The following is a 72,089-nucleotide window of genomic DNA, read 5'->3' as shown; positions in this document are numbered from 1 at the left end:
CCTTAAAACATTTGAGTCTTTTAGCAGAACATATAGCAAGGTGCGTATCAATCATTCATTTGCATTACCAATTAATAGCACAGTACAATGGTCTGCTAACTGAAGATATTTTGTTCCTGATGAAGTCATCTGTTGGCTTAACTGAGCTGGCATAGATTTAATGTCCTACTCAGTTTGCCTTATGATTATTAGCAGGATATGCTGCCTCTAAGCTATGTTTGTTAAATATATACAGCGCCTACATTACCAGGATTTATAGCAGACATCAATAGATAAGAATTGAAGACTGTAACATATCCATTCGTATTATGGTGCTTCAACAAAATTCAGCATGATTATGAAGTTTATTAAGCAACTGGGAAAACGTAGATGCGCTGATAAAGCTTGACCTATTTCAGAATAAACCCAAGTTCTACCATTCCATTCATGTTCGTGTTAAAATATTCTTAACCCCAAATCTAAGTCTCCTCTAACAAGAGTATTTCAGGCTCCCCACACCCTCATATGCCCTGAAATGTTTTCTTTCAGTGACTAAAATCTTGTTGAGAATATGGGTAATGCCAGGAGTATGCAACCCCCCAGCCCAAAACAACATCGTGCGGTGAGCTCATGGAAAATGAAAAGTGAAACTGATTAGAAACAGGCAAAGTATAAAAGAAACCAACCAATTTAGTTTCATTACTCAAACTGAGTGAAATGCAAAACATAAACAATGTAAGGAGATGCGGTCCTTTGTATTTTAGCAATTCTTAAATTTTTAATGATTCTGGGTTTTGTGGTAGCTTGGGAGAAATGTTTTAATGTAAGATTTATCTTGACAAGAATGCCTGTAACAGTGGTACTGCTTAGAATAGTCCAATTAAAATTTTCACATTTGGTAACTTTGCATTATGTAAAAAGTATACAATGAAATATGGATCATTATCACTTTTCTTTCCTGGAATCAAAATAGTGAACATTGCATGGCACCAAAATTGCCCCTGTGACCTCTGAAAAAGCCCCAAACTTCTGAATAGCAACCAAGCTAATTAAGTCCACATGGGGAGACAGGCATCCTGGACACTTCTTCCTTCTTAAAAAGAAATAAATCAATTATAACCCAGGTATATTAGCTTCCATCGTTTTTACTCTTGCCCAACTATTTTTAATTACATAATTATTTGTTTTCATTGTCACCCCAGACAATGATTATATGCTGCATACGTTGAATAACTACATCTGTTTTTAATTTTTTTAGCTATTATATACCCAAATGCCTAGATTTCATGGTTAAAATGTGGCAGAAAACTGCATTAGTTCTTGCCCTGGTTTATCTATCTCATTGCACCAGCTCCTCACATTTGTTGGCTGATTATCAGCCACCTAATTCAACAAGGTCACCATTTGCAAAGTTCCATTTAGGCTCTAGCATCTCCTTCTCTTTTACATGTACCCCTAGTTTCCCGGATTCTAGACTGAACCAAGACTTGCCGTGTCTGAAAGGGGGACTGAGCTGGGGTAGGCCGTGTGAAAGAGTCGGCAACTTGGCATATAAGGCATGTACATGAGCCAGTTCTCAACGGTGGAGATGGCTTCTGACGCAGCTGCCCTCCAGTGCAGTTCCTGGGCATGACTTTACCACTGCCGCCCAATCTCTGCTAATAACCTCCCGTCGTCACATAGAAGGTTAGTTGGGGGTTAATCAAACCCACCATCTTGTGGCACAAATGAGTAATTTAAGTCAGGAGGAAATCTGGAGGACTTTCTGGACAACCCTAAAGATCACCTTGACATCCAAGACCCAGGCGTCTCAAGACCACTGTTCTGGACATTCCTGAAAAATCTTAGTCCTTGCTGTCACTCTTGCCTACAGTTATCCTCCAACTCAAGGAACTCGCAAAACTTCACAGAGCTGCCAAAGATCCAGCACTAATATGTGACAAAACTATTTTGATCCATTAGCAAACAAAAAGTTCCATTTAACAGGGGTTTTTAATAGTGAAGCATGTCGCACTCTAGACAGTTTTCTCCAGCACATACATTATGGGCACAAAGTTTTCAATGGTGACTTCTATTCCTTTGTCTCCCCTTGAACCAACTGCAAGTTCTGACACAACACTGTCTGGTGGAAACTACAACTGTAAGAAAGAACAAAGTTGAATGGAATCTCTTTGCAAAATGCATCTAAATCTTTTCTCCGTTTTATGACTAAATTCGTGTATGTTTGTCAGATAGATGTGAATAATACAACAAATATACCGTAATTATGGTTTAAAAAATGTCTTGCATATCATATAAAACTCACAAAGTTCAAGTCTTACCAACATAAAGATGTTGTCTGAAAAAGAAAAATTAGATGGCATAGATAAAAATCTTTTAAACTTTTATTTTGTTATGCTTTCAAACCCTCCCCTATCCTCTTAAAAAATATTTAATCATAGTTGAAGCCAGAGATTTTTGCTCCAACTGCTACTTTATAGGCTGCCTTGATGTAAAATAGCGTGCTTTAAGGATGATGTAACAATTGGATTTTGACTCCCCTTCAGGGTCAGTCTCAGATTGGAAACTGGTTTTCCTCTGGGGAGGGAGGCTCCAACATGCCTCTTTGTACAGACTTCATTGTAATCTACTTCAAGGAGCCACATCGTCTGGCAAAAGTTGAAGGAAACGTCTGTGTCTGGCTTCATTATCACCCTACCTCAGGGAGAAGTGTTAAAAGAGTAGACTCCCCAAAACTAGAGTTGTGGTTATACTTGGGTCACAGCCCACTGATAAAATGTCATCAGTATTTGCTTCCTCCTCCATTCTAACCTGAGAGGGTGTCATCTAAGAAGGTCCTGGGAGAAAAATAACATGCAAGAAGGGAAAGTTGTTGCATAAAGGAGATCCCAGTCCCTGCAGGAAAATACTGAACCGAATATCAAGTGACATGTTGTGGGGCTCTGTGGATTAGCGCTCTTTGAGGGCCCCGGATTTCAATCACTTGGGATAAAGGGTGCCAAGTTAGTACTGGTAAGACCAAAGCAGATTGTAAGATAAAGACAGAAGTTTCTCGGGGAAAAGACACAAAATGTGTAAAAATTCTTGGTTATAATTTTAAGGATAAAAGAAGGGGGGGATTACCTTGATATGAACTGGAATAGTGATTTTAAATTTGAGGGACACATATTTGCCAATTTTCCAAGACATGTGGAGAAACAGCAACATGTCTGTTAAATAAAACATTCATAATATTAAAATGTGGGTTTTCCCTGTCTTTCATTCAAAGGAATTGTGTTAGTCTGTTAGAGCTGCAAGATATTCACAAAATACCACAGACTAGGTGGCTTGAAAAACAAATTAATTTTTCTCACATTCCTGGAGTCTGAAAATCCAAGATCAAGGTATTGGCACATCTGGGTTCTCCTGAGGCCTCTCTCCTTGGTTTGTAATGAATGCCTTCTTGCTGTGACACCAGTATATTGGATTAGGGCCACACCCTTAAGGCCTCCTTTTAACTTAATTGCATTTTTAAAGACTTTATCTGCAAATAGGGTTACCTTCTGAGGTTCTGGGAGTTGGAATTTCAACATGTGAATTTTGTGGGGGACACAGTTCAGTCCATAATAGGAATATTTCGGACAGAGTTTAAATTTCAGCTTTAAACTAAGATCCTCTTCCAGGGTTACGTGCCACAGGAAGTGGATCCATTTTTAACATTCATCCAGTAGGTACTTACCAAGCACCTACTATTCAAAAGGCAGGCCGATAAGTTTCTAAGCTTGGTATAAAATGAGTAACAGGTCCTTGTCATTTAGATGTTTATAACCTACTGTAAGTAGGAGACACCTATTCCAAACAGACAGTTCTGTAATAAACCTGTGTCACATTCACCAAAGTCTTTCTCCAGGTCAGAAACACTGCTCAAATAGAAAGAAAGAAGAGCTTTTCCGATTCAGTACTTTGTCATGCAAAAAGGGAAAACACTTTTGGGAAATTTTGCCCTATTTCATCATTTTGTCTAGAGTTGGACATTCATTCATTCATCCATGCCATTTTTTCATCCAACACTTGTGTGAGTACTTTGTTCCAGACATTGGCCTTTTAACAATATCAATGCCATAAGTAACAGATCAAATTCAAATACGGAGTAATTTCACTGGCTTAAAAATCCTCTGTGCTCTGCCTTATTCATCCCTTTAGCCCCCTGACCTTTCATCCCTTCACTGTCTCCACAGTTTTGTTATTTTCCAGAATGTTATATAATTGGCACCATACAGTACGTAGCCTTTACAGATTACCCTTTCCGTTTGTTTTTCCTTTACAAGTTTTTATTTAAATTCCAGTTTGTTAACATACAGGGTAGTATTAGTTTCAGGTGTAGAATTTAGTGATTCTACACTGGCTGCCCCAGTGTGCATTCCCACCAACAGTGTAAGAGGGTTCCCCTGTCTCTGCATCCTCACCAACACCTGTTGTTTCCTGTGTTGTTAATTTTAGCCATTCTTATATGTGTGAGGTGATGTCTCATTGTAATTTTGATTTGTAATGATGAGTGATGTTGAGCATCTTTTCTTGGCCATCTGTGTGTCGTTTTTGGAAAAAAAAAAGTGTATTCATATCTTCTGCCCATTTTTAAAAAATTTCTTAATTTTTTTTTTTTGAGAGAGAGAGACAAAGTGTGAGTGGGGGAGGGGCAGAGAGACAGGGAGACACAGAATCTGAAGCAGGCTCCAGGCTCTGAGCTGTCAACACAGAGCCAACATGGGGCTCAAACCCATGGACCATGAGATCATGACCTGAGGTGAGGTCAAAAGCTTAACCAACTGAGCCACACAGGTGCCCCTCTTCTGTCCATTTTTTAACTAGATTATTTGATTTTTGGGTATTGAGTTTGGTAAATTTTTATATATTTTGGATACTAAGCCTTTATCAGATATGTCACTTGCAAATATCTTCTCCCATTCCATAGGCTGCCTTTTTGTTTCATTGATTGTTTCCTTACTGTACAGAAGCTTTTTATTTTGATCAAGTCCCAATAGTTTATTTTTGCTTTTGTTTCCCTTGCTCCCAGAGACATATCGAGTAAGAAGTTGCTAAGGGAGATGTCAAAGAGGTTCCTGTCTGTGTTCTCCTCTAGGATTTTAATGGTTTCCTGTCTCACATTTAGGTCTTTAATCTATTTCAAATGTAGTTTTGTGTATGGTGTAAGAAAGTGGTCTAATTTCATTCTTTTGCATGTTGTTGTCCAGTTTTCACAACACCATTTGTTTAAGAGACTGTCTTTTTCCCATCACATATTCTTTCTTGCTTTGTTGAAGATCAACTAACCATATAGTCGTGTGTTTACTTCTGAGTTTTCTATTCTGTTCCATTGATCTGTGTCTGTTTTTGTGCAAGTACCATACTGTCTTGATGATTACAGCTTTGTAATATAACTTAAAGTCTGGAATTGTGCTGCCTCCAGCTTTGCTTTTCTTTTTCAAGATTGCTTTGGCTATTCAGGGTCTTTCATGGTTCCATACACATTTTAGGATTGTTTGTTCTAGGTCTGTGAAAAATAATGGTGGTGTTTTGATAGGAATTGCATTAAATGCGTAGACTGCTTTGGGTAATATAGACACTTTAACAATATTTGTTCTTCCAGTCCATGAGCATGGAATGTTCTTCCATTTCTTTGTGTCATCTGCAATTTCTTTCATCAGTGTTTTATAGTTTTCAGAGCACAGATTTTTTTTTTTTTTTTTTTTTTTTTGCCTTTGGTTAGGTTTATTCCTAGATATATTATGGGCTTTGGTGCAACTAGAAATGGGATTGATTCCTTGATTTCTCTTTCTGCTCCTTCATTATTCATGTATAGAAATGCAACAGATTTCCGTACACTGGTTTTGTATCCTACAAATTTAATGATTTTGTATCCTACAAATTTACTGATTTTGTGTATCAGTTCCAGCAATATTTTGGTGGAGTCTTTTGGGTTTTCTATACAGAGCATCGTGTTATCTATAAATAGTGAAAGTTTGACTTCTTCCTTGCTGATTTGGATGCTTTTTATTTGTTGTTGTTGTTGTTGTCTGATTGCTGTGGCTGAGACTTCCAGTATTATGTTAAACAACAGTGGAGAGACTGGACATCCCTGTCTTGTTCCTGACTATAGAGGAAAAGCTCTCAGTTTTACCCCATTGAGGATGATATTAGCTGTGGGTTTTTCACATGTGGCTGTTATGATGTTGAGGTATATTCCCTCTAACCCAACTTTGTTGAGGATTTTTATCATGAATGGAGGTTGTACTTTCTCAAATGCTTTTTCTGCATCTATTGGCAGTATCATATGATTCTTATCCTTTCTTTTATTAATATGGTGTATCACACTGATTTATTTGCAAATATTGAACCACGCTTGCAGCCCAGGAATAAATCCCACTTAATTATGTTGAATGATTCTTTTAATGTCTGTTGGATTCAGTTTGCTAGTATTTTATTGAGAATTTTTGCATCCATGTTCATCAGGGATACCGGCCTGTAATTTTCTTTTTTATTGGAATCTTTGTCTGGTTTTGGTATCAAGATAATGCTGAGCTCATGGAAGTATTCCTTCCATTTCTGTTCTTTTTGTTTTTTCTTTTTTCTTTTCTTTTCTTTTTTTCTTTTTCTTTTTTTTTTTTTTTTGGAATAGTTTGGAAAGAATAGGTATTAACTCTTCTTTAAATGTTTGTTAGAATTCACCTGTGAAGCATCTGGTCCTGGACTTTGTTTGTTTGTTGGGATATTTTTGATTACTTATTCAATTTCTTTGCTAGTTATGGTCTTTTCAAGTTTTCTATCTTTTTCTGTTTCAGTTTTGGTAGTTGATATATTTCTAGAAATTTATCCATTTCTTCCAATGTCTAATCTGTTGGCATATAGTTTTTCGCAATGTTCCCTTATAATTGTTTGGTTTTTTTTTGTGGTGCTGGTTGTGATCTCTCCTCTCTCCTTCAGGATTTTCTTTATTTTGGTCCTTTCTCTTTTATTTTTGATAAGTCTGGCTAGGGGCTTATCAACTTTATTAATTTTTTTCTAAGAATCAGCTCTTGGTTTCATTGATCTGTTCTATTGGTTTTTTGTTTAGTTTTGTTTCTATATCATTTATTTCTGCTCTAATCTTTATTATTTTTATTTTTCTACTGGCTTTAGGCTTCATTTGTTGTTCTTCTCCTAGCTCCTTTAGGTGTAAGGTTAGGTTGTTTATTTGAGATTTTTCTTGCTTCTTAAAGTAGACCTGTATTGCTATAAAATTCCCTCTGATGACTGCTTTTACTGCATCCCAAAGGTTTAGGACCATCATGTTTTCATTTTCACTTGTTTCCATGTATTTTTTTCTTCTTCAGTTTCCTAGTTGACTCATTTATTTCCTTAATAGCATGTTGTTTAAGATCCATGTATTTGTGATCTTTCCAAATTTTTTCTTGTGGATGAATTCACGCTTCACAGTGCTATGATCAGAAAATATGCATGGTATGACCTCAAACTTTTTGTACTTATTGAGAACGGATTTTTTACCTTGTATGTAAACTATTCTGGAGAATATCCCATGTGCAATTGAAAAGAATGTGTATTCTTCTGCTTTAGAATGAATGTTCTGAATATATATGTTAACTCCATCTGGTCCAGTGTGTCATTTTCCTTGTTGATTTTCTGCTTTGATGATCTGTCCATTGCTGTAAATTGTGTGTTAAAGTCCCCTACTATTATTGTATTATCAGTGAGTTCCTTCATGTTTTTGATTAATTGTCTTATATATTTGGGTGCTTTCATATTAGGACATAAATATTTACAATTGTAATATCTTCTTGTTGGATAGTCCCCTTTATTATGATACAGTGCCCTCTTCAACTCTTGTTATAGCCTTTGGTTTAAAATCTATTTTGTCTGATATAAATTTTGCTATTCTGGCTTTTTATGATGTCCATTTGCATGATAGATGTTTCTCCATCCCTTTGATTTTGATCTGCAGGTGTCTTTAGGTCTAAAATGAGCCTCTTGAGGGAAGCATATAAATGGATCTTGTTTTTTTTTTATCCACTCCAACACTCTATGTCTTTTGACTGGAGTGTTTAGGCCATTTACATTTAAAGTAAGTATTGATAGATATGTTTAGTGCCATTTTAGTATTTGTTTTCTCATTGTTTCTGGAGATTTTTTGTGTTCCTTTCTTGTCTTTGTCACTTTTGATCTTTCCCACTCAAAGAATCCCCTTGAATATTTCTTGCAGGGCTGGTTTAGTGGTCACAACTCCTTTAGTTTTTGTTTGTCTGGGAAACTCTTTATCTCTCCTTCTATTCTGAATGATAGCCTTGCCAGATAGAGTATACTTGGCTGCAGATTTTTCCCATTCAGCATGTTTAATATATCATGCCACTCCCTTCTGGCCTGCCAAGTTTCTGCTGAGAAATCTCCAGCTAGCCTTATGGGCCTTCCCTTGTAAGATAGGGACTTCTTTTGTCTTGTTGCTTTTAGTATTTTTTCTTTATCACTATATTTTGCAAACTTAATTACAATGTGTCTTGGTGTTGGCCAGCCTTGTGGATTTTGATAAGAGTTCTTTGTGCCTCCTGAATTTGGATATCTGTTTCCTTCTCATAATTAGGAAAATTTTCTGCTATGATTTCCTCAAATAAATTTTCTGCCTCCTTTTCTCTCTCTTCTTCTGGTATTCCTAAGATATAAATCTCATTATATTTGATGGAGTCACTGAGTTCCCTAGGTTTATTCTTATGTTCCATGATTTTTCTTTCTCTGCTTTGTTCAGTTTACTGTTTTCCATTATTTTACCTTCTATATCACTTATTCCTTCCTCTGCTTCTTCCACCCTGGTGTTCATTACATCCAGCTTGTTTGGTACCTCAGTTAATGTGTATATCAGTCATTTCTTACTGATTATTTTTTTAACTCTTTTATCTTAGAGGTAAGGGTGCTTCCTTGAAGTCTTCCATTCTTTTCTCAAACCCAGTGAGTATCCTTATGATTGTTGCTTTAAATTTTCTATCAGGCATACGACTTATATCTGTTTCAATTAGATCTCTGGCCATGACCTTAGCTTGTTCTTTCATTTGGGATGAATTCCTCCATCTTGGCATTTTGTCTAAGTCTCTGTCTTCTGTGTGTTAGAAAAGTCTGTTATGTTTCCTGCTTCTGGGAATAATAATAATGGCTTTATGAAGAAGGGGTCATATAGTGTCCATATAGTGCCTGAAGCCTGGCACTTCAGGGAATATCTCTGGTGTGTGCTGCATGCACTCAGCTGCTGTGTTTTGGCTGTTCTATCCATAGTCCAAGTCATCTGCAGAGGCTCTCCTTGCCTGCAGTGGGAAATGTTTGGACTTTGGCCAGGGTGTGGTAAGTTTTAACTAGGTGTGTTCTAGTCTGCTTATTAAATGAGACCTGATGCTATTTTCACTAAAAGTGAAGCCTTGCAGAACTCCCTGGTCAGGAACCATAGTGTGAGTGAGGGTTTCTGCTGGTCTTCTGGAGAAGGAGCCCATTGCACTGGGACTGAGGCACACTCACCTGAGAAGGGCAGTACTGGCAGAGTGCAGCGGGGGGGTGGGACTTGGTGTATCCAGGTTAGGCAGCCAATGTTAGTGCTGTGCTGTTTACTAGAGGTGGTTCTGTGCTTATGCTGAGGGGTAGAGGAGGGAAATGGTGCCCACCAGCTCTTTTGTCCCCAGAGAGGCATCTCTGTGAACACCACCTCTCACAGATGCACTCCAAGAAGAGGGAACAGTCTCTCCCCTGTGAGCCTTAGGTGATCCTCAGATTGCATTATCTGCCCCAGAGTTGCTTGCCTGCCTTCTCTTCAGGAGTAGGGCAGAACCCTCAGGGCTCTATCCTGGCCAAGTCCATAGACATTTGAAACACCAGTTTTCAAGCCCTACTGGTTGTGAAAACTCATGAAAATCAGACCCTCTCATTTGCCCAACCAATGGCTTCAGGGAAGCATTCTCCTTGTGTGTATCCCTGTGTGCTTCTCTTTCACTTTTCTCCACAGCTAGGGCTCCCTCCCCTCCACAGCACCCACGATCCTGTTTCTTCCCAAATATCTCTGTACTTTCTACCTTCTTCTATGTGGCCTCTTCTCTCCCTGTAGTTGTGCAGTTTATTCTCTCAGTCTTCAATTCTATTTCTTGGCTATTCAGAATGATTGGATAGTTATATAGTTATGTTTGAGGGACAAGATGAGCTTAGGGTCCTCCTACTATACTGTCATCTTATTTCAGGCCAAATTACCCTTTTTCACTTAGTAACATGCATTTAAGTTTCCTCCATGTCTTTTTAGGCTTAAATGGCTCATTTCCTTTTATCCCTGAACAATATTGCACTGTCTAGATGCACCACAGTGTCTTTATCCATTCATCTACTAAAGGACCAAGTTGCTACCAAGTTTTGGCAATTATAAGTAAAGCTGCTATAAACATTTATAAGTATAAGTTTTTGTTTAATCATTAAATATTCAACTCTTTGGGGCAAATACCAAGGAGCATGATTGATAAAACATAAATGGTAAGAGTACATTTAATTTTATAAGACATTGTCAAACTGTCTTCCAAAGTGGCTTGCCTTTTTGCAGTCCCACCAGCAACGAATGCGAGTCCCTGTTATTCTACATTCTCATTAGCAATTGTGATATTGAATTTTGGCCATTTTTATAGATATATAAAGGTATCTCATTGTTGTTTTAATCTGCAATTCCCTAACAACATACAGTAGTGAACATCTTTCCATATGTTTATTTTCCATGTGCAAAAATTCTTTGTTGAGGGTATTTTGGCCATTTTTAATCAAGTTGTTCATTTTCTTATTGTTGAGCTTTAAGTGTTCTTTGTATATTTTATATTAACAGTCCTTTATCAGTTATGACTTCTGGAAATATTTCCTCCCAGTCTGTGGCTTGTTTTCTTAATCCTTCTATAGCATCTTTCATAGAGCACAAGTTTTTGATTTTAATGAAGTCCAGCTTATCAGTTATTTCTTTCATGGATTGTGCCTTCACTGTTTTATCTCAAAAGTCACACCATACCCAAGGTCATCTAGACTTTCTTCAATGTTATCTTCTAGTAGTTTTATAGTTTTGAATTTTACTTTTAGGTCTATGAACATTTTAGGTTAATTTTTCTAAAGAGTGTAAGATTTGTATTTAGATTCTTTTGTGTGTATGGATGTCCAGTTGTTCCAATACCATTTGTTGATAAGACTGTCTTTATCTCATTGTATTGCCTTTACTCTTTTGTCAAAGATTCATTGGCTCAATTTATGTGAGTCTATTTCTGAGCTTTCTATTCGTTCCATTGATCTATTTGTCTATTTTTTACCAATACCACACTGTCTTGATTACTACAGCTTTGTAGCAAGTCTTAGAGTTGAGTAGTGTCAGTTCTTTGACTTTGTTCATCTCCAAGGCTTTCTTGTCTATTCTGAGTCTTCAACTCTCTATATAAACTTTAAAATCAGTTTGTCGATATCCACAAAATAACTTGAGATTTTGATTAAGTTTTCATTGAATCTATAGATCAAATTTGGAAGAAGTGATATTTTGACACTATTGAGACTTCCTGTCCATGAACATGGAATGTCTCCCTATTTAATTAGTTCTTTGATATTTCTTTCATCAGTTTTATAGTTTTCTCTTCTCAATCTTATACATATTTTATTAGATATATTTCATATTTGGGGGTACTAGTGTAAATGTTATTGGGTTTTTAATTTCAAATTCCTCTCATTCACTTCTGGAATATAGTAACCCCAGGGATTTTCTGAAGTTTCTCTCAGCTCCCTAGCCCTGTTCACAGGCTTCATATGGCTCCACATGCCTGTGCCTTGTGGAATGGAGGAAGAAAACCTCTTTCTGCTCCAAACCTTATCAAATACATGAAACTTTATACCACACAAATGTCATAGTACAGGGTAAATACAAAGACCCTTATATGCTTCTGTCAGTTTTTGATATATGGAACTACTGTATATTAGTAGTAGTTAGAAGGACTGACACAAGTATGTTGCTGTTACTTAATCATTCATTTCCAAAATACTGTCTGCTCTCAAGAAAATTAAATCAATGCCAATGAGCTTTTGACACAAGGTTTTATTGTGTAATTTGATGTCTTAGAAAGGGATTGCATATAAAATACGGCACATCCAACTTTTTTCTGTTGCTTATAATTTAAGATTTCACTCACTATGAAAATATAAATATCTTCAGAAACATAAGGATATTAAGGCAAGGACAAGCCAGCTACAAACTGGTTACAGAATTTTTTTTTTCAAATTAAGATAGCTTTATTTTTTTATTTTTTAACTATTTATTCATTTTGATAGAGAGCATATGCAAGTGGGAGAGGGGCAGAGAGAGAGAGAGGAAAGGAGAAAGAGAGTTCCAATCAGGATCCATTCTGTCAGCACAAAGTCTGACACAGAATTTTACCCGATGAACTGTGAGATCATAACCTGAGCTGAGATCAAGAGTTGGATGTTTAACTGACTGAGCTACCAGGTGCCCCTAAGGTATCTTTAAAAGACATCAGAGAGCTTTCTGCTTCCAAGAAGATGGAATAGAGATCATTTCTCCTATTTCTTCTGTTACCAACAACTAAACATTTTAAACAACATATAGAAGAGAAACACAAGAAGATTGAAAGGGGAGAACAAAAAGACCAGCTAGGGATATACAACGAAAGGAACAATGTGTTGGTTAGTTCCCTGGGTTTTGCTTTTGCCTCATGTATCTCAGTCTAGGAGCTAAAGAAGCTGGAAAGATGCATATGCCAACTGACCCCAGAAAACAAACAAACAAAAAAATCTTCAACAAAACTTACTCTCCCCAGCAAAATGACCAGGAATGGGGAGCCTAGGCTGCCACCACCTGCTAGGATCATATCAGAGAAGGAAGTCAGACTTTTATCTCCACTGAGGAATGATGAAATCCTCCCAATGAACATCATATGGGGACCCAGAACTTACACCACCCCCTAACCAACAGTAGAGAAGTACCCATCCCCTTCCCTGCTGGAGTCAGAGGAAGCCTAGTGAAGAGTAAGTACTCTTACCCAAAAATGTTTTAACAAGTCCACTTCCCTGGAAAACTAGTAGATGGTTGAAAATCCCACTGCTACCCTGCAATAATGAGGAGCCCCTCCCCCACTTGGGTCAACAGAAGCTGAGTGAGAACACAGACTTCTACTCCTACCTGCCAGTAACAAGCCAACACCCTACACACACACACACACACACACACACACACTTCCAATGCCAAAGTGGTAATTAAAGAAGTCAGCTGAAACAGAAGGTGTAAATTAGATTCACAGTATTATAGCATATGCAAAATACCCAGGTTTGATTTTTAAAAATCAGTTACAAAGTACCAAAAAAATTCAACTTTAATAAAAACAAAAACAAAAACAAACAATGGTTGCCAATACTGAGGTGACAGGAATGTTAGGTTCATCTGACAACGATTTTTAAAGAGACATCATAAAAACATTTCCATAAGCGAGGCACCTGGGAGGCTCAGTGGGTTAAGTGTCCAACTCTTGATTTCAGCTCAGGTCATGATCTCACAGTTCATGAATTTGAGCTCTGCATTAGGCTCTGCACTGTCAGTGCAGAGCCTGCTTGGGATTCTCTCTCCCTCCCCACTCTGTTTTTGTCCCTCCCCTACTAGTATACTTTCTCTCTAAAAAATAAACTTAAAAAAATGTTTCAATAACCAGTTACAAACACATTTGAAACGAAAAAAAAGTCTCAGCAAAGATTATAAAATATAAGGAAGATCCAAATGTAAATCTTAAAACTGAAAATACAAAAATTCAAATAAAAAACTCAATGGATAGGTTCAACAGCAGAATGGAGGAGGCAGGAAAGAATCAGGGAACTTGAAAATAGAACAACATTGATATTACTCAATTTGAACAACAGAGAGAAAACAGACTGAAGAAAATGAGCTGAGCCTCAGCAACCTGTAGGAGTATCTTAAAATTTTTTTTTTCAACGTTTTTTATTTATTTTTGGGACAGAGAGAGACATAGCATGAACGGGGGAGGGGCAGAGAGAGAGGGAGACACAGAATCGGAAACAGGCTCCAGACTCTGAGCCATCAGCCCAGAGCCTGACGCGGGGCTCGAACTCACGGACCGCGAGATCGTGACCTGGCTGAAGTCGGACGCTTAACCGACTGCGCCACCCAGGCGCCCCAGGAGTATCTTAAAAGACCTAACATTCCTGTCATTGGAATACAAGAGGAATAAAGAGGGCAGGCTGAAGTAATTCTCAGGGAAGTAATAGCTGAAAACTTCCCGAATTTTGCCAAAAAACATAAACCTACACAAAGCTGAGCAAACCTCAGACAGGATATAATCAAAGAGTTACCTGCCAAGACACATCATAGTCAAACATCTGAAATGAAAGACAAAAACCAAAGTCTTGAGAGTAGCAAGAGAGAAATAGCATTTTACCTATGGGGAAAAACAATTTAAATGGCAGCAGATTCCTCATGTGAAACTATAGAAGCCCTAGGAAACAGCATAACATTTATGAAAGAAAAGTCTCAGTCTATAATTCTATATCTGAAGAATTTATCTTTCAGGAGGAAAAGAGAATAAGGGCATGCTCATAAAAAAAAAAGAAAACTAAGAGAGTTTGTTATCAGTACACTACCCTAAAAGACTGGCTAAAGAAAGTTCACTAAGCAGAAAGAAAATGATAAAAGAAGGAATCATGAAATGACAGAAGAAGAAGAAGAAGAAGCAGAAGGAGCAGCAGCAGAGGAGGAGGGGGAGAGGGAGGAGAAGAAGAAAGAATAATGAAAAAGGTAAATATATAGGTAAATACAATATATTTTCCTCCTCTTAAAGGAAATTCTTAACTATGTTTCATGGTTGAAGCAAAAAAAAAAATAACAATATCAGATATGTTTCTAAATGTATGTAGAGAAAATATTTAAGGCAATTACATTATCAACAGAAGAAGAAAATGAGACATAAAGGGAAGTAGATTTCTACGTTACTCAAACATGTAAAATGTTGACACAAGTAGACTATGCCAAGTCATGTATATAAAATACAATACCAAGAGCAGCTGCTACAAAAACTTTAAAAAAAGATATACTTACAATACCGCAGATAAATCAAAAAGAAATGCTAAAAAATGTTTATGTGACCCACAGAAAGGCAGGGAAAAGAAAGTGGAGAAACAAAGAGAAAGAACAAACCAAGAACAAAGATAAAGTGTCTGATTTAACATACTAAATATTAAATTAGTTATAAATGGTCCAAGTATGACAATTAAAAGACAGAGAATGACATAATGTATTTTAAAAATTATACAACTATATACTGTCTACAAGAGATTCACTTCAACTGTAGTGTTGTAGGCAGGATGAAAGTTAAGGGATGCAAAATGATAGGACGTATAATGTCAACTAGTCGAAAGAAACAGGAATGGCTATATCAATATCAATACCAAATAAAGTAGACTTCAGAAGAAAGAAAACTAGCACAGACATAGGATATTACATAATAAAAGAGTCAATCCATCAAGAAGGCATAGCAATCGTAAAATACGAGAACCACACATGGAGCTATAAAATATGTGAAGCAAAAACTTTTACAATTACAAAGAGAAATAGACAAATCTATAATTATCCTTAAAACTTCTCCACTCTTCTCTCAACAATGGTTAGAACAACCCACAGTAACACCCACACACACGCATACACACACAAAGCCAGGCACGTGCATGTGAGGCCTGGGAAACTGTGAGGGCAAGATAGGGGGGAATGAAAGAGATCCTCCTGGCACACTCAGTCTTACAGTAAGAGCAAACAGTGGTCTCCCATGGCTAGTAAAGACGTAAGAGAGCTCAAAAACTTTCCCCATCTGATGGATAGGTTTGTGGGACCTGCTAAAGAATAAAAAGATTATAGAAAATCTCAGGAAAATCCTCCAGACTCTCCAATCCAAAGCCCTGAAAAAGGAACTTATTGAGCCTGACTGAAAATCATTTGAAGACTGTGCTAAACTAAATCTAACTAATTGGGCGACAACAATGTCGCCCAAAACCAGTACAACTCAGAATATATTGACTCAGTGCTCATGCTAGGCACATGACAGAAAGGGCAAACCCTTCTCTAGCACAAATATTATTGGTTTCAGCCTCTACATTTATCTTACACAGCACATACAGCATTCAATCAAAAGGTGAGACATGCAAAGAAACGGGAAAATATGGCCCATTGCTATGAAAAGAAACAGTCAAAAGAACCAGATCTAGATATGGCCCAGATGTTGGAAAAATCAGAGAGAGATTTTAAAATAAACAAATATGGTAAATATGTTAAAGGATCTTTGGGTGAAAAACACAAGTAAGCAAATAGAAAATGTCATCATTGAGATGGAAACTATATAAACACTCTAAGTAAAAATTCTCGAACTAAAAAAACTGATAACAAAGCCTATTAGAATTCTTTTTATTCATTCCTACCAGTAGACTAGACACAGAGGAGGGAAAAAAGTAAGTGAATTTAAGGACATGTTCCTAGAAATTATCCAACTGCAATGCAAAGAGAAAGAAAGTGTGGGGAAAAGATACAGCATCTGAAATCTGTACCACAGTATCAAATGGTATGATACACACATACCTGGAAATCCACATAAGGAAGAGAGGGAAAATGGGGCAGAAAAAAAAAATATTTGAAGAGATACTGATAGAGAATTTTGCAAAAATGATAAGTACATTTCCCACAGTTCCAGGAAGCACAGTTCTACTATATTTACCATGAACGGGATTAAAAAAAAAAAATCATACCTATACACATCATGGTCAAAGTGCTGAAAGAAAAATATAATCTTGAAAGCAGCTTGGGGGAAAACGTCACACTTTATGCACAAGTGCACAGCAATCAGAATGAAGTATGACTATTCATGAGAAACAACAGAGGACAGAAGAAAATGTAATGACATTTTTAAGTTCTGAAAGAAAAAACTGTCAACCTAGATTCTATATCCAGTGAAAATATCCTTCATGAAGGAAGAAAAAAAATAAATGAATTCTCAAAGAGACAAAGGCTGAAAGAGTTCATCCTTAGCTGACCTGCACCACAAAAATGCTAAAGTAAATTCTTTAGTCTGAAGGACGATACTAGAGAAAAACTTGTTCTGTATGAAGGAATAAAGAACATTAAGGGAGTACATATATGAATAAACATAAAGGATTTTTTCAAATTATTCTGACATATGTATATCACATACATAGGCATACATAAAATGTAAAAATACTTTAAATCCTCAAAAATTATTCTATTATAAAATAAAAATGTACTTTTAAATTCCAGTGTATCTATATCTATGCCTTTAACAGATAGAGAGAGAGAGATGTTAAATGTTTTAAAACTATAATGACTGTTTAAAGTCAAAATTACATCAATGTAAAAAAATTGTATCAGTGTATTATGGGGTTTATAGCTTATGTCAAATAAAACCCATGACAACAAGAGTACCATGAACATACATGGCCATTAACTGGAAGTATGTAGGTTTATGGTTCTTGCACTGATTACAAAGCAGTACAATATTGGGGTGCCTGCATGGCTCAGTCAGTTAAGCGACCAACTCTTGGTTTCGGCTCAGGTCATGATCTCATGGTTTGTGAGTCTGAGCCCCACATCGGCTCCTCGATGACAGTGCTGAGCCTGATTGGGATTCTCTCTCTCTCTCTCTCTCTCTCTCTCTCTCTCTCTCTCTCTTTCGCTCTCGCTCTCGCTCTCTGCTCCTCCCCTGCTCTCTCTCTCTGTCTCACAATAACGTTAAAAAAAAATGTAGTAGAATATTTGTTGACTATATGCTATTTAAAGTGAAAAAAAAGAATATTTTAATATCTAGAGCAACCACTGGAAAAAAACAGCAAGAGGTGTAACCTATAAAACAGAGAATCTAATAGAATATGCAAATATACTCATTTCACTCAAAAGCAGGCAGGAAAGGAAACAAAAACCCAAAGTAGATGGAACAAAAGGAGACACACTTCAAAATAGCAAACCTAAAATACAAACATATCACTAATTAAATTGACTATAAATGGACTTATCACTGCAATTAAAAGGCAAAGACTGTCAGCTAATACAAACAAACCAACCAAATAAATAAATAAATAAATAAATAAAACATACCCAACTGCATGCTGCTTACCAGAACAGGCTTAAAAGATTAAGACCCAGATTGAAATTTAAAAGATGAGAAAAGTATGTCATACAAACACTAAGCATTAGAAAAGCTAATGTAGTATACTTATTAATGCCAGCCAATGTCAACTTTCAGAAAGGTGCTAGCCGATAAAGGAGATTTCATAATGATAAAAACATCAGTTTATCAAGAAGTCATAACAACTGTACATGTGGGAGAACCTAGTACCTAAGGCCCCAAATATAAGAATCAAAAATTTATAGAATAGAAGGAACAGACAGATCCACAAAAAAAGATAATACCCCTCCTTTATTAATTGATAGAATCAGTAGATAAATTCGAAAGGAAAACGAAGATTTGAAGTGCATCAACAGCTCGGCCTGCTATGCTTTTCTACAACACTATACCCAATAAGAGCAAAATACACATTCTTCCCAAGTGTAAATGAGTCATTCATCAAGACAGACCATGGCAGAGCCCTTAAGCAATCTTAGTAAATTGCAAAGGATTAAAACGATAGAATATGTTCTGTGATCAGAACAGCATTCAATTAGAATTCAGTAACAATAAGATAGCTAGAAAATCTCCAAATATTTCAAAATCAAACAACAGACTTCTGGATAACTCAAGGGTCAAATAAAAAAAAATCTCAAAGGAAATGAGAAGCCCTTTAAGCCTCAGTCACCTTTACATCTTCACGGGAACGAGATTATCAGATCATTTCAGAGAGCAGGTTTTAATTAGTGGAACATAAAAGAAGACTTGGAGGGGCTGCTCTTGAGAAGAGAAAAAAAAAAAATCACTGAAAGCAGAATTAAAGGACCTGATACTGCCGCTTACTGGCTGGGAGACTTTTTAAAAGCCCCTTAGAAAATGTATTTGTTCACCTGAAATAGGAATAATAACACTGGCACTGTCACATCTTTGTGAAAGTTAAATGCAATGCTTGCAAAAGCACCTACCAAGCAAAGGGCTTGGTCTATCCTACTAGATGCTCAACAAACTCTGGCTGGATGAAAAAGTAGCTTGGAGCTATCAAAAACAGGCTTTGTAAATTTGCCTAGGGCTCAACCTAAGCAACAAAGAGAGAGAAAAAATTAGCTACGTGTGAGGATTTCAAGTCATACCTAACTAGCCCATAAGAGATGTCTTTAAGGATAACTGAAAGGACCTTTTGTTTTTTTAAGGTATCTCTTTGGAGGGAACTTGGAGTTGGGGGAAGAGTGCATGTGTTCATATTCTCCCACTATGTCTCTTAACTGAACCAGTGCATTCCAGCTTCTTAAACAAACAATATTTCCACTTCATTGCTATTTACAGCCATAGCCTAAAGCACAAAGATCAGACTCAGCGTCTGATTAAACTAAGTTTTATAAAGAATGACAAAATAATTGGTAAAAACATTTCAGCTTGGGTATGTAAAATGGAAAAAACAAAGTAGCAAACGTTCAAAGCACAATGGGTTTTGGGGAACAACACTGTCTTTTCTCTTTGGCATTTCTCTAGGATTCCTATCTTGGCTGGGTGACAAAAACCTGTCCATCAGCTGCAAGCCTGAGCCTATCAGCCTTACAAATCAGAGTTAATAAAAGTCAATCAGTGATGGTTTAACTTGCTTGCTCCTGCCTGAAGCAGGATTCAGCCCCAGTGTCTGTCATCCACTTAGAAAACACTTTCTATGGCCGCCCATAAATTCTAAAAATTTAATCATCTACATTTCTATAGATAGGAAAAAGTGATTTCTATAAATATGCACCAGGCCAACACAGATGCATGTGAATCCCCTACAGATAAATGCACAGATACAAACTTAATCCTCCATAGTTACAGACATCGAAAGACAGTTTTCCTAAACAAAATCAGCCTCTTACTTTAGAGTTTTACCTTGTACATACATGTCTTTCAGTATAGAAAGTACTCATATCTTAACTGCCTTTACAGTATGTTGGCTTGTGACTTTTTCAATAAATTATGTGTTGATGTATTCATTGCCCAAATCTTTGTGGCAATGTCCACCAAATGATGTTAGATCTAAGTTACAAACTACTAGAACTGCTGTTTGATCCTGTCAGATCCAAGTTTTTGTGTATCTACACAGACAACAACAGAATATTCTGCCTCAACCAGGGCTATCTACAGCCAAATACAGTGTACTTAACTCTCAGAAGGGCCATTTAGGAGATAGCCAGGAGGGAGGAAGAATCCAAGAGAAGCTGTTAGGACAAATATTAATCCGAGACAAGTTTTCTTCTAACGATAAACACCTTAGTTTTCAAATCAAATTTAAAGTCCAGGGTTGTGTCAAATAGAATCATGGGGGAATACAACACATGCTCCTTCATTCATTCAACAGATGTTTGCTGAATGAAAACTGTGCCTTTTATGTCCGTTTTAACAACAAGAACAAATTATAATGCAGGTGACATATGTAATCTTAAATTTTCTAATGGCCACATTTTAAAAAGTAAAGAGAAATAAGTAGAATTAACTTTAAGAAGATATTTCATTTAACCCAATATATACATGTATTATCATTTCAATATGCAATCAATATAAATACTTATTAAAGAGATATTTTAGGGCGCCTGGGTGGTTCAGTTGATTAAGCGACCAACTTCAGCTCAGGTCATGATCTCGCAGTCCGTAAGTTCGAGCCCCGCGTCAGGCTCTGTGCTGACAGCTGAGAGACTGGAGCCCGTTTCTGATTCTGTGTCTCCCTCTCTCTCTCTCTCTCTCTCTGCCCCTCCCCTGCCTGTGTTCTCTCTCTCTCTCTCTCTCTCTCTCTCTCTCAAAAATAAATAAAGATTAAACAAAATTTTTTAAGAGATATTTTACATCACAATTCAGACCCGCCACATCTCAAGTGTTCATAGCCACATGCGGCTAGGGGCGACCATACTGTGCAGTTCAAGATGCTATGAGTACAACAATGAAAAAAATACACATATTTGCTCTTACGGAGATTAATCGGGGGGGAAGACAGACAGTAAACAAATAAATAGGAAGTGTCAGGTTGTTAACATGGCCTAAAAGGCCGTGTGTGCTCTGGCCCCAGCTACCTCTCCAAACTCATCATCATCTCCCCCTGCCCCCTTGCACTCACTGGGCCTGCAACCACACTGCCCACCTGCCTGTCTATGAATGAGTCTGCCAAGCACGTACCACCTCAGGGTATTTCCATCCACCTGAACATTCTTCTCTAAGACATAAAAGCACTTTAAAAACCTAGTGAACAATGTGCACAATGATAAACAGCTATAGAGCACCTACCATACACATTATATACATTTTCTCAATTCATCAAACTTCATAATAAAGTGAGATAACTATTAGTATGTATGTTTTATGGACTAACTGGACTTTACATGTTATGCATATATAATGTATGTAACCAATCTACTCTTCAATCTTTGTTGGTTTTTTTTTTTTCATTTGTAAATTGTTATGCTCAGTGACTATATTGCCTTAGGATTCATTCTTAGAAGTAGAATTGCTGGGTCAAAAACTAGGAGAACTTTTAGGCTTTAGGGATAGATTGTGGAATTATTCTCTAGCAAAAGTATATCAGTTCAAAAGCAACAGCCTGTACCCCATATCTCTCCTGGCTTTCAATTTACTGTTTTCATTATTTTTAATCCTCAGTAGTTTAATATGAGAAAGATGGCACCTCAATGATGTTTTATATTTTTTCCATTCATTTTATTCTTTGGGAGGATAAACATTTCTCATGTTTGTTGAAAATTTTATTTCTCTCTATTTAACTTTCTTGTGCCTATTGTTGTTTTTTTCCATTTATGTGTTTACCTTTTTTTTTCACCACTAATAAGCACTGTGCTAAAATAGGGATATTAATTCTTTGCTTATTTCTTTAATGTTGCAAGTGTCTTTTCTAGCTTCTGCTTTGTCTTTTCATTCTCTTTTAATCTCACTCTTCTTTTTTGTCTAGCATTTCTACTTTTGTTGGCATGCCTTAAAAATCCTTTCCCCCAAATTTTGAAAATGCTTCTCCATCCTATTCTCTCCAGCCGCCTTCAGTGAACAGCCTGTGGGGCCGCTGTCTTCTCATGTTTGAGACACTATCCATGCCAAGCATATCACAAAAGAAGGGTTTGTCTGCTGGTGTTCCCATTCTCCCTTTTCTTCAACCTTCCCTTCCTAACTTCCCGCAGAGTTCACGGAACCTTTGCTCTGGAGCAACCCTATCCCACAACACCCTAGGATCTTAAGATCTACCTTCTCCCATCTTCCAAAAAAGCAATTGTCTCATACACTCACCTTAGGTCATTGCCTTTCTTGACCAATATATGAGAAAATTTTAGAGGAGTAGTAGAAATGGAGACAGGCCTTAAGTATAGTCAATAGGGCACTAAATTTGAAGTTGGATCCCTGCATGTTAACTCTGGTTCTGCTGTTAACTACGTGTCCTTACACTTATGTTCTCTGGCCCCACCATTTCTTTCTTTTTTTTTTTTTTTTTTTTTAATTTATTTCTGAGACAGAGAGAGACAGAGCATGAACGGGGGAGGGGCAGAGAGAGAGGGAGACACAGAATCGGAAGCAGGCTACAGGCTCTGAGCCATCAGCCCAGAGCCCGACGCGGGGCTCTAACTCACGGACCGCGAGATCGTGACCTGAGCTGAAGTCGGACGCTTCACCAACTGAGCCACCCAGGCGCCCCTGGCCCCACCATTTCTTATAAGACAAAAGGGTTGGCCCAATGATCCTCAGCTGCATTCAAAAGCTGACGTTTCTTATTGGCTGCTATGAGTCTTCTTTTTCATCTGGCCTTAGAAGAAACATAGTCCAAATACAGAAGGCATCATCTAATTCTATGACCCACATAAGGAGAGTTTCTGGCATAAATAATTCTGAATGAGACTCAATGACCTAACCTTCTGCTTCTTAAGGCCACTTATTGCATGGTCATACTGGGAAAATCAACTTCTCCGCAGGCAAATAAATATTATTTATCAGTAAAAAGAAATAATCATGCCTTGAAATTTCTATACATAGTTATCAAGTCAAATAGGAAATCACTTTCTAATTCAGAAATATCACAAGTAATAGAGAGTTGACTTTTTACCTGAATTAGAAATAACAAATTTTATTGGGCTTGGAATCATCACTAAAATATTAAGCTTCTCTTTCATATTCTATCCAATGAATAATGAACTGCTTCATTGGACTTGAACTTATTTTGGACATGAATTTATTGGACCATTTTCTGAAGGTAGAATTCCAGGCCAGAATTATATGTCAGTAACTGAATACAAAAGTTGGCCTTCTTTGTCTAGTGTAGAAACTGCCATCTCTTCTAAAATACAGAACAGATTTTCCAGTTCGTTTTGCAGAAATGGCTTCCATGGGATTTGACAACACAAGAGTCATTCATTAATCTAATTGTCTTCTGCCATGAAATTATGCTTAATGTTAGTAATGTAGAGACAGTAATATTATAAAATATGAACTGCTGAAGTAGCCTGGAATATCCTGGCAATTTCCAGCCACTTGATGGATTAATATCCAATTCTGGTAAATTTTAGATACTGATTGATGGGGACATTTAAAAGCAAATGTAATTAATTTTAAGCTTTATTTACCATTAATTTCCATGGCTTTAACCCCTAAATATAATAACAGGTAGGTATGAGAAATTCTCATTGGTTATGGCCATCTTTAAAAGAAAGAGCATTACTCACTGGAATTATTGCAGTATTTGTCACAATCCAATACTAGCTCATATTTTCTCTTGTTGTCTACCTAATATTATCTTGGCAGTATAAACTATAAGAGAATTCACCCACACACACATTTTCACTTACTCTTTTTGCCTTTTTTGGGAAACTGCTATTATCAGAGAGAATCTGTAGTCATAGTTTTCTCATCATAAATTTCCCCTCTGGGGAAAATACACATTTTCCTAATCTTACTAAATAAGTGTGATTAAAAAACCAAAGCAAACCTTAGGACTTTTGACCCATTTGGGGCTGTCTGAACATCATTCACCTGAACCTATAAAATATAAAGTTCTGTGCATTTGAGGTGTCAAACACTTCCGACAAAAGTCTCAGCAGAAAAAAATGATACTTAACGGTTTTTTTTTTCTCTGTAATCATTCCCGTTTTCAGAAGTGAGCTCACAGAATAGCTCGATGCCAGTTATACTGAGACCTCGTTTCAAATCAATCCAAAAAAGAGTCACTTTTGTTCCTGACGTAAAGAAATAGGGAGAATTTGTCCAGCGTTCTTTGCTGCCAGAAAGCCTCTTGATGGGCAAGCACTCTGTGGGTTTCACAGGATCATTCCACAAATGATACCATCACTGGCCCCTTCCAGCCCTTTAATATTCCCTCCAGTCAGAAACAAACCACAAAGTCAAAGAGTATTAGCTGTAAAGGCTTTCTAGGACAGGATTTTCATCATGTTCTCCCCTCTCTGAAAGCTATTCTACTTACAAATTGATTCGGTGGGAAAGTAACACGTGGTTGTTACATGTTGTGTGACTCAGGGTGTCTCAAATCAGGGTGCCTCAGTTTACCTTTAAAAATGTGCCATCACCTCATCTTAAAGAAGTGCTGTTCCTCAGGGGGTGTGCAACACACAGAGGGCAGGAGTGAACCCAGTCGTTGGGTCCCCTTTGGATGTACAAGTAAGAGCAGGCTCACTCGGCAGCACCCCACAGTTGCCATTTTGTTGTCTTCCCTCTATCCTTGCCACGTGAAGAGCAACACACCATAATAATAATGACCATAACATATTCTGAGAGCTCACATCCATTGAGGGCTGAGGTAAGTGACACATCCGTTTTCTGAATCTAAGGTCATGCTGTTAGCAAGAGAAGGAACCAGAATTCAAGCCAAGATTATCTGGCTCCATGGGCTCAAGTTGGAAACACAAGAGAAAAAAAAATCATCCCTTCAAAATTATTTTCCTACCCACGGGAATTTCCAAAGAAATTGGCAGAGGTAACCTCTCACCTTTACCCTGGAAATTTTTTCCCCATTCCTCTTAAAACTACTAATGATCATTTGATCACCTCTGAGAAGATATGGTAAATAGCAGACAAACATGGAAATGACGGTAATGACATTTTCAGCTTTATTGTACACCTATTAGCTACCAGATATTGTGCTAAATGCTTTCCATTCACTAGTTTATTAAACCTTCTCAGCAGTCCTTAAGGTAGGTACTGTTACTACCTCCCTGGTATAGATTTAAAAAACTGAGGCTTGGATGTTTCTAAGAAACTCATACATGTTAAAAATAGCAATCATTTGATACCTAAGAACAGAACTTTTGCCTTTGTAAAAAACATTAAAATATTAATATGTAAGATCTAATTTCTTCCACTTATCTCTTATTTTACTAATCTGGCACTCATACCATGAAGTCTGAAAATATTTTACACCATTTCTTCTCATTGTGAGTGGTCTAAGGAAGAAAGATCTGCCCGCCTGCCTCCCCACCTTCCAGTATTTTCAGGGGTCCTTACTGGCAAAACCCAACCAGACCAGGGGACAGAGGAGTTGGTTAATGCAGCCTCAGAGCAGGAAAGATAGGGAGAGGATGGGGTAGAGTGGGGGAGCTTGGGCAAACTGGGAATAAGCAGCATTGCCACTCTCACTCCCAATTAGAAATGGGGTCCAGGTGGGCCTGGATGGCTCACTCAGTTAAGCATCTGACTCTCAATTTTGGCTCAGGTCATGATTTCATGGTCGCGAGATCAAGCCCCACATGGAGCTCTGCACTGGGCATGAAGCCTGCTTGAGATTCTCTTTCTCTCCCTCTCTTTCTGCCCTTTCCCCACTCATGCCTTCTCTCTCTCCCTCTCTCTCTCTCTCTCTTTCAAAATAAAGAAATAAACATTAAAAAAAAGAAATGGGGTCCAATAAGACACATTTGATTTGGTGCCAAATGTTCACCTAGAGATAGCAGAAGTGATATGGAAAATTACCATTGCTTGATTTGCAAAAAAGTGAAGTAATAATAATGTCAATGTATATTTTTTAGAGTGCTCTATAGATCATGTATACCTACATATACCAAAGTATTAAAAATGTAGGATGAGTCCTGATATCAGACCACTTAACTGACTGAGCCACCCAGGTGTCCCAATGTATCAAGATTTTTTTTAAAAAATTCGAAACAACTTAGTCATCTTTGTGAAAAGTTGAGGTTGAAGGGATGAAGATTGCAACTCTATGTTTGTTCTAACCATTTTGTTCAAGTGCTTTGTGTCTGAAGTATGTAAAAAATTGTCATATATCAAGGTTTCAGCTGACTATAAAGAGCTAGCCACATTTTCTAAAAGTTATCTTGACTATATAGATCTGTTGAGCCAGATATGCAAAGTCAAGGTCGACACAGAGGTAGGAGATAGTTATTGGGCAGTTCCTACCTTCACTGGAATTATGCTGACTGCATAATTTTTCTATTTTATTTTCTACTTTATTTTTTTTTAATTTTTTTTTTACATTTATTTATTTTTGAGAAACAGAGTGAGACAAAGTGTGAGTGGGGGAGGGGCAGAGAGAGAGGGAGACACAGAATCCGAAGCAGGCTCCAGGTTCTGAGCAAGCGGTCAGCACAGAGCCTGATGCGGGGCTCGAATCCACAAACTGTGAGATCATGACCTGAGCTGAAGTTGGACGCTCAACCAACTGAGCCACCCAGGCACCCCAGTCTACTTTATTTTCAATATGGAGACTGAGCACACAGAAGCCAGAGAATAGTGGCTTCAGTCTGATTTTAAATTATTCTTAATCATTCCAGCACAGAATGTTTAGAAAAATAGAAATTCTGCTATACTTCTGATGGAAATATAAATTGGCAATGTGGCATCTAGTAAAGCTACAGATATACATATTCTGTTACCCAGAAATCCCATTTTGGGGGCACCTGGGTGGCTCAGTGGGTTAAGCATCTGACTCTTGATTTTAGTTCAGGTCATGATCCGAGGATTGTGGGATTGAGCCCATGCTCAGGGCAGGGGCTGCTTAAGATTCTCTCTCTCTCTCTCTCTCTCTCTCTCACTCTCTCTCTCTCTCCTCCCCCCTCGCACACACTCTCTCTCTCTCTCTCTCTCTCTCAAAAAATAAATAAATAAATAAATAAATAAAATTTTAAAAAAGAAATCCCATTTTGTTGTCTGTTTGCTTTTTGGTACATGCTCCAAAGAAGAATCTCATACTTGTGAATGAAGACACATGACTAAGATTTAAACATATTCATACAATGAAATACTTTGCCACAGTCAAAATGCCTAACGCAGATCTGCGTGTATCAACATTGGTAAACTCCGAATATACTGTAGATAAAACAGGCAAAATGTAAAAGGATGCATATAACACCACCCCCCAAAAGTTGAAAAGCCTATAAAATAACATATGTGTTGTTTGTAGTTGCAAAAATATGTAGCAGGAGTACAAAGTAAAAATAAATTAATCAGTAAAATGTTTATGTGCATAAATTCATGATAGCCATTCCCTTTGAGGAGGGAGAGAATAGAAACAGATAGAGAAAGGATGCAAAGAAGTCCCCGACTGAATCTGTAAGATTTATTTCTGTAAAACACATGTACACATGCACACATACATCTGAAGTGCAATGTTAAGATTTGATAAAGTTGTGTTGTGGGTCCATGGATTTTTATTATATTATTCTCTGTACTTGTCTGCATGTTTGAAATATTTCATTATAAAATATATATTTTTAAATCATCCAAGCACAAGAATATTTCTCAGAGGAATCACCAAAGCAAGGAAAAATAAAACATCCCACTCAACTTCTTTTCCCTATAAGAAGCCATGAATTATGGAGCAAAGAATGCCTTGTATTTATGAGAGGGATCTTTCTAAAGGATGCCTCACATTTATAAGTGAGTATCCTTGTAAAGATCATTGCTTTTTCATCTTGAATTCCAGACAAAGATATCCCACATTGGATTTGGTACAAGCTTATGATCCCCAAAGCATTAAGGCTCGTTCTGCTTAACATTTTATTTCTTAGCAGAACACTTCAGGAATTCAGAGAGAGGATCACCCAGCTCGATCAGGGTGGTACCCTGCCCTTGGAGCACAGGGGAGATAAGATAACTGCAGAAATGAATGATGGAATAAAATGAGCCCCCAGTTTGCTATGTTGCTTGTCATACTTATAAGTCCACAGCCATCAGAACATATGTGGGCATTTTTCCTTTAAAACATCTTTTGAGTGGTAGTTGTGTGAAACAATGATCTGTTGAATTTAATTCACAGATCAAAGAGGGAGGAAATTAACCAACACAGTAAATTGATTATTTCATGGGTGACATAACCAAGGCAATGATTTATCTTAATAAAGAGCAACTTCCCCCTAGTCCTTAACTGAATTCCAGCCAATGCAATAATACTCGGCTGTTAATGACTTTGATGTTGATGTGGAAAAGTGAATGACTGCATAATCACTGAAATGGGACCTCATCACAGTTGGAAACGTTTAAGCCAAATCATTTTGGACTGTGAAAAGAGCCCTAAGTGGTGGAGATTGGCTGGGTCCCAGCTCTTCAGTCTTAACTAAACAGGGCCTGAAAACTTTATCATGTTGCATTGCTCTGGGCTGGACCATAACTCTGACAGCTCACAGGGACTGGAGTTTAATGTATATGTCTGTGGCCTCACAGAGGAAAAAAGAATTCCAGGGCTTACAGCACCGATAATAAATACATGTCTATCAGCATTCAGCTGAAAGTGTAATTAGTTAAATCCGTCTTTGGGAGAGGGAATAGAAGAAAGGAAACAGAAGTCAACTTAAAAAAAAATTGAACCAAAAGCTTATTTTTATACCCCATGTTACTAAATATGGCTTAAGAGCTTGCAAGACAGCATTAGTCATAGACGGCAGCCTCCACCCCCACCCCTCCTCCACTCCCATCTCTAAATAATAAAGTGAACTAAAATTAGAGCTGCTTTCAAGTATGTTCACTTGATTATTATTATTTGAGTTACAGCTGAGAAGTCTGTGAGGGGACAGATCACCCTTGGGAACAAAAGTGACTCCCCAATGCCCACATCTTTGACTTTCAAATGGGGAAAAGGAAAACAGCTTCATCTCCATTCAATCACCATCAGCCAACCCAATAGATTTCCTCTTGTGCTAATCAGATCCTGGATAACATCAGCTTCCGAGAGTTAAATTATTACATCCATGTATTATAACACCGGTCTCTAGTAGGCCCGTCCAATATACCGCCATTTTCCCCTGTCCCCTCTTCTCTACGCCATCCACCCTCCTCACCACCTCCCACTGTCCCCAGATGCTCCTAAGCAAAAGTTCCAGAGAATTCTCCAAGAGAGCCAAGACCAAGCTCTGCAGCTAACGCTTGGTGACCCAGTGGTATAAGAAATACAGCTGCAGGAATAGCTGAAGGAGTGCCAGGCACTTGTCTGTTTAAATACAGCAGAGGTCCCGGGCTCAAGAAACTCAACATACCCCATTCTGATCAACTAAAATCAAATAAATAAATAAGAATAAAAATCTTTGTTTAGCGGCAAGGATTGTTAAAATGTTCCTCCAGACCCACAGCTGGGGTTGTTGACTCAGAGCGCAAAACTGGAAAATGCCCATGTGGCCAGATTAGAAACTCATTTGTGTGGTTTATGTGGCCTTGCTGGGAGCCTCCTCCTTTTCTCTCCTCTCTCCTTTAATCCAACCCTTGATTGGTTTATTACTTTAAAGGCACCCTTTTCCTGCTGGGAGCCTTGCCTGGTTGTGTCCTGGCAGCTCTTTCCCCAGGACACAAATGACCCTCAGAGGTTTCATTCGTGTTCAGCAATCCACTTATATGAGATCATCTGGGAAACTGTTAAAGAGTATGTAGCTTTTCTTTTTCCATTTTTCATTTTCTTCTTCTACTTTTTTTTTTTTTTAATTTTTGCCCTCCCCAAACTGTCCTCGCTCATGCACATACAATTCTTTTGTTTTCTTCCCTCTCTTCAAGTTCGAACTGAAGCCAAGTGCTTTTAATTTTTAGCTGCATTTTGCAAGCCTGGACTTTCAGGAATATATGTTATGAAAGCGGGGAAAGAAAAGACTTTCTTGTCATCAAAACCATAATAATTATGTGTCAAAGATAATTACTGCTTGGTGTGTAATACATCTAATACCAAGTGACAGAGAAAGTAGTCTACCGGCAGACAAGAGTAACTGCCGGCTGGCTGAAATCTGATATAAAATTAACCACCAGGCTCAAGCTCTCTGCCCACTGGAATTTCACCAGATAAAGGCCAACTCCACCCCCAAAATGCAACTCAGAGCAATGTCTAGTTTATTTGTGTTTGTTGTTGGGGCATTTTTAAGACGTGCATATATTTCCATGCGTATAAAAAATTACTTGTTTCTCTCTTAAGATATAAGACATATTCCAAGGGTCTGGAGTTGCTGTTTGAGGGGTGAAATTATTACTAAAATAGCTAAAGGGTACAACCAAACTCCGGGCAGTAAGAGTGAAAAGCTTTCAGAGATAGGCTAGTAGCTTTGCTCCATAATATCCAGATTTAGAATCTGAGTCTTACCTGGGAAACCGAAGCTTCAAAAGCAAAGCACTTCAGATGTTTAGAAGAGGGGCTACCCCATCCCTGGCACAAAGGCAGGTGAAGAGAAATCTGGAGACGCTACCAAAGTGAAACATGATGTTATTTGAGAAATTTCTCCATGTAAGGCTAGGGGTGATGTAAAGATGACTATTAAGAATGGCAAGCATGAGAATTCTGCTCAACAGTTCCTTCTGGGCAACTTTAGAGCAGAGGATGAAGCCCAGCTTCCCTGGGCTCAGTGGTCCCTGTGCCCCATTTCACCGTGAACAAACTCAGCTGTGCCAGGGAAAAGCTGGCTTGAGCCCAGCAAAGGCAAATGTTGGTTGCCAGGAGGCAGGCCTGCATGGCTTCTGCATCATTTGGGGTAGATCTGAATCTTATCTACCTCATCAGTAGCATAAACTGTCTCCACGACAGCATGGGCGTCCAGAAAGTTAGAAAAAGGACTGTGTTCTTCCAAACTGTTCCCTGATTGGCTGAAGTCACCAATCAGCTTGCAGGCGCTTTACCAGTTCTCTCACTCTTGTGCAATGAGTGGGCTTGGGTCCAGGTTGCACACAGAGGTACAAATGCAGAAGCTTTTAGAGGCTTTTAGTTACCCTCCGACCAGCGGTTGGTTATCCAGCCTTTTTGTCAGGACTGAGCCTGAATCCGGCATACCATCATCTCTGCAGTCTTAAAAATGAATCTCAAAGGTGGCCATAGAGTTCATACTCATCCCTATCAAACACCCTGCTACTGCTTTGTCCCAATAGATCATTTTACTTTAGCACTCAACTGCTCCTGCGCCATTTGGCTGTTCCACACCAACTACACAGGAATCCCTCATTAAGTTGAGGGGCTACATTCCTGAAAAGTCCTGAGGTTGGCAAAACTACATTTGGCAAGGCCAAGAATCAGAAAATAATTAAAATGGTATTCAGGACACAGACCTAATAATAATGAATAAAATTCTAGAAGCCATCTGATTTCAGAAAACCAGAATAATTAGAGTTAGAATTGGTCTCCAGTTGGTAACCATTTATTTGTTTAGAAAATATTGTTTCATCATCGTGACTGGCTGAGACAGAGCCTCTTGCAAATTTTATGCAACACAAACTGTACCAGCTCAAAAAACAATTTTTTTTAACCATTCCTCGCTGGGTTGAAATTCAACGTCCTTTGCACTCATGTCCTTGTTTTCATTTTTGCTACCTCTGTGAAATTCCAAGTAACTGTTTATCCTTCTCTTAAGTACCAGCTGGGTTAAGTACACAAATTACTGATGGTCCCTCTCCTCGATTTGAGGGGATAGAGCATAAATAATCCCCTTCTACACCATTCTATAGACCCTAACACATGGTCTGCTGAGGGGGCGGAGGGAGAGAAATGAAATGATTTGAATTGCACATAAGGAATAAGACCGTGTTTAAAATATTTCGTGTACGAATGTGAAACTTGGCTGATCTCAGATCCAAAGCTGATGAAGGGTTACAAGTTTACCTTCCCTTCTCACCTCTGAGGTTTTGTGATAGAAACGAAAACTGTCTTCTAATTTGGCTGTTCACAAGATAAATTACAGAGCGTGAAAATGAAATGTGGAGACACAAAAAGAATGACGCAAAGTCTTCCCAGGAAATACGAAAAATATTTGCATTATGGCTTCCGTGTCAATCTGTTTTGGAATTTTTTTTCACAAAATATTAAAAAGTGTATTTCCACTATGGCTTTCTCAGTACGAACTGCTGCTGGAGCCTACATGGCTTTTCTGAAGACAATGTTTGGAAATGGTTTAGACTTTTTTAAAGGCATGACCTAAAGATATTATTATTTCCAGCAAAAGAAAGAATAAAATAGCCTTTGAATGTATATGTGTATATATATAATATATTCATATTCCATGGGTATCAAAAAATCATATAGTCCCAATAATGTTCTTGGGAAGCCATAACGTAACACAGAATGTATGCTAAAACTGAAGGTGATAGGTAATGGCAACTAGAAACTATACAATCCCGGTAAACATAGAAATAAACAAAAATAGAAAAAAAAAATCATGAAGTGACATTAACCAAAATAAATTCTTGACCTTTTTATCACATTGATTAATTAAAATCTTAACAAATAAAAAGTAGTTGCCAGGATACTGTATCGTGTTGTATAAAGGATCCATATGTAGTCATCAGGATAAAACCTTTCTAAGCTACATCACTGTGAGCTACTAAGGGTAGATTCCTATCTGGTACTCAAAATATTTAAAAGTTTGTCTCAGACATACATTTATTTATAATTTGGTTTCTGATATACCAAGTTATTAGATATCAGTTTTCAATTTGCCAAACATAAGGTGTTACCTCTATTGGAAGGCCATGGCATACTCTAATGTTCCAGCACTTTCCACCTACGTTAAATGTTGATCCCCAGACAAGCTTCAGTGATTCATCATTCTTGGCATCCACTTCCTTGAGACATCTGATTGGATTGAAATAATGTAAAGAGAAAGAGAAAATATACAAACCAGGGATATGCACACACACACACAAACACCACGGAGTTTCTCTTATTCTCGTTGTTACTAAAAGAAAATAATGAAACATACTTATCGTCAGCCACACAAAACGATAAATAACCTCGGAAAATTGTTAAAGAGATGCTGGCAAACAAGGTACAAATAACAAATGGTTACGATGCTTGTTTTCGCAAATCAGTATCACAATACAGCGCAATGTCATGGCTCGCATGTTTTGAGAATCTATGCCTGTCTGTTCTATGTCCATTCAATAAATAGCAGCAGGTTTGGGGTTCCTTTCTTTGTTTTGTTTCCACCAAGAAAGCAATAGCAATGGCCCCAAGAAGAAAAGTGACCAAGTAACCACAAGGCTAGTGTGGATGGCTTTGTCCAGGGCAATGCGTGTGTACGAGGTATTTCTGAGTGGCCTTAAAATGTGACCTGGCCTGCTCAATACTCAAGTGCCCTCTTAATGCTTTTCCCTTTTTATAGGAACTTTTGATTATCTGGTCCACCTGCGTTGAACTATCTCATGAGTCACAGGTAACCCTAAACAGCTTCCCTGGTTTCTTTAATTATTTTCTAGGACTCAGGGCTGCAGTGATTACCATATGATAGCTATTGCTATTAGTTTTAGTATCCAGCGTGTGAAATAGAAAAACTCCCTAAGGACCAAAAGAAGTTTTAAGGGATAACAAAATCGTCTGTGTTTTACATAGGGAAGGCTAGTACGGAGTACCTACACAAGTGCTCTATTTTTACTACCGCTCTTCCTCTTTGCTTGGAAATGCTTTTGTTTAGAGTGATGTTAAATATCATCTAACCAGACAGTGGCAGGAGCATTGATCTGCTTAACCTTGCAATGAACTGAACAAGGTTCATCCATTCCCACAGCCAAAACCTGGGCCAAATGTGTGAATGGCTCTGACAGGGAAAAGTGGGAGCTTCCCTGATTAATAGCTAAGATGCAGGGTATTTGAAAAAGAAATTAGAAGAATGCATTATCTGGAGACATTTCCTGCCACCAAATCACCCGCACTTAGGCCGATGACTGAGAAATCCCAGAAGGCGTTCTCCTGTGAATGTGGCCTACGTCAATGGCACATTTCTGAATTGTCAGGCTGAAACCCCATCAATAGTCATAAAGAGAAGGATGTGTCCTCATTGGGGGTGTGTTGATGGATCTGATCCAGAACATGAGAGGTGACTCCTGGGTTAGCTGGATGTTGGACATATTTGGGTCTGGTGACCGTGCTTCTGATTCTAAATCAAAACCATTCTCCCCGCATCATTCAGTACATTACATAATATGAGTAGGGTTGTCTATATGCATAATTATCACTGCTCATGAGAAACAGGCCCAAAAGAATTCTCTGACCTTGTGCTGATAAATTGTGCTGAAGGAACAAGGGGCTCAGAACTGCCAGTCTCAGTTACAGACGCTGAAAAATTAAGTTGGACTGAAGGGAAATCAAGCTTCTGCATGGCACATTTCTCAGTAGGCTGAGACTCTAAGCAATTGAAGTCTGTTTCTGAGGACCCCAGTTCAAGCCCTACCTCTGCTCATCAGTCAGCACATCATTCTCGGCACTAAGCAACATGCTTGTAATTTCCAACCTGACTGGAATTAGCTCCTGAGAGGGGGAGGAGAGGGGGAAGGAAGTTAGAAAGAAATGCCTCAAAAAAGTACTCCTTCTAAATCAGAAACATCTGCTGGAGTCATAAATGGTTTTAAGTAGAAATCAACGACTAGAGGGTTTTCATAGGAGAAATAGAAAGAAACGAAGCCACCCCTCACTGAAAGTTCCCAGGTAACCGAAATCAATGATATCACTATGTATTAGAGCAAACTGTGAACCTGCTTGGTGGCTGACACTTTGGCATGTTGGATCCGGCTCCTACTACAAAGGACCATGGGACACTAAGGACCTCTGTGTGCTATTCATAATGCCTGAAATGCCTGGGCAGGACTTGGCCACTTGACGCACATTTGTTGCCGTCCATTAATCTCACTGAAGACTCTTCTTACTATAAGTCTTCAGGGAGCTTTTTTAGAAGAAGCCAGGAGCAAGAGGGATGTTCCTCTCCCTCAGCTCTAACAAAGGCCACACTCTGACTTGTAGAATTTTCCTAAAGATACAAACAATACAGGGGCGCCTGGGTGGCTCGGTAGGTTAAGCATCCAACTTCAGCTCAGGTCATGATCCTGTGGTCTGTGAGTTCGAGCCCCGCTTCCGGCTCTGTGCTGACAGCTCAGAGCCTGGAGCCTGTTTCGGATTCTGTGTCTCCCTCTCTCTCTGCCCCTCCCCTGTTCATGCTCTGTCTCTCTCTGTCTCAAAAATAAATAAACGTTAAAAAAAAATTTTAAAAGATACAAACAATACAGAAGGCAAAAAGGAACATCAGCTTCTGCCTCTCTGGTGTGTGTGTGTGTGTGTGTGTGTGTCGGTGTGTAGTTGGGAAAGATCTCAACATGGATATTCTAGAAGGAAATCAGAAGCTGTCCAGCCTCACTTGATCTTTTGTGTAAAGTCCTCCCAAAACTTCCTCAAGATAAACAACATTTGTTAATTAAAAACAAATACAAAAACACACCCCAAGTTCTCAATCAGTGTTGTCACCAGCACAGAAATTCTTTTTTTTTTTCATTTTTATTCATTTTTGAGAGACAGAGAGACACAGAGCACAAGCGGGGGTGGGGCAGAGAGAGAAGGAGACACAGAATCTGAGGCAGGCTCCAGGCTCTGAGCTGTCAGCACAGAGCCCGATGCAGGACTCGAACCCACAAACTGTGAGATCGTGACCTGAGCCCAAGTCGGACGCTTAACTGACTGAGCCACCCAGGCGCCCCAGCACAGAAATTCTTTAGTCATACTTTTAATACATTCGGTCTCATCAAGCACACAAAGAACTCTCTTCTCAGTCATGTTCAGATTGAAATTCAGAGATTGCAAGAGTTCCACGAACACCAAGCCAACCATGTTATAGGTGTTTGCCTTAAAGGAAAGTATAGCATGCCCAAAGAATTCACCAGGGTACCTCAAAAGCAACTGGAAATTGAGAGCTAACAAAATTGACATGATTTTGTCACAATATGCATTACTGACACAAATGTAGAATTGCTAGGGAGCGGAGAATAGGAAGAATGGAAAACATAAACGAACTTTATTTTAATCTGAGCCTGCACGTCTGAATAAGGTAAGTACTGCTTTGCTATAAAAGAGCTGGAGGAAGGAGGTGGGAGCACAGTGAAAAGAATTTCTTTAAAAGCAAACGTCAAATTGCAACCACATCAATCATTCCCTGATTTAAAAAAAATAAATGAGTGCTTTTCTCCACAGTTGGAAATTTCATTACTTCTGTATGTTCTCCTCTTTGTTTATAAGTTGACTAAGAACTCCTGGAAGTTTTGCTTTCTTTGGGGAAGAGAGGTCAGATTTTTGATGGCCCCAAATGTCCCCCAGGGATTCTGCCCCAAGACTAAGGTTTAACTTATTTTTCCTTCTCTTCTTGGCTTTTTCTTGTGGGGGAACAATAAATATATCTTTCAAATATACCATTATAAAACAGGCTCCCTGCCACGCTAGAGTATCCAAAGAGTCACTCACATTATGGGGTCCTAATGAAATACAGATCTTTCAAACTCATCTAAAATGTCATTTTGCACATGACTATTTTATTGCATAAAATGCAGTAGTCGAGCAAGCAAATGAGTGATTATGCTGAGTTAAAGGCCATAAAAAAAGATGGGAATCTTTTCTTTTTTTTGCAAAAAGTTATCACTTGATAATTGCCTGTTTCCCTTGAATATGCAGGGTTTCAGAAGCCAAAGAGAAAAAGCCCAGAGATGAACAAGAACAAAAATGATTAATGAAAATGGTACTAGGTTTCTATAAGAGAGTACACAACAATTCTGGAATTAATTATCTCTGAAAAGAATACAGTAAGGAAAGCATAACTTGGAAATAACTTTATAGCAAAAGTTCTTCCCACAGAGCCCCGAATGGAGGCAGAGAATGAAAATAAATGGGATAATAAATGATACAGAGGAACACCAGCCAAATGTCTTTCCAGTGATACCAAAACACATTTGGTAAAATTTACAGGCTCTTAAAATCTTATTTTAAGATACAGGTGGAATATCAAGAGACCTAAAAGCAATTTCTTTACATCAGATGACTGCTGGTGCTGTATTTTTCTAAGATTATTTATGGTTGATGCTGACCTTGAAAGTACTATTCTAGTACACCATTATGACACCCGACTCAGAAATACATTCAGGTAAAGCAAATAGACCGTTTCTAGGTAACATAAAAGGTGTATGTCCTAAACCAAACTCTACTCTCAAGGAAACTCTGTGTAACTCGATGTAGTTGAATGGTGCCTCACCAAATTTGTACGGTTTGATGATAGAGGTAATTTGAAAAACAAAACAAAACAAAACAAGCAAAAACCAGTGACTTTCTGGCTAAGGGATATCTCATGCACATTTTCATTTCTGTGACTTTCACGTGAGGTAACAGCATAGTGAAGAGAAAAGGCAAATAGCTTTTATTCTCCTGAATAATCTCACCTGGACTCGTTGGCCTCGGTTTTATTCTCTAAAACTTTGCCTGTCATTTGCTTCCAGGAGCTGTTCTCCTTCCTTACTGTGGTCTCGGCAAAGCATGGAATTCTGCTTCATCACAGCTCCTGCACGTGACAAAATGTTATTATAAGTTTGCACAGAATGGAGAAGTACAGCACAGAGTAGTAAGCGATTTAATTTTTTTCTGCCAACCCTCCCAGTGGAATTTCTTACCAGTCAACTTCCATCTTAAGCCCGCTGCTGTCTTGTGTCTCTAAAGCCCTTTCTTACGACATGTTTCCAGGATCCACGACCTCCAATTTCTTGGCAGCTCTGTAATTTGTGTAAATAGGTCAGATATTTCGGAAATACCTCTCAAACTCAGTGGCCCTTATATTTAAGCCAATCTTTCGCTCTTTTCCATCCCGGTTTAAGAATAATACTTAGCAACAAGGCTGAAGTTCAGAAAGAGGAGACTAGGATATAAGAGACGTCTCAGCTATAAAAAGAAAATATTTAAAAAAAAACATACAAACAAACTTGCCTCGGTCAGCCTTGAAGGAATGTGAGAAGTAGAAAAACAGAGGGGAGGAGACATGAGAGGTTGGGGATGAGAAAAGTGAATTTCCTCCTCCGAATTTAACTTGGAAAAAGCATGGTATATTAGATCATTGAGGAGAATATCCAGTCTGAGGGTCTTTTGGAAGAAATTGGTTCAGAGATGCCCCTGCCCCAATCACACCAACAGAGTAAATGTGTTTTCTTTCCATATGAGATAGTCTTATCATTAAGGCAGCATTTCAGCATTTTCTATTATGGATCAGCCTCACAAAGAAAATCGGGGGCAAATCTCACAAATATCCCGAATTCCTTGCTCACCATGAAGCATACTTCCAATTCCTTATTTAGTAGATAAATACATTTTCTGTTGTTATTTTTAATACACAATAGACATTTCAAAGACAGAAACCAAAATGGTAATTAAGAAAGACCTTGTATCCTTGTTTGTTTGTTTGTTTGTTTGTTTTGCTAAAGCTAATCTGTAAGATTTCTCTATCCCATTACATTATTATACAAACAAACTCCTGACTCCTTCCTAGAAGGGTAAAAAGATATATTGACTAATTCCTAAGAACTCTCTGATTTTACAGAACCAATGGAAATGTCTGAATCCCACAAACTGATTTTCCTGTATTTACAGTTTTAAGATAGCATCATAGGATAATCAAATTTAAATATCATCAGAGTAATCTTGCTGTCTTGGCCTTCCCTTTCCACATTATTGCTCCTACACCTTTAGGACTGCAAAGGCCTCAATGTTCCCTTTTTCTTCTGTTTCATTAGGAGAGAGCTCACCTGCTCCTGCTGCCTTTGGCACAATAAAACTTTTGTTTCCAAAATATTGGCAACTCAGCTAGACAAAGCTAGCATTATGTTCTTTAAATATCAATGCTTTTTGAAGGAAATTAGCTTCTGGTTTTGTGGGGTTTTTTTTTTTTCACAACTACCTTGTATTTACATCACACATTTCCCTGAATGACATGAAGTGATTTACAGGTGTTAACTGATTCATACTTAGGAAGGAGTTGATGGAAGACACAGTTTAGTCTCAGTGTTAGAATTAAAGGTACAGAGAGATCATCACTTCCATGAAGACAGAAAAGTAGGAGGGATAAAAATCTGCCAATTGAATCACAATTTGGCCTCATTCACTCACTCACTAAGGAGAGGCACAGTATACAGAACATGTGGACTCAAGGGCGTCAGCTAAGCTAGCTTTTCTGCATCTCAGTTTCCTATCTTTAAAATTTATAGTGCTTGATTATTGTTGGTAAGCCCATCAACTCAAAACTGATTCTTGTGTTTATCCAGCTAAGCGCACACGTGCACACACACACACACACACACACACACTTGCTTAATTTAATTAAGATGAAATTTTACCCTCAATTTTTTGCTTTAAAAGCAAAAGCCAGAGCACCCGGGTGGCTCCTTCGGTTAAGCAACCAACTCTCGATCTCAGCTCAGGTCATGATCTCATGGTTCATGAGTTCAAGCCCCATACCAGGCTCTGTGCTGACAGTGTGGAACCTGCTTGGGATTCCCTCTCTGTCTCTCTCTCTGCACCTTCTCTGTGCTCTCTCACTCTCTCTTTCTTCAAAATAAATAAATAAACTTTAAAAATAAAAACTATTAAAAAGAGCAAAAGCCAATTGGTCATCTTAAGATAGTAAAAAAAAAAAAAAAACACAACATTATTTCATTAATTTCCAGAAAGAAATATAGAAAGAAGGCAAATATCTATACTTTTTACAGGCTCAGTTTCATCCACATATCTTTCTGCTCCATCGCTGCTCCCTGCAATAGATGAACATTATCAATATTGACTTCCTGCCAAACTATTGATGTAATAAGTCAAATATGTCACAATTTTAGTAATTATGTGTTTTTCCATAATTGAAGTTCTGAGCACTTATTGTTCTTAATATGCCTTCTCATGTACTCATTCTTTATCAAGGAAAAATGCAAAATTTGATCATTTCAACGGCATAATTTGTTTGTTTTACTTTTTACCGCTTCTGCTCCTTTGTTTGGTTTCTGTGTGTGTCTGTGAGTGTGTATGGTTACACGACCTGTACTATTTCCTCATTCCTTCCAGCTTTTCTCAGTTGGTTCTACAATGAGTGAACTTGGGCCTACCACTGACATCAAGACAACATCATGCTCTGCTCTACTAAACAGCTCCAACCACTTCCTTTTCCACTCTGTACCATACCACTACCATTGAGAGATGAAAGAAACAATTAATGATAGAAAACAACTAAATATTTTTCTTCTTATCACAAGACTGAGAAACCTGCAGGACTATTATCCTTTCTGGGGCCATACTGAAAATGGTGAAAACATGTCGCATTCATTACAGATGTCAGATTTTTCCAAAAGCACAGAATTAACTCAATTCTGTACTTCTGTTACATTTACACAACATGTTTTTATTAGCATGAACTGCTTTTGTTACATGCCCAAGAGTGTTTGGGGTACAATTTATAATGAAGGAGAAACCTTATCAGAGTGATAGGTCACATGGAATTGCTTTTAGCCACAATATAACTGGGACCAGAAATAGTGGACATGTTGCATTTTTTTTTAATTGTTTTGGTTTTGGTTTTTAATCTTTTCCATCCAAGCAGCCTTATATGACACCAAAATGAGATCATAATCTTGATCAACTTGTGATTTAGGAAGAATACTGAGAGAATCTAAATATAGTAAAAAACAAATGACTGTCACTGATATCCAGGATAAAATATTTCAACCTTGTTTTTTAGAGGATGGGGTTATTTTACATATCCCAAATTAACCTCAACAGGAAAACTGCCTTATTTTGGGTAAATCAGGAAAACAGAATGAAATATATGACTAGCAAAAATACCTAGTCTTTCGAAACAATGGACTCTGTTTTTTGAGGAGATTTTTTTTTAACATGTACTTAAATCGATTAATGGGAAACAAAGGTAGAACAAAGCCTAAACTTGAGGATTCCTCTTTCCCAGGAAGATACATTCTTTCTGTTGGTAGGATCAATATGGACAGAATAAACAGCAGTGAGAAAATAATTCTTTTACAAAGGATCGTATGCATTATAATTTAATACCAAATGATGATTTGTCAAATAGAAATCCATCAGTAATTTTTCTTTCCAGAATGATATGACTTTGAAAAATGAAGATTAAATGCAGGAAGTAACCAAACCCACAATGGATTAATCCTCATCATGACTGATAACAATAATCATTCACAAAATATATCCTGATGTTCTTTGCATATTCACTTATTAACCACGTTGGCAAATCATCATTTAAACACAAGAGTTGTCCATGAACATCAGGCACATGGCTCTGTACGTTTTCCAGCTATGGATCTATATTTTATCTAAAGGGTAGGACATTAGTTGAGATTTCTATATACTGGTAATGTGGGGGGCAAAATTTAAATCATCATGGTAACTTCTATCCACTTCATTCTAAATGAATCAGAATGAATTTCTCACCACGTGTGTTAGGCTAAAAATAAAAAGCACTTCTGATATTTGGTCATTTCAAACTTCTGAAATTTGTGCAACACAGTTCTTACAAATAGTGTAAATGGGGCTATTATTTCAAGAGTCAACACATTCCTACTGACACGTACCTCTTCTTAAATAGCCTAAAGTTCTTTTTCATTGTGTTAAACAACCATTATCCTCTAGATCTGAACTAGAAAACCCAGGTACACATCACTGAAAGTCTTGTCATGAGTCATTTGGCAATTATGTGAGAATAATTACCCTTGGAATCCTGACTCACAAATAACTTAGCCAGTCAACCCACCTTCTTTGTGCAAAAGCTTCATGTGAAATGGGAACCAAGGAAATAAAATAAACGTCTGTCTCCAATATTCAGAACATCTGCATGAGTAAAAATTATTCAAAAAGATACCATGAATTTTTAAAATAAAACGCAGCATGTAAAAATTAAGCACCTGGTCTTTTCCTTTATATTTCATTAAAAAATTCTAAATAGACTATCACCAGCTGTACATTTTACTGCATTTTTTATTATGGCAGGCAGTCAAAGCAATACTGCATCCTTTCTCATCTGAGCTCCACATACAAATTTATTTATTTAAAAAAAGAAAAAAGCAGAGCAGGAATTGTGTCAGAGGCAACAAAGAGTTAAGGATGCCACACAAACCAATAAAAGACCGTAAAAATGATCCCCAAACAGACTTGATTCCAAATAGAAAGTTTGAGATAAAAGAAAAATGACATTGTTTCATTTCTTATTCATTCAAACTGCCTAAAAGAAACCTAAAAATTTGGACAAGAAATTTCGTTTAGCTTCAGAGAAAGGATATACTTAATTTGCAAGTAAAAACTGAGGAAATTAATGCAGTGAAGTCATCTTACTGTTCTTTTTGTCACATAACCTGATGATTCGTAAACCAAGCAAAAAGAACATACGTGTTATAAGCCTGGAAGCAACACTTTATAAATTTCATAGTTGGCTGACATATACTATAGGGTCAATACCGATCAAGTCTCCATAGTTTTAAGACAAACTAGGAATAATTGGGGAAAATGTTCCTAAGATAAGCAGGAATCATTAAGTCCCAAATGGGCAGATTATCTTAGCTTGCAATTAGCAATTCTAAATTGTTTTATATAAATTGATTAGTGAGAGGATTTGAGGCCTGGGGTAAATTAAAAGCTAGAGGGAAACTGCATACTTTTTAGAAATGCTATAAAGCACTAAACATTACTAAGGTATGTTATCAAGTTCAAGCGTACTGTGTATGTTGATTTTAAGACTTACATCTATGCTGTCGTTTTTGAAAATAAATGAATGTTCCATATTATTTGCCTTTAAAACCAAAACTCAGGGAGGAGAGAGATGGGAAATAAGATCGTGGACTTACCTTTTTGATAATTAGCTACAGTTGGTGTCATATTTGTAAAGACAAGTAAAATCTTGATGTCAATATCATTGAACTAAACAACCAATTTAAAAGAATATAACTCTATATTCTATTTTATTGCTCATAAAATCCTAAGAAAACAGGATACAATCAACAGAAATATTGCTTAAAAACTTATAATACCAATTAATTGGCAAAATTTTCATGATTTCTCCTACCTATTAGGAAAAAAGTAGAAACTACCTCACCTTAGCACATGGCTGCAAAAGGGTTGATAAAATTGTGTGGGTTTTGTTTTGAATTGTATTCAAATTAGAATTTTCTCATACGTGTGATCCAGTGAAATATGCTAACATTTGATTTTCACATCAGTGATTAATCACTTGTTTTCCTTTTTTTATTGTTGTAACTCTTTCCAATCTTTACTATAATCTTCCTGGGTTGGGGGGGTGGATGCTTCTTAATACTTAGACCTTTAAGAATAAAGAGTTTCACTTAAAAAAAAAAAAAGAATCTTAATGTCCCTATTTAATTTATACTATAACATTTCAGTCCCCCCTAAGGAAGAGTAAAAACATTTTCATGGAAAAAAGCTATTTTAGTGACCTTTTGTCCCTCCCTAAGAGGAAGAAGCCTGACAGGTAGATATATGGAGAGTTTGTTATTGTAAATTCCAGATCTTGTGATTATCTCTGACTCAACTTCTGGGGTTTTATCTGGAATTCCTGTGAAGGGTCAACAAGTGTATTACTGCCTGTCTTCACCTTCTTGTGACCCTAATTTTAAAACTACACCTTATAGGATTCAGAAAGTAGATTACAGTGCTGAATTTCAGCAGACAAATTTTGAAATGGGATGCATATGAAAATATATAACTAATTCAAACAAACACAAATATATAACTTTTTGACATATTTGTCTATACCCAATTTGGGAATTTAAAGAAAAAATCTGGTAACTTTTTGAATTCTATAACTTTTCAGAGCCAAATGTTCCATGAAACTCTTTCTTCCTGAAGGAATACGTTTTTACAGTATTGCTATAATTAAGTGATTTTCAGTATAGATATAAGTGCAGATGTATTTACATAATACATCTTAATGGATAAAACTGGTGAAGATTCATATTATAATTTTAGAAAATAGGAAAATTCAGATAAAACAGCACATTTTGACAGTATAACTTGTTCATATATATTAGGAAAATGAAAAGAGCAATTTCTGAGTAAATTTTAAGTACATACTTCAGTTCAATGGTCTCAAGCCTTCAATTATTGTTCCAAAGACCGTGAGCACCGGTTAAGAATGACAGAACTATTGTTATTAATTTGGGGATGGTGGAAATTGGTTTACTAAAGAGAACACTTGTAAAATGGATAACAAATACTGGGAACAAATACACAAGAAGAGAAATTAAAGATGAACATCTGGAAAACTACCTGGAATGGAGGTACTGCAGTGAAATGCTTGGAGAGTATGGCTCCAGTGTTGCATAGTGGGTTCCAGACAACTTGCTGGGTATTTGATCTCAGGCAAGTCACTGAACCTGAATATAACCTAAAAGAACATAAAATTGTGCCTATTTTATTTTATAGGTCTGACATGGGAATAAAAAGTTACATGTTTGGCACAATCCCTGGCATAAAAGCCTTTGTTGTCATGAATGTCCCTTGTAAATTCAACAAATAGAATAACTGAATGATAAATAAAATCTTCCAAATATTACAGATGATCCAAAATGCTCCTAGAGTCTAAGATATAAGGTCCAAATTAATCACAAAAGCAGTAGTGGGATAAAATTAAATTCTTATTAGTAGAAAAGGAAAAGAATTTCAATAAAGAACTAAGCTACGAATTTGGTTTATTGTCTAAAACAGAATAATACATGGAAATCATGAGCTATGGGTGCAACCGTCTTTTGTGTCATACTTGATCCATTTGACATTGTTGCAGACTTACGGCAAATTGAAAGTTGAGGACATTTTAAAATTAAAGGCACAAAAAAAAACCCTGTAACAATAATAATTGGGTGAGATGAAGAGGGTCTAGCACATTTATATTTTCACCAGCAACTTCTCACTCTTTCTTCTAAAATTGAGAAAAAAATTCTGCCATCATTAACATTTTTTCCAAATAGAGCTCCCACAATCATTTAAAGATAAACAAGACTTGGAGATAAAAATCTATGAGACCATTTCTACTTATTATCATACATAAAATATGAAAGGGAGCTATTCTTTTTTATCAAGTTTTGATGGCAAATTTTGTGAAGCTACCTCTAAATATCTCATCATGGTTGTAATTCTTCTTCCACACTTACCCTTCCAGTTGTTGTGGTCCAAATGATTGCTAATACCCTTGTAGTCTTAAAAAAAAAAAAAAAAAGGCCAGTCAATATAATCAAACTGGATATGCATTTAAGAAATAATCACAAAGAACTCACAGCAATGTGCATTTTACATAGTGAGCTTGTCACTTGTTTGCTTCTGCCTAGTGTGAAATTAAATATTCTTGACCAATTATGTGATCACTTTTATATCACTGTCCTCAACTGTTTATCTAAACATTATCATTTCATATGTTTATCCCATCTTTCAAATATGTATAGACAAATCTCTTGTAAGTGTCTTGATGAGGTAACTTCATCATCTATCTATACCTTTACTAGACAGAATAATAGGTAGGGGAAACTATTTTTTGATAGCTCTGATTCACTGTGTACCACTGATAATTAGTGCATTGCCCTATCAGCAGAAAATATAATTCCAATTATCACTTAATTAAGGCATATTTTCTATGACAGCTAGGACCCAACTAATCCTAATATTTTTATTTTGCCTTTTCAGTTCCTATTTGATTGATCACTTTATTTAATGTAACCCAGTGCCGCAGTAAGATATTATATATAGGTCTCAAAATATCAAATAAGTCATGATTCATATATTTCTTCTAACGGAATACTATTATTAAATATTTATAAACAAGGGTATATGTGACATACATGGCTAGTTTAAAAAGTAGTAATAAAATGATTACCAGTGCTCCCACTAATCAGCTTTATGTAGTTGGTACCTTACAGGGATGTCAAAAGCTTCTTATTTTGTCATCCTTGCTTGCAATTCCTGCCCCCTACGAGAGATAACCAATAAATACAACCTGTTCGTTTTGGCCTCAATTTGAACTTAACATAAATAAAGTCATACTGAAGAAACTCATCCGTGACAATGATTTAACACTCAACATTATGTTTTGAGGGATGCTCACATCTATAGTTGTGCATCATTCTATATGAATATGATTCCATTGTTTGCATATATCAAAATTTATTTATGCACCACTGATGAACATGCTGAGAGTTGTGTTCTTGTTGGAGCCTCCTCTTGGAATATCAGAGAGACTCTAGGAGATCTACTGCTAGGTCATAGGGTATGTGCATTTTGGACTTTACATGGAAAAGGCAAATTATTTTCTAAAACATACTAAGTTAAAATTTCCACAGCAGTGTGTTAGAGTTTTAAATTTATGTCTCGTAGGTACATCACTGGGCGTTTACCTGATATTTTCCTGATAACTAAGGAGCTTAAGCATATTTTCAGATGTTTATTAAAATTTGTGTTTCCCTTCTAAGAAATAACTGGTCGTGACTTTTTCAACACCTTTTCACTGTATTATTTTTTTAATAATTTGTTTTTCTTTTTTTATATTATTTTTTTAAATTGTTTTAATGTTTATTTTTGACAGAGAGAAAGAGACAGAGCATGAACGGGGGAGGGGCAGAGAGAGAGGGAGACAGAATCAGAAGCAGGATCCAGGTTCCGAGCCGTCAGCACAGAGCCTGACGCGGGGCTTGAACTCACAGACTACGAGATCATGACCTGAGCTGAAGTCCGGCGCTCAACTGACTAAGCCACCCAGGCGTCCCCTTTCACTGTATTATTGAGTTATCTATTTTTTTCTGTGTTTCATGGGAATATATATATGATACTAATCCCGTTGTTACTTGCCCTTTCACCTTTTTCAATGAACAGAGTTTCTTAATTTTAATGTAAACAAAACTATCAACTTTCTTACTTTATGTGTTGAGCTTTTTTTAATATTAAGAAATCATCCTTTACTTCAAGCACATAAATGCATTGATGCTAGACTTTTGAGGTGCTGGTTTTCAAAGTTAAGTTGTTGTCCCCCCCAGAATTAACTTTTGTGGATACTGTGAGCTACAGATCTAATGCCATTTAATAAGCCATCCTTTTCCCAATGCCAACTCTGTTCTGTATCAAATCTTAATATATACACAGGTTCATTTCTGGGGTCTCTAATCTCATTCATCAGTCCGGTCATCTATCTCTGCACAAATACCCAACTATCCTGCCATAGGTTTATTTTAAGTCTTGATATGTCCTAGAGTTTAGGTTTTACAAGCCAGAGACACTGCTCAGAGATAGGCAAAATGTTGTTATCCTTTTTATTTCTCAGGATGCTTATACCTTGTAATTTACTTCAACATCTTTCAATATAGTTATCTACACTGTATTTTGTTTGGAATGTCCATGATACCTTTCTAACCTTTCGCTTTGAACCTTTCTTCATGTTTATATTTTAGGTGTGTCTCTTATAAAGAACGTGTAACAAGATTTTCTTCCTATTTGCATTTTGATAATTTTTAACCAAAGAATTTATTATACTTATGTTTGTTGTAATACTCATATAAAATATTTGAAATTATTTCCATCAACATTTTTTTCTATTATTACATTTCCCTCTACTAGTTCCACAGCTCACTCCTTATTTTCTATTCCTTTAGTGGTTACCCTAGATATTTAATTTATGTTCCTTAAACGATTCTAAGGTTAATGGTATCATTAACTTGAATAATAGCAGCATATAAATTGGGATCTAATTAGAATAAAGCAAGCGTAGGTCCTTGCATTATTTGGAGAGAGGTTAATGTCTGGAAAACTCTATACCAGAAATACTTTATACTTAATTTTTTTACTTTTTTGTGAGACCATGCAGGTAACATGACTTGGGGCTTTGAACAGGAAGGAATTATTAGAGATTCTCATGGGAGACTTTTTCCATTCACCCAGAGCTGAAGTATTCACACAAACTGTTTCTGCAGAGCAGGTTTATTGTTGACATCATTTACTTCTCATTATTTGGTTTTTGTTGGTGTTACTATTATTAATCCACAGAGAACATGTCACTTTTGCAAGAACATCAGTTATGACCTCCCAACTTTTGTAAACCCCACATTTTGTCGATCTCTGAGCAGTGCACTGGTTGGCCTAGTAAACCTAAAACTCTAGGCCAATGTTACCCAAACACCTGAGGTAAAGGACCTTTGGGGGGTTTTGTTTTTAATTTCCTATCCATTGCAGACCAAGAATTTAGTAAAATATATTTAATATATTGAAGAAATGTCAAGTTACATAAAAGTTTCTAAACATATAATCTCTCTCAAAGATGCTGTTCCAAACCCAAGATATTTTATATAAATGAAATTTTTAAGCTTATTGTACTTTATATTACCAGAAATGGAAGTTCCATATCTCTTTTTCTATTCTTGAAAAATTATTTTAGATAAGTATACTGTATTCTGAAGTTAATTTTAAAAATTGTGTCTTGAAAATATTGTTCTCATGATATCTGAATTTAATTAAACTAACATTTATGTTATTTTCATAATAAAATAACTAGTAACTATAAATTGCACTTGGTTAGAGATTACTATTCTCTTTGTCAACGCATGTGATAGTCAGAGGTGAAGCCTTTATCTTCAGAGCAATTCTTTATGATATTACAACTGTATCAAAGTACTTTATGTTTACCTACAAACATAGAAACAGGTTTATAAATTCATTTGCATCGAAAAATTACATTAACTACTTACATTAACTGTGCTTAAACTGCCTTAAATTTGACTTATAGCATATTCTTATGTACTATTTACTTCCAAAGTTGTTTTCTACTTAATAATTAAGTGGAAGGGGGGAAATATGCCATAGACAAGCAAGATTCGTGATAAAAGAAAACCAGGAGGGATGAACCCTGCATTCTAAATTACGTACAATCAAAAACTACTCTCTACAAACTATGATCCTAGTATCAAACATGAGACTTTACTATATTGGGTATGTTGTTACAAAACACAAATCCAGACAAGAAATAATTTTCCCTGACATTGCGCTTCATTGAAGAAATTAAAGAGTTATAATGTTATGACTGCTATCAAAAGTGCAAAAATGCAATAGGAAAATTAACCTGTGGGACATGTTATCTGACAGCTAATACTGAACCTGTACTATGCAAGGTTAAAGATTTTTAAGGTTACTGCTGATAATGGAAGAAAACAAAACAAGCAGAGTCCCTGAATTACAGCTTTTAAATATACGATGTGACAATCTATCTGTGATTTGAAAGAATGATTTGTTAACCCATTTCCATCCTGTGAGGAATGTGTAACCTTCTCAAAAACTGCCCATCATATTTGTGTTTCTGTCGTGTGTTTGTGTTCTGGTTATTTTGAAATCATGCACTTATCATCTAACAGCAATAAAAATAAATAATACTCGGACATTACCCACAGTAATTCACCATGGCTGGTGTGGGTGGTTGGTACAAATTTTTTTTTTGACCAAATTTTATGTTTGACCCAATGTTTTTGAAATTATTTGTACAAATAACTGGAGGAAATGACCTGCTATGTTACACTTTCTCCACCACCAGTGCATAAGTATTATCCATTATAAATTTTTCACTAGACTACAGCAATAGATACATTTCTATCAAAACACTTGGACGTGTCCATAATTGTTATAGTCTCAAGAAATTTTAACAGAAGTTTGATGCATTTTAATAAATGAAGCAGACTGAAAATTCACTACCACTTAAAAACTCCGATTTTATTAAACCACTAAATGAACATGAGATTTGAAATATGCAACTCTGCACTGCTAACATCTATTATAATAGAATTTACAGGTGAATCATCGTTTCATAAAGCACCTGTACTTTTGTCCAACAGGAGATGAAAAACAGCTTGTTAACATTTCCAAAACTATTGATGCTTTGTAGAAATCTTGGAATAATTAATAAAGGTACCTCAGCTTCTTTTGTCCATTTTGGTAACTGTTAGATATTTCATTCAAAAAAAGGTGTTTGTCTGTTTATTCACATACATTTCTAACAGAATATATCCAGTAAGTAGTTTTAGTATAGATATCACATATGGTCTCATATTTGTTTAACATTCCTTAGCAATGTTTAACCTTGAATAGACAGCTTCCATATTTCCTTTCTAGGTTTATTTATGAGAGAGGCATTCTTTAGTGATACACCATGCTATGAAGTATACAAGAATTATACTAGTTAAAATTTGTTATATTTCAAAGACTATATGTTAAAGCAATAACTGAAAATGTCATATTCAAGAATTATTAGGTCTGTAGCTATGATCCCCCTGTTAAATTATCTTATACTAAGAATTTTGTGTATATTAATGTAGTAAAGAATCTATATAAAATATGTAATTCTTCATATGTATTTATTATACACAAATACATTAAAATCATTCAGAATGTTATCCTTTAGATTGAGCTATGCCTAAATTGTATTTTTTTTATTTAAAAAAAATTTCTTAACATTTATTCATTCTTGAGAGACAGAGAGACAGAGCGCGAGTGGGGGTGGGGCAGAGAGAGAGAGGGAGACACAGAATCAGAAGCAGGCTCCAGGCTCTGAGCTGTCAGCACAGAGCCTGACGTGGGACTTCAACCGACAGACCGTGAGATCATGACCTGAGCCAAAGTTGGACGCCCAACCGACTGAGCCACCCAGGCGCCCCTGTACCTAAATTGTAAGACTTAAAAAAATTGCTAAAGGCACTTAATAAAAATAGAAAACTTACTAAAGTTGACTTTATCACTTCAAATAATTTTGGAATATGTATTTTAGTAAAGCAATTATTTATTGAACAATTTCTATGTGCTCAACCATTTAAATTCTACACCACGACAAGCATTTGAATGTACACAGAAGCTTTATTTGAAAAAATAATTTGGAAATAACATGTCCATTGACAGGTAATGTGCATAGAGAAATTATGGTACACCCATACAGTGGAATATTGCTCAGCAATAGAAGGAATAAACTCCTGATATACACAACCACATAAATGAATCTCAAAATAATTATTCTGAGTAAATGCAGTGAGACAAAAAAGTACATGCTGCACGATTTTATTCACAGAAAATTGTAGTGAATGTAAACTAATTTATAGTGACTGAAGGCATCTCAGTGGTTGCATACAGATGAGAGAATAAGAAGGGGTGAAAGCAAGGAATTACAAGGGGGCACAAGGAAACTTTGGGGGATGATAGAGATGTTCATTGTCTCGACTGCGATGATGATTTCCTGGGTATATACATAATTCAAAACTTAAATTATACACCCTACACATGTACAGTTTATTAGATGCAATTACACCTCAATAAAACTTTTTTTTAATTGTAGGGGCGCCTGGGTGGCTCAGTCAGTTAAGCGTCCTACTTGGGCTCAGGTCATGATCTCACGGTTCGTGAGTTCGAGCCCCGCGTCGGGCTCTGTGCTGACAGCTTGGAGCCTGGAGCCTGTTTCAGATTCTGTGTCTCCCTCTCTCTCTCTGACCCTCCCCCATTCATGCTCTGTCTCTCTCTGTCTCAAAAGTAAATAAACGTTAAAAACATTTTTTTTAATTGTAAAAATAAATAAACAAATTCCGTACTTGTTTTAGCATGCCTTACTTCCCCTCTTCTATCCCCCCAACCATAATTATGTCTTCTCACTGGAAGAATACCCTGAATACCATCACCCAAAAGAGAATTACAGAATTTGGGAAAGCAATGTCTTTTCTGAATACAAATTAAGCATTTTAAATAGCTGACACTGCATGAATTTTTCTCTATAATGCATTGCCTTTAGTTCATTGCATTCATAATTGTAGTTCAATTTCCAAAGAAAATCCACTTCTTTTTTAAAAAAAATAAATAATGCTGAGCGCTTGTTGAAGAGGAAAAAAATAATTGCGCAAAAGGAATCAGGCATGTCTCCTTAGATACTTTGGCTCTGTCGAAGGTAGCAACATCCCTTCCGTGCTACTGGAATTTCTTGTTATTTTCTTACTAGCTCCTAGTGTCACCACATATTATGGGATCCAAGTGGTGACATCAGAAAAATTAAGCCGTGGACATTTGGGCATACTGCATCCAAGCATACACTAGCAATGTAGCGACCTGACCTTTGAAAGAGGACAATTTCATGTGCACATATCTCATGCCTGTCTGCCTTCCATACACTTAGCAAGATGATGATCGCTCCCAGCTATGTTGATATACTTCTATCCAGTTGACTGGCTGTGGATAGGAGGCAAATGATCTGTTGAGAGGGTGATCTTCTTTGTAGATGTCTCACTTAATCAGAGTAAGATATAGGTAATCATACGCAGGTATGCTACTTTATCTAGTCCTACTACAACCTGCACTGCTTTCACTTGCTTTGTATAAAAGGTCACTATAAATACTGGTATAAAATGGCCAAGGGAATGAGTCCCTCCAACAAGCTACCTGTGGCAATGGGCAGCAGGGAGCCCTATCTGACAACTGTCTTGCATATCTTCATAGATAATCTGTAACTATAATGCTGGTTTAATTTCCCTCAGGAAAAAGAATATTTTCTACTAGATATTAGATTAAGCTATATGAAATGCCAATACGAAAATATTTTTAATCCACAAGCATGCTGACCTCTTCTGGTTTGACCTAATGTATTTTACAATCTAATATAGAGTTTAGGAGGAAAAATCGTCATATCCATTTTTGTCTCCGATTCATGTTATTGAAGAGAGAAATTTCTCTCTGGTGGCCTACAGCTGTGCCTGAATGTCCAGAAACATTTAAATAATGACTAACGTAGCACAACTACTCTAGGACCTTCTGTCAATACTACTGGTTTTCTAAGGTACGATGCAAGTCCCATTGAGTAGATAAGGCGAATTTTGTGGTACACCCTTGAACATGAGCGCTATTAGACAATATGTAGCTAGCATTCCAAACCAGCATGCTTTCATGGATATTACTTGCAACAATTACATTTACTCAGGTTTTAAAAAGTGACTCATTGAAAAAACTAAGTAGTTACAAATACAGATGGTATTCATAGGGATGACAAAAGTATAAGACGCACTGATCTACATGACTACAACTTTCCACGTATTACCATGCGCTGCATTGCTTATAGTTGCCAGTTTCTCCAAGGAAGGAAGAAGAGTGGATACCTGAGCGTACTATGTAACATTGTCATTTTTTGGTTGTGGAAACCAGACAAATACTGGCAATTTCATGTGGTTCAACTTTAATGTGTCTCTGTGACCACATAGCATTCAATTCCTAAAAGGTATGAAGTAAAAATTGAATTTTAGCTGAATGAATGGATTCAACACAAAGATTTTGAGTTTTTATATGTATGCATACAAAATACATCTAGCAACAAGTTTAAGAAAACTTGCCAATAAACAAATGCCAGCTGAAACGTCAGGAGAGACATCAATGTGTTTAACTCCTCTATAAATATCAAAGATACATGGATTTTTTTTTTACACAACACTCGTCCCTGATAGCAACACAAAACTAAATAATTATCCCTCTCAGGAACTCACAACTTAGTTGATCTACATCCAAATTAGATCAAGATTGAGGATAATTTTTTTTCTCTATTTCCTCCAAAGAAATGGTGTCAAACGAACTAACAAAGAAAAAAAAACCCTCAGCCTAATATGTCCTTCCCTCTATAATAACATAATTAGAAGCAAACTATGGAAATCCAACAAACACCATAAGAGGACCAAATCAAGCATACTTCTGCACCCCTCACGCACACAATTTCACTCAGTTTAGGCATTAAGCTCAAAATAATGTAATGATGTAAAATATTTAACAGACTAACTTGAAAAATTGACTTCATAAACTTCATCAGCACTCAAATATTCCAACCTTGCTCGGCAGATCTCTCATTAGTTCCTTGTGAAAAGAATAAAACCAGCATATATTAGCAATCCCCTCAACAAGCAATTAGAAATCTGTAATTCTTTGGACGTTACTTGTTCCACTGTGACCAGCGACAGAGATGCAGCACAGAGGGAGCGTTGAAGGATAGCCAAAGTCAGTAACAGATCGATAGCTTGCACACACATTTCACCATCATATGGTTTCTACTCTTGTTTACTATACTCAGTCTATCATACCCTTCTAGCATAGAGTCTCTAGCTATGAAACCAGGTGCATGAAGAACTTGGGAAAAGGCAGCCTTATTTAGAAATGTAAGTAGGCCAAACATACAGAAACACATTCTATAAACAGGCATGAATGTTCTTGTGAATTCTGTATACACAAATGATGGTATAGTTTAGAAAACATTACAAATTTTGAGTTTAATTACAAGGGAGGAATACTTGCATTTTTATGCCTTTGAGAACATTCCATTCCAAATCTAATGTCTGCATTTATTAGCTAGTGCCAGTGCAATAAAATCCAAAAAGCTTAACACAATTAAAGTTGCCAGACGAAACATAGGATTCCTAGTTAAATTTGAAATTCAGGTAAATAACAAATAATGTTTTTAGTATAAGTACATCCAGAATATTGCATGGAAGCACTCATACTAAATATTACTAGTAGTTTATCTGAAATCTAAATGTAACTGGGCATCCCGTTATTTCCTAAATCTGGCAACCTTAAAAACAATGCACGTGGAAAAGCAAAACAAAAGTCTTTTCATTGAACAATCCAAAAAACAAAGAGTGTTCTTCAGTTAGTGGCGGTGGTCAAAGAGGTTTGATTGTTCCCAAAGCTAATGAGGATCTTGAAAGTTTCTTCCAATAGGTTCCCACCGACTTCCCCATGTCTAGAAATACTTGGTTATCACATCTCTTCCCATGTGCTTTCTTTGGTATGGGCTATAGATTTCACTGGTTCCTTCTCAGGTGTAGAAAATCATCATGAGTTTGCTTTTATCACTTAGTTTTAAAATTATGTGCAGATCTGTATACTATCTTGAAGCCAATGAAGACCAACATTAAAAAGAACCACAGCCAAACAAAGTAATTAATTATAAGGTTAGAAGATAATATACTTTTGCTAATTACTCACAGCTTGGTGCCCATTTTTCCATGGCAGCCAACAACCGCATGTTTTTAATCTCCATAATAACAATAATGGCATACATCATTAACTCTATTTTATTCTTTTTTAATTTTTTATAATACCAATAACAAAGATCATTAACCTCTGTTCTGTTTAACATCTAATCAGCCATTTTAGTTAAATAAATATGATAGAAAACATTAAATATCACTTTGCTAAGCTACACTGGCTCTCAGGAGGGGAATTCTTCCTAATGCATTATACTAACATCAGCTTATTCCACAAGTGTCAAACCATGAGTGGTAACGAGGAAGCAGATAAAGGATAATTTGCGGCTTTAATCAAATTAGTTTAAAACTATCTTTTTCAAAGTTGTTTTAAATCTTATTTGTATAATTGCATGGGTTCATGAAGTTATTTTCTGAAGCTATTTATAGGACACAACTGCCCCGTTACTGAGATATTGTCAGACAGTTGCACATGAGGACACCAAGAGAGTGAGAGCATTTTTGAACGGAATTTCTGAGAATAAGTGCTCTCTGAAGCATGGAATCCTGTGTGGTATCGCTAATCTTGGTAATAATTACTTTACATCGAGATTCTTAGTAAGGGCAATATGCCTGCTTGCCATAAAATTTCTCTGACTTTATTACCTGAATCAACGTTTCACGCAATCAGTGACATCGAAAGAACTAAAATGGTAAATAAGACTCCTACTTGAAATATTTAGCAAAGCCTTGTCCCAAATTCTAAGTCAATGGGCATTTCTCTACACACCAGGGCTTATCAGCCCCTTTATGAGAATAAGCACATGACTCAGGCAGTCCAAAGCTGCTCAATCTACCTGTCCTGTCAGGCTGGTTCTAGGAGACTGGTGTAAAAAAGATGGATCAGAGGCACAGATAAGGAGAAGTGGGGAGAGGTGGTAACATGGTTAAAATTTTATATACAACACATATTATTGACAGAGAGAGATAGATACCTCTTACCCGAGGCTTTTAGGGCAAATTAATACTGTATCTTAATAAAAGTAGTTCTTATAAAATACCTTTTATGCCTCTCCCCAATTGCTGTGCACAGGATTACAGATCAGCATATTTTTTTGAAAAGCAAACAAAGATATTATGCTACACTGCTTTAACAGCTAGGGGGAAAATGTGCTATCTACTTCCAACATACATTTTAGCATTCTATCTAATTTCCTATCATTTTCACATCCCAGAAAACAATGTAGGTGGTTCTTATCAAACACATTACATTATATATTTCTCAAACAAACACCCGTGATCCAGTTCCATCCATGATGCTTCTGACTAATGTATCTCTCAGTTGGGGGGCGGGGGGGGCGGGTAGAGACAGTAACTAAGAAAGAAAAGAAAGGAGCTTCCATGGAGAAGAGGAAGGTTTGGTGGGAAACTTCCCATCTGGCTATGATATCTCACACCATGGCCTGTACATATAAATATGAACAGTGATTATGGCTTTACCCACCCTCCATCTTTTGACTTAGCATTAGTTAACCCTCTTTCCAAATACAGTACTGTGTTTGTGTTTGGAATGCCACAGGCACAATAGAGAAAACACAGGAGTCAGAAATCAGATTTGAAAATGGTTTGGACAGAAACATGGGCTAAGAGGAGAAGCTAAAAGATCTTGAGGTTAGTTCTTCCCCAGAAGAATAAACTGAAAGAAAACCCAGAATTATTTGACTTATGCTCTTTTGCCTGAGTACATTTAAGCCTCTGCCATTGTTTTCCAAAGAAAAGATGAACACGACTTAATCATTAGAGACAGACTTTTCTTTGATTTATGATTCCTTGACAAATTCCCTAAGTCCCTTCCACAGCCAGCATCAGCGGAATCAGAGGTGGTTCCCTTAGATGTATCAGAGAGGCGGCCTGGTGAATAGGAGGCCCTCTGGATAAGACGGTATGTGGGATGCAGGATTCAGGAACCCCAGGTTGTGGCAGACACTGCCACAGTTTTGTTCTCTCCCTTTTGGACTCTGTGTATTGCTTCCTTAATGTCAGTCACTGAATGTCCCTTATTCTTCCTGAACCTGACTTCTCCACTAAAAAGTGTATTGGCTATTATATTACTTCCATTCCCCCTGTCCTATATTTCTTTGTAGTTCCTCTACTTTATGTACGTTGGTTAAGATTGGTGGTAGAATAGGGGTGCCTGGGTGATTCAGTCTGCTAAGCGTCCAGCTTCCGCTCAGGCTGTTATCTCAAGGTTCATGGGTCTAAGCCCCGCATCGGGCTCTGCACTGACAGCGTGGAGCCTGCTTGAGATTCTGTCTCTCTCTGGCCCTCCCTGATTTGTGCTTTCTCTGTGTCTCAAAATAAACTTTGAATTTTCCGTAAAATGATGTTTAAAAAAAAAGGAAGTCTTTCTGAGTTTTCTTATGCCTTCTTTTTGCTAAAAATCCTGGCTCCCTGGCTCCCAGTGCAAAACACTGTTGATTTAAGACACTAAATGAGCTATACTGTCATCTAAGATTTGTGGACATTTCACACTGCCTTTCAAATAATTTATAACTAGTACACAGTTCAAGGAAAAAAAATGATTAAAATTTAGATTCACCATAAATTAAAAAGTGATTGCTTTGGTTGTAGCACATTAGAATATCAGAACACAGTAACTATTTGTATTTTAAAATATGAAGCATCAATGCCAAGCAATATCTTTACATAACTCTTGGGTTTGATAGGATGGGCTTTGGTCTAAGAAGGAATACATCTTTGGTGAAAAATATCACTATGTGAATATATATTTATATGATCAAATATTAGATAAATATATCATAGTAAGCATTTTGAATGGACAAACTTATAAATATATTCTTCCTTCTGATTCAAAGAAAAGTATTATTGCTATACTGGTACTATCATGGTGAATTCTAACAGGACTATTTAACAATAATAAATAAAAATGAACAATCTTAACATTGGCATTATCAACTGTATCCCTGATATCTAGTATCTAGAAATCTGTTCTCATCTCAAACAAAATGTTTTCTCTTGTAGTCAAAAATTCAGGGTGAGAACTGACAAATTTATCATAAAATTCTAGGCTATTTTGAATCTTCTATCATTAGTCAAGACTCAACCCATAAAACTCCATCTTCAAACTTTTCCAGGAAGCTATGCTCCAAGACAACTGTTTCTCTTAAAATATAACACCAGGTCTTCCTTAGTAAGGCGAACATTTTCCTTAATGAAGGTGATTTAAAAGAACACAAATAGGCTTTACTCTCCCATACATGTTATAAAAACCCACATGAATTTTCTGTTTTCATAGGTCGAAAAATGGTCAAATATTAGCAATTTCTTGTAGTTCAACCTAATGTTATTCTAGACAGGCTTAATGTTCCTTACAAGAAGTCATTTGTGAGACAAGTATGTTGAAGCCAAATTTTCCTGGATTCCTTCATTAAGTTTAAAATAGAAAATGCTACTCTGTCAATAGCAGATGAAAGACGAAAACTTGATATTAGGCTTTTTTCCAACCACAGAAGTTGTGTATTGCATGCTACATAATTTCCTGAGACAATATTTGATACCTAAACTCAAGGTTTTACCAAACATATTCTTCTGGAAGCAGTTCTAAATATCTAAAAAGATTTATAAAACTATAAAAACAACACCACTATTCTATTATTGTTCATTTGTTTGCTTTTGGAAAATATTGTTTATTTTTGCAATATATAGCTATTTGCTTTGAAAATACTTTTTATGTTAACTACAATGGGTATGCTGTTATTTTTAAATGAATTAATGAATAAATAATTTTTAACCCCAGTTTTAATGTCTAATATAGTGAATATCGATGGATATAACCCACACAAGTCAAAGCTCTGTGGAGTTTTCAATAATTTTTTTTTTTAATTTTTTTTTCAACGTTTTTTTATTTATTTTTGGGACAGAGAGAGACAGAGCATGAACGGGGGAGGGGCAGAGAGAGAAGGAGACACAGAATCGGAAACAGGCTCCAGGCTCTGAGCCATCAGCCCAGAGCCTGACGCGGGGCTCGAACTCACGGACCGCGAGATCGTGACCTGGCTGAAGTCGGACGCTTAACCGACTGCGCCACCCAGGCGCCCCAATAATTTTTAAGAGTGTAAAATGTCTCTGGGACCAAAAAGTTTGAGAACCATCAGAGTAATTAAAAAGATAAATCAGAAAAAGAGAAGGGAAACAACAGACACAAGACATTTTATAAATCATACTCTTTATTTGGTCCTGAGGGAGCGTAGCCTAGACCTGCTTCTAATAAGGGAGTATCTGACTGGCAGAATATCTGAGGACCTCATCTCATTACTCACTTGGGGTGGGGTTAGGAGGGGAGTCTGGGGTTAGTACAGAGATTTCCATAGGCATATGTCTGTGTCTGATCCCATGTAATTTTTTACTACTCACAGGTGCTACAGAGGAACCTCTGGGCAAGAACAATGTTAGCGATTAATACAGCATGGCAACAGGTATTCTGTTGCATGACTCATTGATTTTAGATATAATTTCAAGGGTCATCAGGCATTTTTTTTTCCTTATCATCACAATCTTGAGAGATTAAGGAAAACAGAGGTGTTTTACTCTCAGCTTACAGATGGGGAAACAAAGACAGAAGATTTCAGGTTTTCACCCTAGAGGCATGCAGACTGTTGGGGCAGGTTGTGGAATTTAAGGAACCTGCTTTCAAGCACGGGGCTTTATCGACTAGGTCTGCGTCTTTAAAACTACTTTTTAGCGCTAGAAATATTTTTTATTAAGTGAAATCTTACCCAGACGCCCAAGATAGAGCAGAAGAAAGGGGGCTGGTTGCTGCACTTGAGGGAAAACTGCCACCTAGAGTCCCACCCAACCATTTTCTTTCCCTCCGGACAATTCTTTCCCTTTGCTTTCCCATCCCTATCCCTCTCTTATCCTGGGACACCAGGCTACCCAAGACCTTTTCTTATTAATATCCCCCTTTATGCCAAGATCCTGCCTCCATCACTCTGCCTTCCTAGGCATCGACTTAAATATGTTTACCTCATTTCTTCAAATATGCATGTATCTTGTAAAATATGAAGTGTTTTTTTTGTGCCTATGTGTTTAAATTACACAAATGGTGTTACGCTACGAACCATGTTCTACTTCTAACTTTTGTCCTATTAAAAATCCACCCAGATGTTTAGCTCTACGTCTGGTTCCTTTTTATGTACATATGGCTCTATAATATATATCAATAAGCCATACTTATCTATTTTATTGATTAATCCAACACTCCATCAAAAAAAAAAAACCCTCAAGTTTTTTGTTTTTTGTTTTTGACATATTACCTTAGGGTCAGGAGGGAGAATTCCGGGGGGATAGTCATGGGGTTGTTCCATATACACAGACATAATCTTACCGAATGCTGCCCAGCTGCCCTGCAGAGTGGGCCCTCCCATCACAGAACGTGAGCATTTCTCACTATTCCTTCAAACTTGCCTTCTTTTTCTAGTATTCCATATGCTGTTGAGCGTTAGGTGTCATCTCATTATTGTCCTAATTAACATTTCTCCGATAACTATTGACGTTGAGCATTTCATCAAACATCTGTTGGAGTTGGAGTTTTCTTGTCTGTGAAATTGTGTACAACTTCTGTACATTCTCCTACTGGTTTTTAGGTCTTTTTCTTGGGGACTTCCCTTTTTCTTTTCTACTGGAAATATGAATTCCTTTTAAGTTTTAGACATTTTAAATATCTTGCCCCAGTATGTGAACTTGGTTCATTGTATCTTTAGTTCAGTAGAAATCCCTTCAATGTGATTTTTGTCACATTTCACTGTTTTATTTTATTTTATTTTATTTTATTTTATTTTATTTTATTTTTACCTCTTGGGTTCTTATTTTTGAATCCTATATAGCAAATTATTTTGTTAATCCCTAGGTCACGAAGATATCCTCCTAGATTTTATTCTTTGTTTTATGGTTTAACCGTTCACATTTACATCTTTAATTTATTTGGCATCCACCTATGTATATGGTATAAGGTAGGAACCCAGCTTTAATTTTCTGCATTTAATGAGCTAATTTCCTGAACACCAGCTGTCTATCCTTTCTTTGTGGTGGCTCATTTATCATGTATCATATATTTTAATCCAATCCACGTTTCTATGTTTAATTGCCAAATGTTATCCATTTACTATTACATTAGAACATTTCACCACTGTTATTTCATATTTTTAATCATGTTTATTTTTTTTATTGTTTTCGAGGTTTTCTTTTTTACTTCCTTTCTTCTTTCTATCAGCCACTACAAAATTTCTTTTAGCCTTAAAATCATGCATTCACTTTCAGTTCTGGTCATTGGTCATCATATTATGTTTCTCTTTCTCTAATAATTTCTTAAATGTATCTATATCCTTACCTCTTCCCTTAAAATAAGACACATACTTGGTCTCCTCCTTCCTCCCCACTTTAAAATGACATGTCTAGATTTTTAATTCTATACTGCTCAGCTATTATTTTCGTTTGCTTTATTGTCACGCCTCTTTTGAAAAAGATAAAACTAGCATTTGGTAAGCTATTCACTCATACTCTTCCTTTCTATCTTGTTGCTACTTCCTGTATTTATTCCTCTTATTATTAAAATACAAAGAATGTCTTTGTGTGATATGTTTTCAGGTTTCTTGTATGCATGAGAATATATTTATTATACCTTGACATTTAAATGAGAGTTTAGCTGGATTTTTTTAATGCAGTTTTAAAAATTATTTAACTTCAACATTTTCAAATAAAGGCTCCTTTGTCTTGTGTCCCTTCATTTAGCTCTCTCTATTACTTGCCACCGAAAGCCTAATTGACCTATAGCGACAGGATGTAACAAAGGGTGGGGAAGGCTGAGTGGAAGGGAAGAGCTCACAAAGTATAGGGACACAGGCTTCAGAAGCACAGACACAGATGTGAGTTGAACATGACAGAGAATTACCAGAAGAGAATAAAAAAAAAAAAAAATCCACAAACTAGGGCAGTGACCCGGGTTTGTTAACACAGGAAAAATAAATCCCCCGGTTTTTCAATATGTTATGGTAATCCACGAGTCTCCTCACTATATTCATGAGTTGTATCCAAGAATCCACTTAAATTTCAGGAGCTGATGGCCAGATCCTGCTGTTTCACATGACTTATTATACCTAGGGATTTTATGGCAAAAAGAAGCTGAGGGAAGAAAAAATATATATATTTATAAAAATTAAGATAAAATTCACCATGGGTTCATTATTTAGTCAATAAATATGAATTTTGATGTTCTGTTGCATGGCACATAAATGCTGATACCGGCCTTTCACTGAAGATCATACTTTTATCGTTATAAGATGCTTTGCATTTGATTCAATGCTGTCTGATATTATTACAGCACCTTCTGCTTTGTTTTTGTTTGCATTTGCCTGTTACATCTTAACTTCTCCTTTTCCTTTCAACTTTTCTCAGTCTCTTAGATGTATATGTCTATATGTCAAGACGTATGTGTCTATACATCTCCATGTCAAGAAACATGTTGGAATCTGTGCATACAGTGATGAACACAATAGACACATACATATCTGCCCTCATGGACCCTACAATCGCCATGAACAGCAGACAGGAAAGCAGGTACCACTCCACACCCAGAAACTAGTACAATGCCTGGCACATAAGAAGACAGGAATAAATAGACATTGCCTGAATGAACTCATTTTTTAAAAATTAATTACTAATGGGCTGAAACTTATGTCCACACAAAAACCTGCACATGGACGTTTGTGGCAGGTTTATTCATAAATGCTGAAACTCAGAAGCAAACTACCTGTTGTTCAGGAAGTGAGTAAATAAAATATGGTATATCAAGACAATACAATATTATACAATACTAAGAAGAAATGAGCCATGAAAAGACATGGAGTGAAATTAATGCATATTACTAAGTGAAAGAAATCAATGTGAAAAGGTGACATATCATACGATTTCAACTATGTAACATCCTGGAAAAGATCAGTGGTCAGGGCATGGGGCGGGGATGAATAGGCAGAGTACAGAGGATTTTTAGGAAAGTGAAAATACCACTCTGGATGACATTGTCATGGTGGATACAAGTCATTATACATTTGTTCCATAGAAAGTACCAGGCCAAGAGTGAACCAAATGTAAACTTCGAACTTTGGGGGCTAATGATCTGTCAATGTAGGTTCACTGATCGTCACACATGTATCCCTCTGGTGGGATGTTGATAGTGGATGAGGCTATGCGTGTGTGGGGGCAGGGAGTATATGAGAAATCTCTGTACCTTCCCCCCTCTGTTTTGTTGTGAACTGAAAACTGCTCTTTTGTAAAAAAAAAAAAAAAAAAAAAACAATTAGCCAATCAGAGTCTTGCTAGTTCTTTGAAGGAGAATTACACAAAGCTACAGGAACATTTAAAAGAGAGACTTAATCTAGGGATGAGAATGTTCCCGATAAGTGACTCTAGCTCAGGATGCCAAACAATAAATCAAGAAAAGAATGTTCCAGAAAAAGGGAACCGAATTTGTTTCTATTTTAGTTTGGCTATACTTTCTAGTTTTGTTTAGAGGGTAACATTTATAAAGTAAATATATAAAATGGAACAAGTGCTATAAATAAAAATTTCTGGCTACTATGAGGACCTGTGATAAACAAAACAAGGCAAGGCTAGGCAATCAGGAAGAGGCTCCCCCCACAAAGTGCCACTTAATGGATTGATTATGTAAATATAAGATGAACAAAGAGAGGTTTATAAACCAACTAGAAGATCTTTTCATCATCTCTAAAATGAGATTTCCATTTTTGGGGTTTGCTATGAAAATTAGAGAATGACAAAACTGCCTTAAATCCAGTTTCAAACAAGACAATAATCACGTGTAAAAAAAAAAAAAGAAAAAGAAAAAAGAAAAGTAAGGGTCCTGGTACAGTGCCTACCACACATTTGGCATTCAATAAATGATTGTTGCTGTTTTTCTTATTATAAGCAGACAAGTTAAAATGTGGTTTCTTCTATAAAATGTGGTAATATCTATCTTACAAGACTCTTTAGAGAATTCAATTTTAAAATGTGCATAGAGCATATGTTTCTGTGTTTAGAATTCACTAGGCATCAAAAGTATCACATTTCATACATTGATGTACATAAGTAGGTTTTAGATAGGTAGGTCTCCGGACAGTCACAGGTACTGGTAGCATAAGGAGATTCAATAGGATGGAGGGACAAGCTGACATGTGTTTGAGAATGTAAAGTGTTTCTGGCAAAGCTTCCAGAGGAGATGAGGAGCTATCGAAATTGAGAAGAAATGGAATGAGCAAGTGCAGGGGACATACAGTGTTCACAGCAAGGACTTCGCAGGGACAGAGATGCTGTTATACTAACAGAGCCACAGGGCTTCTCAGCACTCAAACCTCGAAAACCACGAGATTTCTATAATTCTATATTGAAGCCAGGGGATTAACAGAAATAAAGTAAAATTTAGTTACCTATAGTATTACTCCTGGACTGAGAAAGAGCTCAAGTTCATGAAGACAGTAAACGATCCACATTGTACAGCAGCTGAACACTCTGATTGTGCCTCCAACCTCAATTCATGACAGTAACTCTGGGGGGTCATGTGTTGGACATTCTACACTCGAAAAATTGGGCAAACTCTCCATACCTTCTAAGGCTAGCCATTAGAATCAAGATGAATAGACGGTTTTTACAGCTCAAAAATTAGGACTTAGAAGGTCCACAAAGGTAAAATACAAAAGACATCAAAGAGGAGAAAAATGAAGAAGTAATTAAGCTGCTGGCCTAAATGTCTTAGTATTTCTTATGAGGCTAGAAAGAGTAGAGAAAAATCTAGGAAGAATAATCTGCTACTGAAGTCCCTTGATGGATTTACTGGTCGGTGGGGGAAAGGGTAAACCTAGGGGAAAAAAAAGAAGAAATGGCATGTCTCCATAGAAGAGATGGTAAACAATTTAGCTAAATGCTCCTGTAATCATTTCTTATTGAAAAGGTAAATCAGATGGGCTTACTGAAGTAAGCAATAAATACCCTCAAGTGCACAAACATCATGGAATTATGAATAAAAATCTGAGTGGGAGTGCCTATTTTTATTGCAACGTCTCTATGGAAGAATGCCAGAGATAAAGTGAAACTGGTCGGACACCATAAGCCTCTTAAAATGATAGCTTAGGGTTTGCTGCACACATACACAGTGGAAATAAAATGCTTCTTGGATTTTATTGGTTCAATCTATCCAGGATCATAAGTATGTAATCAGGTATGTTTCAGGATATTACATTTTAAAATAGCATTCTTATTTCATTTGCCTAATCTGTTATTGCCCTCCAAATCAGTTATTTGTGCACCTGACTTGGGCAATATATAACCTCATGTTTTCCTCTTGTATTCTGCAAACAATATAACAAAGGAAATAATCTGACACCATCAATTAAATATTAACTAAACATTTAGAAAGCAGAGAGTCTCATTCAAGGCTAACACAATCCTTCCCTGGAAGCAGCAGATATTCAAAAAGCAAGAGCATATTTAAATTCAAAATAAGTTCTATTAAAGTAGACTGCTAAGGCAATATTCAAGATGACTCAGGGATGGATCCCACTTTCAACATTATGTTCAGATGTAAAGACATTCTTAACCTAAATCAGGTGCAGCATTGTCCCAATTTTCCATTTTGCCCCAAGCACCAGAAACCTGGTAAGGAACAGATTATAAAATAAATAAAAGTATATGTGTATACTGTGTGATATCTCATAATATATAAAGAGGGTTGCTTGAACTTGGTTACAGGATCCAGGTGAAGCGAAAGAAATTGTCCTAAATCCCCAGTGTTTATTTATGTTGCATTTTAGGATAATATTACTTACATTTTCCTGATGCAAAGAATTCCACATATTGAACAAGCATTTGAGAGCATGCCTACTATATGCTAGGAACTGCTGTGCAAACATCAGATAAAAAAAAAAGTTAATTTCTCTTTCTATTGTTAAAAAAAGAAAACCACAGGCCCAAAATGGCATCACTTAAGTCAAGTCACCATATCTGAAATTAATACCCAAGCTATTTCAGTTTCAAGCTCTCCAATAGTCTTAACTGGTCAGTCAGGAATTTTCTGGTCAGCACCAATGAGGTAATCTATTACATGGCCTTCTCCATCCCCCAAAGGAAGATGAGGTAATCTGTATATTAAGACCCTGTGTCCTTTTTTTTTCTTTTGTTAATAACTTCCTCACCATACCCTCTTTCCTACATACACCTATCATTTTGTACAACTCCCTTGAGCTCTTTCCTACTTGCTGGATGGAATGCTCTCTGAATCACAAACTACTTAATAAAGCCAATCAGATCTTCAGATTTACGTTATTGAATTTTGTTGTACTTTGAATGTTGTTTTTTAAAACTATCCTTGACATACAGATCAGTAAGGAATTGCGTTCAGCTATCAATAACACAGGTGCACCTAAAGTGCGTGAGTGGCCCGAGGATGTTATGGGGGCTTCTGAAGTTACCACGGACCTGGGTTTTTTCGATCTTTTCCCTCTAGCATCCCTAATCCTCACGATCACAATCTGGGTGGTGGAGTTCTAGCAAGAAGGAAATACCGGCAGCAAGACCACCCTTCTGCTTGTTTAAGGAACTTTCCTCTCTGCCCCCTACGACTATCATTTGAAACAGGGCCACCCCTAGCTTCAAGGAAACCTGAGAAGCCTTTTAGTAAAAAAGAGAATAGATAGTGAGCAGGCAATGAAAAGCCTCTGCCATAACTAACAAAAATATCATGAACAGTATGACATGATGAGTCTGTTAGTGCTGGCTTTTCAGTGTCAAGCTTTATGAGAAGTTGGTTGAGTGCAGGAATCCTCAGTAGGAAAAATTAACAGATGTCCTGAAGTAATCAGGGAGTCAGTTACACTTAGGGAATGTAAAGAATGTTCGTGTGATTGAAGAGGAGAAAGCTTGGGAAAGCTTAGCCTTACCTAAGGTGGGGGGGGGGGGGATCCTTTTATAGACAATATAGTATCGAGGTTAAAGCTCAGACTCTGGTGTCAAAACGCCTGCATGACCTTGAGAAATGAGCTAACTACTTTGTGTCTCGTATCTGAAAAGGGAATAAGAATCATACCTAACCTCACTGGGGTGTTATGAATATTAACAGATAAAACAGGAGAAACCCTTAGAAAACATACTAAAATATAATCATTGTCCAATAAATAGTATCTACTGCTAGCAGTCTGTGAATGGTCTTGCGTGTCTCTGCGTAAGGAACAGCAATCCCATTAACTAGGGATTTTGACTCACTAAAGGGTCTGGCTGATCAGATGTGTTTCTTAGGAAGATAACATTGTCTGGTGTTGTAAGATTTCAACTGTTGTCAGGGAAGCTTAGAGGACATTTCATCTAAAACATGAGGTTCAGAACTAAGTCAAGGAAATCGGCTACATTTTAGATTTTTGATAATAATTCTACCACCGAGATGTGAGTTACACCTCACAAGAATTTAACGAGCATGTTCTTTTTCTTTCAATGTTTGTCACTTTATTAAGTGAAATGATAATTTCACTTAATGCTTATTTTGTTACTTGAAATTCTTTTTTATTATTTAATTTTTTCAGAAGTCTATTACCCTTGTATTTCCTATGTATGTGTATCTGTTTACATCATTTTCCATTTACCTGTTAAAAACCATGCTTCTCCTAAGTTTCAATGAGCATTTCATATATAAAAGTTTTTAGCCACTCGCATGCCCTATTAGTTCCCCAAGTTAAAGTCTGCATGGGGGGAGAGGTCAAAAGAGGAGATCCCCGATTTAATTGGTGATAGACCAAAAAAAGAGGCAGGCAATAGAAGACATTCTGAGGAAGAATGGTATTGTGGCAAAAGCCATGTAAACCCTCCTCCCAAAGTCAATGATATTTTCAGTCAATTCCACAGGGCTTCAAAATAATCTGAAGAGTATATTTATGGCGAGAATAGTAGCACTTGCTGAGTCCTGCTTTGAGGTCAGTGGCGAGCAAAATCAGAATTTTCTCATAAAGAAAACCAATCATAGGTTACCTTGTTAAGGTTATTCTCGTGCATTTTATATAATTGATGTGATTATAAATTGAAATATTTTCCATTATGGCTTCTAAGTGGTTCTTTCTGGCATATAGACAAGCAATTTTAAAATCCACTTTTAATGGAGTCTTAGAAATCCTGAGTTTTTCAGTTGATTGTCTTGAGTGCTAATGATGAGTTTAGTAATTAGAATTCTCGTTTATGCTAACCCAATGAGAGGGGTATTATTTAGATAAAAGGGAAAGAATAGTAATTCATAAATTACTGGACCAGACTTTTAGTACTTTTATTCTCCTTGAAATATTAATGTCTCCTGCCAACTTAGAGTTAAAATAGGCTTCTAGGAGCTGTAATTATCACCGTGAATGGTCACATATCTTCACAACATTTACTCACAAAGAAATTTTATTAAATCTATTTAGTATACAAAATGTATGTCAGATTGGAAAACTTGTGGGTGAAGCTAAGATACCAAAAGCAAGAATTAAAGTAAAAGCTACTTTCCCTGCTCACAACACAACTGTCACAAAATATAGGAGGGTTTTTGTCCCATCATATTAAATAATTTTTTTAATGTTAATTTATTTTTGAGAGAGAGTATGAGCAGGGAGGGACAGAGAGAGAGGCAGTGACAGAGGATCTGAAGCAGGTTCCGTGCTGGCAGCAGAAAACCCCATGCAGGGCTGGACTGGACTAGAACTCACAAACCCTGAGATCATCACCTGAGCTGACGTCAAAGGCTCAACCAACAGAGCCACCTAAGGCGCCCAGTATTAAAGGATCCTAAGGCTGACTACACTCAGTTGGCACAGACCCACTGGTTAAGAATGCATTTCCACAAGATTTCCCCTTACTTCAGATGACAATTGCAAATCCCAGATTATCACATGTATTTCTAATGAACCAGCTCTAGATTGGGTGTTCCCTGACCCCCTCTTTGTGTCTGATAATTTGCTAGAAGAGCTCACAGAACTGAGGGAAGCACTTTAATGACCACTGCTCGTTTACTATAAAGAATATAATTCAGGAACAGCCAAATGGAAGCTATGCATAGGGCAGGGCATGTGCGGAGGGGCACAGAGCTCCCGTGTCCTCTCTAGGCCCACCACCCTCACAGAACCTCAGTGTGTTCACCAACCCAAAAGCTCTCCAAACCTCTTTAGTTAGGGTTTTTATGGAGGCTTCATTACATAGGCACAATTGATTAACTCATTGGCTGTTAGTAATTAACTCAACCTTCAACTCCTCTCCCCTGTCTGGAGGTGGGGATGGGGCTGAAAGTTCCCAACCCTCTAATCACATGGTTTAGTTCCCCTGACAACCACACCCCCATCCTTAGAGTATTTCCAAAAGTCATTTCATTAACATCAAGTCAAGTGTGGTGGAAAGGGTCTTGTTATGAATAACAAAAGGGGATCCTCTCACTTTTAGGTTCCAAAGTTGTGCCAGGGACAAATGTTAAAACAGAAGATGTTCCTATTGTTCTTATCAACTTAGAAAACTACGAAGATCTTAGGAGCTCCGGCCAAGAGCATGGGAGGAAGACCAAAATACATGTTTCTTACTATATCATAATATCACAGGAATAAAACTTAAAGATAATAAGTTGAGCCATATGCAATGTGCATTGTTCTGGTCCAATTGAATGCCCATCTTCAGAACATATGGAAATGAAAACCGGAAGACAGCAAAATTTAACCGAAATAGGATTTGGCCAAAAAGAACAAGATTATGTAGACTCTGACATACTTTGATTAAAAATAGTTAAATCATTTGAAAGAACCATCTATTTTTTGTTTGTTGGAAATATTTTTTTCTTATTATATATGGTTAAAAAAGCAAACAGGTAACCAAGCAACATGTGTAGCTCCAACTGTGTGTTCATATGTTAACAGAGATTATCTCTAGATTAGAGATTCACAAGTAATGGCCTTTTCTTTCTTTTTGTTCACTTAGATTTTCCAGATTTTTACAGCAAACCTCTATAAATTTTGATGTCAGAAAAAAATACTAAGTTAAAGAAAACTTACCACAATGCCGCTTTTCAGTTTCCTTAATTCCATATTATAAGAAGAAATTTAGATAGATTTAAGATAAAGGTAAGTTAGACCATCTAGGTGAGAATTTCTTATCAGAGAAGCACCACACATTTTGAAAAAGCATAAAATCATTGTTAAAATTGCATCACTATTTTTAAGTGAGCTCCAAATCTTGAGAAAATGGGATTCCTCATGAGAGAATCTTCATGTTCTTTATTGTTCCAGCTCAGACAAATGGGCTCACCAAAGTTACTTTTTTGCAGGGTTGTTTTTTTTGTTGTTGTTTGTTTGACAATTTGTTGACAATTGTCTCAAGATGAGACCAGGAAAACAGAGTTAAATGAAAACAATAGCAGAAATTGCGGGCGGCGGGGCCGGGGGGGGGGGGGGGGGGGGGGGGGTTGGGCATTCAAGGCGTGGGTCATTTCCTTGCTTGATTTCAAATCAGCTTCTTATCTAAAATGAAATTCCTTTTTTGGTCCTTTCTTTAACTATCTTTAAACTATTGTGCTCTGTGTTTTTAAATTCATTTACAGCTTAAAGATTTATTTGAGTTTCTCCATTTGCCTAGCAGGAAAATGCTACATGACTTTAAAATAAATATAAAATTTTACTTATTGATAGTCACTTATGGAAATGTCTTTTTTTTCTCTTAATTTTTTTTTTTTTATCTTAGAGAGAAAGAGAGTGAGCAGGGAAGGGGCAGAGGGAGAGAGAAAGAATTGTAAATAGGCTCCACACTCAGTGTAGAGCCCAATGTGTGATTCGATCCCATGACCCTGGAGTCATGACCTGAGCTGAAATTAAGAGTCAGACGTTCAATCCATTGAGCCATCCAGGTGCCCCTGAAAAAAGTTAGAAAACTAACTTTTCCCGGTGGCTCAGTGGGTTGAGCATTAGACTCAATTTTGGATCAGGTCATGATCTCACAGTTCTTCGGATCAAGCCCCACGTACGGCTTTGCACAGACAATGCAGAGCCTGCTTGAGATTCTCTCTTTCTCTCTCTTTCTCTCTCTTTCTCTTTCTCTCTCTCTCTCAAAATAAATAAATAAACATTAAAAAACCAACTGAGAATTAATTTTTCCCTTTTGATAGAGTCTCATGAATCTTAGATAAAACTTATAAAACATTCTTTTTTTTTAGAAAGTGCAAGTGTGAGCTGGGAGGGGCAGAGGGAGAGAGAGAGAGAGAGAGAGAGAGAGAGAATTACAAGCAGGATCCATGCTCAGCGAGGAGTCTTGGGGACAGCTCAATCCCAGGACCCTGGGATCACAACCTGAGCCGAAATCAAGAGTCAGATGTTCATCTGACTGAGCCATGCAAATACTTCCTGAAACATTTTTACTATAGTCTCTTTTTTCATGTAAATGTAGAACTTCAAGTAACCTATGTTAATCCAGTAAACATAGAATATTCAAGTAAAGGAGGAAATCTCATTAGTCCCATTACTATTTTGTTTCTCTGTCTATTCCTTTAGTTACATCCTGGATGCAGACGTAGGAAGTCGGTTTTAGAATGCCCGTTTGCTCCTGCTGAGGTATTTGTATGGG

The 72,089-nt window shown here is 36.9% G+C and overlaps 1 long non-coding RNA gene across 1 annotated transcript; it reads right to left on the bottom strand.

Moving 5' to 3' along the window:
- Positions 1-40,064: 40,064 nt before the first annotated feature.
- LOC131518165 (uncharacterized) lies at positions 40,065-45,614 on the bottom strand. Its single transcript, XR_009264957.1, has 4 exons — positions 45,570-45,614; positions 44,689-44,795; positions 42,164-42,240; positions 40,065-40,151 (listed from the first exon to the last, which is right to left on the bottom strand). It is a non-coding gene; the product is annotated as an uncharacterized LOC131518165 (long non-coding RNA).
- Positions 45,615-72,089: the final 26,475 nt, after the last annotated feature.

This window comes from Neofelis nebulosa, chromosome 7 (genome assembly GCF_028018385.1).
Source record: "Neofelis nebulosa isolate mNeoNeb1 chromosome 7, mNeoNeb1.pri, whole genome shotgun sequence".
NCBI classification, from domain to species: domain Eukaryota; kingdom Metazoa; phylum Chordata; class Mammalia; order Carnivora; family Felidae; genus Neofelis; species Neofelis nebulosa.
The sequence above is the reverse complement of the archived record's forward strand: the minus strand, read 5'-3'. Positions and strand labels throughout refer to the sequence as shown.